The sequence below is a fragment of the Camellia sinensis genome, chromosome 8 (assembly GCF_055761805.1).
Source record: "Camellia sinensis isolate YWXY chromosome 8, ASM5576180v1, whole genome shotgun sequence".
In the NCBI taxonomy this organism is placed as follows: domain Eukaryota; kingdom Viridiplantae; phylum Streptophyta; class Magnoliopsida; order Ericales; family Theaceae; genus Camellia; species Camellia sinensis.
This window is the reverse complement of record NC_138968.1, coordinates 162,679,771-162,751,859: the sequence shown is the minus strand read 5'-3', so window position 1 is coordinate 162,751,859 and position 72,089 is coordinate 162,679,771. Positions and strand designations below refer to the sequence as shown.

The 72,089-nt window shown below is 39.3% G+C and overlaps 4 protein-coding genes and 1 long non-coding RNA gene across 8 annotated transcripts; 3 read left to right on the top strand and 2 right to left on the bottom strand.

Moving 5' to 3' along the window:
* The first annotated feature begins 25,269 nt into the window (after window positions 1-25,269).
* LOC145798238 (uncharacterized) lies at window positions 25,270-26,878 on the top strand. Its single transcript, XM_082885746.1, has 2 exons — window positions 25,270-26,020; window positions 26,304-26,878. Exons 1-2 carry the CDS (start codon window positions 25,270-25,272, stop codon window positions 26,876-26,878), a joined length of 1,326 nt encoding a protein of 441 aa, XP_082741872.1.
* A 197-nt stretch (window positions 26,879-27,075) lies between these two features.
* LOC145798237 (uncharacterized) lies at window positions 27,076-27,519 on the top strand. The gene has a single exon (XM_082885745.1). It carries the CDS (start codon window positions 27,076-27,078, stop codon window positions 27,517-27,519), a length of 444 nt encoding a protein of 147 aa, XP_082741871.1.
* Window positions 27,520-34,865: 7,346 nt separating this feature from the next.
* Window positions 34,866-47,057, top strand: LOC114313607 (glucose-6-phosphate 1-dehydrogenase, chloroplastic). 4 transcript variants are annotated; one of them, XM_028260002.2, is made up of 10 exons: window positions 34,866-35,366; window positions 40,279-40,469; window positions 40,582-40,676; window positions 40,767-40,881; window positions 41,038-41,243; window positions 41,501-41,650; window positions 41,749-41,869; window positions 42,133-42,362; window positions 42,458-42,658; window positions 46,470-47,057. In XM_028260002.2, exons 1-10 carry the CDS (start codon window positions 35,363-35,365, stop codon window positions 46,720-46,722), a joined length of 1,566 nt encoding a protein of 521 aa, XP_028115803.2. In that variant the 5' UTR covers window positions 34,866-35,362; the 3' UTR covers window positions 46,723-47,057. The 4 variants fall into 4 exon arrangements, with proteins under 4 accessions (XP_028115803.2, XP_028115801.2, XP_028115802.2 ...); XM_028260000.2 differs by lacking the exon at window positions 34,866-35,366 and adding an exon at window positions 37,345-37,748; XM_028260001.2 differs by lacking the exon at window positions 34,866-35,366 and adding an exon at window positions 37,351-37,748 and having other exon boundaries at window positions 41,588-41,650.
* A 2,010-nt stretch (window positions 47,058-49,067) lies between these two features.
* Window positions 49,068-50,704, bottom strand: LOC114313608 (fasciclin-like arabinogalactan protein 2). Its single transcript, XM_028260004.2, has one exon. It carries the CDS (start codon window positions 50,474-50,476, stop codon window positions 49,298-49,300), a length of 1,179 nt encoding a protein of 392 aa, XP_028115805.2. The 5' UTR covers window positions 50,477-50,704; the 3' UTR covers window positions 49,068-49,297.
* Window positions 50,705-63,805: 13,101 nt separating this feature from the next.
* On the bottom strand, window positions 63,806-66,387 carry LOC114313609 (uncharacterized). The gene is made up of 3 exons (XR_014338602.1): window positions 66,273-66,387; window positions 65,112-65,198; window positions 63,806-63,858 (listed from the first exon to the last, which is right to left on the bottom strand). It is a non-coding gene; the product is annotated as an uncharacterized LOC114313609 (long non-coding RNA).
* Window positions 66,388-72,089: the final 5,702 nt, after the last annotated feature.

Below are 72,089 nucleotides of genomic sequence, written 5' to 3'. Positions count from 1 at the left end.
GCATAACAATGCTAGTGAAGTGGGTGCATAACAATGCAATTGGAACGTGCATCACAATGCAAGATTGATCTTGCGCCTGAGGTAGAGGTACACTCATATTTCGGAGCATTGACAAGGCCCTGAAGAGGTACGTCCGGAGTACAATCACGGAATTTTCTGAAGTTGACACAAACTCAGATACTTCGATTTTCGCTCTTTTGCTTTTGCTTTGCAGTCTGGAACTATCATAGCTTCAGATAGGTCCTGGTTTCACCGTTCACACTTATCGGGGGTGAACCCTGCAGTTTTCGAAAGAACAAATTTCCTTTTTTGCACAAATGTGGAGAATGGCACAGCACTCTGAGCACACAACAAATCATTTTTTGAAATTGAGAAAATGAGTTCTCGACCAGGTATTGGGCCTACGACTGAACACAGCGAGAAAGACTCAACAACGGAAAGCAAAAGGTAAACAACCTAAACACGTCGAGACACGCTCGGAACGACTCAAAGCAAGAATCGAGACAAACAAAACAAAAGACACGACACACAGACGTGCACAGGGAGCCTGTTTCACCGGGTATTATTCCCACCCTTTCTTATTTGTGATTCTCACATCACTCGGCTCTCAAGCTCGGTTTTTCTCTCAAAACCCTTTTCTCGCTTTTTCTCTCAGCGCACATCTCTCTATTCTTTAATCTCTCATTTTTCATCCCTCCCCTGGGTGGTTGATGGATAAGCTGGAAATTGTGGGCTCTTGCCCCTGGTATTTTACCAGACTCTTGTTCACAACAGTGAATTTCTCCCACAGAGGGGTTGCAATGCGACCAGACGCGCAGCAGATCTGCAATTGACATTGGTTGACGATGCTCCGCTGGGGAGTTTGGACGTGATCAGATCTGTCCAGATGAGGGAGTGGAATATCTTGATCCTTTCCAGTTTGTGCTTCGCACTTGACTTGATTCCTCGTTGCTTGGAGGATGAGAGAGCTTTTAGCCCTTTGTTGTTGACTTCAGTTGTGCCCTTTTCTGGCAGGTAGAGTGCCCTTCTTGGCAAGTATGTTCTGACAACGGGGGAAAGACAGGAAGCCTGACTCAACTGTGCCCCTAGTTCATCATTTTGACCATTTTTTGTTTTGGTTTTCTACGAAAACAATTTTTGACCAATGTGAGAGTTAGATTAACACACTTGTTCGATTTTTGATTTGAAATCATGCAAGTCAGGCTATGAGCACTGAAAATTTTCCTTTTTTGGGTCCAAGAAATGGTCCAGTTTTTGGAAAAGATGGAACAATTTTCGAGAAAATTAGTCAACCTCAGTAAAAATTCTCAAAAACTATTTTTGCAAACGGCCGATGCTTAACAAGCGCGGAACTTACTCTTGAGACGCACAACCTCGGATTTGGAGGAAAATTGCCCCCTTGCTCGAAGAGAGCTGCATGGCAACGGAACGTTGCCCCTTGTTTGCACGGCACCGCAGCGCATTGAATGGCAACGGAAAGTTGCCCCTTGTCTGAATGGCACCGTAGCGCATTGAATGGCAACGGAAAGTTGCCCCTTGTTTGAATGGCACCGCAGCACATTGTAGTCAGTCTTCACAGTGAAGGTCACAACCAAACTCTCAGATACAGAGAAGGCAAAGATGATCAAAACCATTACATGGACACAATTGATTTTAGAGGTGTTTGTGGCTGGACTTCAGAATGAAGTTGCCTGCGTATCCCAAACATGGGAATCAAGCCTTACGTAGTTCCGGGTTAAGGTACACTCGGGTATTTAACCTCTCCTTTTTAGGCTCTAACTTTTGCCAAGGCGCCCGATGCGGGTTTTCGACCTTGCGAGCTTTGTTTTCTTTTCTTTTCAATTCTTTTCATTTCTTTTCTTTTCATTTCTTCTTTTTTTGTTCTTTTCTTTCTCTCTTTTTTTTTCTTTTTCTTTTTTTTTCTTTTTTTTGTTCTTTTTCTTCTTTTTCTTGCTCTAACTTTTGCCTGGGTCGCCCTTCCGGGTTTTCGGCCCAGCGAGCCTCTCAAGGGTAAAAGTGTAGCTTGGTCCATGCCAAATGGTTATAGGGTTTCGAAGCCATCCGTATCCAGGAGAGTGGCTGTTGATTTGCAAGAGGACTCATCTTCAGCTCTTCGAGCATATCTGACATTTTTGCCCCTAGTTTGAGGGGGGGCTTCTGATCTAGCTTTACAAGCTTCCTTTGATCTGATCTTCTTGATCTGACTTTGGGTGCCTCTTGTCCGAGGGCTGCTTCGAATCTGGCCACACAGGCCTCACATTGTGGTTGATCGCTGAACCTTCTAAACTCAGGTTCAAGGTTTGAAAGTGAGGGGTCGAATCTCGAGGCTGAGAGCGATCCTAAGCTGCACAATCTCAAGAGCGATTCCACACAGGTCTTCGCAGGACTGCGCAAAACATTTTGTTTTTGAAAGTTTTTAAGAAAGCGACAGATCGCTCGTGCTGAAGACAGTGTGGGACCAATCTGGATCAAGTGAGGATCCTTCTCAGTACTCACATTAACAAACATGATCTCATTCATTAAGGGCTTAGCACGCCTCTCTCTCTCTCAAATGATCAAAATTTTGCAAATCCCGAGGAATTCCTTCCTCTTCGTTTTCACCACAGTGTTCAAAAAAAGTTTTGAAAAAAACTTAGGTCGATACAATGATTTCAAGGCACAGAAAAGGCAGGCGAAGAGCACTGTCATTCCATTCAATACTTCTGGCACAACTGGCACACGGCAGAAGTAAACACAAGAGTGTGAAAATCACTGTTGTTCATTCAAATCTGTTGGCACAACTGGCTCCCTGGCAGAAACAGACTCAAAAGGACAAACACAAAGCAAAATAGTGATATCCGAAGTAACACCCCCGGAATCACCTGACTTTAACAAAACAGGACTGACTCGACACAACAAGACAGACCCGACTGACTCAGCATGAAAAAACTGACCAAATACAAAACGACAAGATTGACCCAATACCCAAGTCAGAAAGTACAAAACTAACATTCACAAATGCTCAAAACAGTGCGTGCCATACACCATATCTGGAGTAAACTGAGTGCCGCCCGCAGGTGGTCCATCCTCTGATCTCATCACATTATTCCCCCACAAGTTCACTGATCAAGTGTCGATAGACTTCGCAGGACCTGGTGCGGGGATGACCCCGTTGTCAATCAAATTTTGTATCTCGTGGTGGAGACGGACGCAACTGTCGGTGTCATGACCGGTTTGTTGATGGAAAGCACAGTACTTAGTCGGGTCATGTTTTGGAGGGAGAGGATCGGGTAAAGGCCGTTGCTCTAACGGTTTCAGATGTCCTTTCCTGAGTAGGACCCCCAGGGCTTTAGACAAAGACATATAGAGTGGGGTGAAAACCCTCTTGCCTCGGGGCAGATAGTCTGAAGTTCGGGGGTTTGAAGTGGATGCACCAGCAAAGGGGGTGGCTGCTCTTGGTGTGGTGGTGGTGACCATGCCCACTTCAGATGATCTTGCAGCTGCGTCACCGCTGGTGGTCACATTCAAACTACGGGAAAATGCCCTCCTGGGCTGCTCCTTATCCTGGTCAAACAGACCTTGCCTCATTGCATCTTCGATTTGTACCCCCATATCGTGTAAATCTGAGAAAGTGGGAAAGGGGATTACAATCATTCTCTGCATTAGCTTAGGCTGGAGATTGCGCACAATCATCCGTATTTGATCCTTATCTGTTGGCCTAATGGTCATTATTGAGGCCTTGGCCCTCCAGCGGGCCACGAATTCTGAGAAGCTCTCCTTAGGCTCCTGCCTCGTCGTCTCAAGATCACGGGTCGTAATCTCGATTTGGGTATTGTATGAATATTGTGCGACGAAGGCCTCAGCCATCTCATCCCAACTTCTCTTGACGTCATCCTCCAATTTGGCATACCATGCGGCCGCTACACCCGACAGGGTCCGGCCAAACAAAGACAGCTTCTGCAATCTAGTGAGGCCCATTGGTCTTAGGACGTCTGAAAATAGTCGCAGGTGTACCATGGGATCCTCAGATCCGTCAAAACGATCGATTTGTGGCATCTTAAACCGATCTGGCAGCGTCACAGCTGCGTCGATGTATCCGTCTCCAATGTCCGGAATGGACTTCGCACCTTGAGATTTTTTGAACAGCTTTTCAAGCTTGTGCATTTTTAATGCCACGGGCTCCACCTCGGGCTCGAATGGAGAATCTGATTGGTTGATAGGAGTGGGTGCCTTGGAGAGTTGAGGCAGAATCGGGGGTGGAGCTGGCCCGACTGGAATGTCCGTATCATCCTGGACATGGGTTGCCTCCCCGAGTGTGGGAACTCTTGGTGGGGGAGGAGCCTGGTGTGAAGTAGATACTCCAGTTTGCTGCTCCAATCTGGCAATTGTCTCTGCCTGTTGGGCTATGACCACAGCCTGTTGCTTGGCGAATTCTGCTTGACGGACAGTGTCTTGCTGCATGGCTTTCATACTATCCTGGAGTTGGTGCACCATCTCTTCCAGACTCGACATACTGTTCTAATCTAACTGAGCAACCGGTATATCTGTCTCTGTGGCAAAAGCAGATATCTCAACCCAACTGCACACAGGCGAGATGGATAATGATTGTTGATCTGAAGACTGTTGAACTGATGATCTGTGCCTGACTAGCCTGCTCTGGCCCTGATTACCCTTGAACTGAGTCTCTGACCTGACAAAGTCTATCAGCACAAGTCCGATGAACCTCGGGAGATATCGGAGCCTTCTGAAGCTATGGTTCCAGGACTACCTTGCAAAAGGGAAAACAGAGAGCATCTCAGCCTAATTTCACTGGAACAGATTTGAGCATACTAGGATGAATGTACCCAATACTAATCACTGTTTCCCAAATATCTGCCTGTAAACTGATACCCTCAGATAAAACTGATTCCCCAAATACTGATGCTGATGCCCACAGGCCTGATACCCAGACTTGTAAACTGGTATATGCATTCCTGTAGAGATACACTCTAAAAGCACATAGCAAGTAAGAGAGAGCCAAAACACCCCTATGTTGGGGTAGGGTTTCCCTGTCCTATTTTGTCAGGAACTAGGGTTTCACTATGCACACAGCAGTTTCAAACAACCTATAATCGGGTAAGCAACCTGTCCTAGCTTGGAATGGTCACTATAGATTCCGAATATGCACTAGGTCGAATGGTCAAAAAGGGTGCCCCGAAAAAAAAACCGGGGTTTGTGTTCCCATACTGTCAGAGCCCATAGCCGGTCAGCCTTATGGACATGCCTTGACAAGACAAGCCTCCGGCAAACCGTTCAGGAATGGCAGATAGCAAACACCGTGTTCCTAGGCGCACCAATGCACATGCAATGCAAAGAAACACATAAGTGAAATCAAAACAGGTTATCACGAGTTCGAGTCAAGCTCTCTAAATATCCCCAGCAGAGTCGCCAGAAACTGTAGCAGCGCCCGCGTGGGGGCCTCGTGCTACAGTTCGGACTCGATTTGTGTCACGGTTCTTAATCTGAACCAAAGAGTCCAAATCTGGAAAATCGTTTGAGAAAACAGATTTTTTTGAAAAAGTAGTGCCAAACATGGACTGCTTTGCCAGATACAGAGTCGCCACCTAAATATTTTTAAAATGGGGAAATTTAGGAAACCCTGACTCGGTGCCGAAGGCCACATGTCCGTCATCACCGGAGTTGTCTCGGCTCGGGAGCTTGGGTACGATCGGGGAAGGTCAGCTATGAGCACCCCCTTTCGCCCGGTCCGAAGACCGGCCTCTACTAACCGTGATATCCGTTTTTGAAAACTTTATGTGTTCTTAAACCAATTGTTAGCCTAGAATTACTATGTTATGCGCGCAGCAAACAAGTATAGACCAAATCGCCCAAATTGGAACAAAACATTTCATGTTTGTTTTGAAAATGGTTTGCTACTCGCAAGTAGGCTAAAATGCAGATTTTGCCACCCTCAAGTGGGCTTTTGGAAAAGATGGTTTTGCCACTATCTAGTGGGCTTAAAAATCGCAGTTTTAACGCATTATCCCAATTTAAGCAATTCGACCTCCACCCACAGGCATTCAAACAGTTTATCTCATATAAGCACTTAGCCGCATGGTAAGCATACTGTCATGGCAACACTCACACGCATTCTGGATGCTAAAGCAAAAATACTTACATCGTACTCCGTGCCAAAACAGTAAACTAGTTAGCAAACATGCATGTCCTAGTTCATGTTAAAAGTGGCTAATGCATCACATGCAAAATGCGATCTAGGCAGGCTCGGCTAGCCCTAAACATGGCATATGAAATGCGATCAACTATCACATAGTCAATTTTTGAATTGAAGTACGAATGCAGTTAGCGTGATGTACCGAGCCTAATGCATGCAGTACAAATGTAAGGATGCACGCATGCATAGCATAAGGTATGCTAAAATAAATGTGCCCTAATCTACCATCATAAGCAGGTAAATAAAAGGGAGAAAGAAGTGGGGGTTGGAAGACATACACACACGCACCCACACTTATTACAAATTTGCCCTCGCTCGGAGGGACCGAATAAATATTACAAATTAATTAACTACGCAAGCTAATTAAATATTACAAATTAATTAACAAATTAATTATTCTAAGAAAACAGTAAACCGCCTCGGGAAGCGCGCCGCCATGCGTAGGCTGCCTCTGTTTTCTTTCCTGTGCTCCTCTGGAGGCTACTAAAATTTCAGGACTGCTTCCTTGGATGCTGGGAGACACCACCGGCTGGGTGAAATTGCCACCGGCACTGAGATGTTGCCACCGGCACAAAATTGAAGCTGTCGGCAGAGAAAAGATTGCCGGCCGGCACCTTACACTGCCGGTCGGCAGAGTATTCCTGCAGAACCTGCAACCCACAGCAACAGAGGACAAGGCAAAGCATGGCAGCACATTTCAAGGCATATATGCACCAACCATGTCTCTTATCATTGTAATGACTCAAAGGGACATGTGCCTCGATTCTCGGACCACCAATCACGCATTTCCATGCATGATGGCCCAAAGAACCAAGTATGCAACTTTGATTTCAAATGCAATGCAAACCAAATAAACACACAAGGAGGCCTAACCTCTATCATACTCATCTCAAGAGGCAAGGTGATGCATGCAAGATGCAATGCAACTTAGGCATACGAGTTAAGGATGCAACATGCCGATACAAGCAAACATGCAAGATGAGCATGCAAATAAGCAAAGGATGGTCTTAAACATGAATTAGGCAGCTCTAGTTAGGCCCAAAACAGTGACCAATGGAAGAAGATGAAGTGCCTCGAAATGCGTGCGCACGGGCACGCAAACCGAGGCAATGGCATATGCAATGCAATGGCTAAAATGGCATATAGAATGCAACATGGACTTATACTAACATGAGAGAGCCTCAGCCACACTCACATAAGAGGCCGATGAATGAAAATGGAGTGCCTCGAAATGCGTGCACACGGGCACGCAAACCGAGGCAATGGCATACGCAATGCAATGGCATGGAAATGATATGCAAACATGCCAATGGGATTTCAGCAGCAAAATGAGGGGCAAAACAGCCCCGAAATGAGGCGAAAGTACGCCCGATGCATGGAATTCCTCCCGAAATGCGAAATTAGGCACCCGAAATGGCTTACAGCTATACAAAGCATGCATAATATGGACATGGAGCATGAAGACAGAAGCAAGACAGCTCTGAGACAAGCATTTTTACAGTTTATGACATGGCCAATCAGCAAGCAAAGATGGGGCTAAAATGGCATACAAAAACGGCCCTAAACATGCGATTATGAAGCAACTCACAGCTACTAACCCCAAATGGGTTAGGGCCCTTCAACAACATTTAAGAGGGGCCCAAAATATGCACATTTACAGTTCATGGCAAGGCTCAAAAACAGATACAAGCATGGCAAACAATTTATGCAAGATTAAGGCCACAAAAGGGCTATAACATGAAGTACACAAAATATTCATCAAACAGCCAAAGACCCTAAATAAAACATGTTCAGGAGGTCAAAATAAAGCCACTTTTAGTTCGGAGCAAGGTCCAAAAACAGCAACATCAGGGGCTGCCAAGACATACAAAAATGGGACCAAAAGGAGGATATAAAGGGAAGTACAACATGGAAGTCTCAAACAGTGTTGAGCCCTTCTTCAATGTTTAAGAAGGGCTCAAAATAAGCCTATTTAAAGTTTACTACATCCTCAAAAACAGATTACACATAGGCCAAAAATAACATGCAAGATTAGGGCCTAAAGGAGAGATAAAGAAGGAAGTGCTAGCTACTATCCTCAAACAGCAAGAGGTCCTCAATCAAACATGAAGAGGACCTCAAAATATGATGGTTTGAAGTTTAGGTCGGAGCCCAAAGGTACAAGAAACTATGGCTTAGATATGAAGCAAGAAAAAGCTAGAAAAGGGAAGATGAGGACTCACCCTTGAAGACTAGCAAACCAGCACCTCTTGGACCAAGTTTAGGAGCTTTTAACCTCTGGAGGACAGCCTCAAGCTGCTGGAATAGGCGTTGGATGCCTTGTGCTATGAGTTGATGAAGAAATGGCCCAAGAACAAGGGTGTTTGATGGTTGAATGAGGGAGATATGGTGAGAGATCAAGGGTTGTATGTATGTATATCAGATATATCTATATATCTCTGGTTTTTTGTTCCAAAAATCTCTAACCTAGACAAAGGGAGAGGAATGGTGCTTATATAAGGCAAGGGAAGCATTTAGCTTACAAGCTAAGTAAAGGGAAAGGGTCAAAGGGGTTCAAGGGGGTGCAAGGCTTCTAGAGGAAGCTAAAATAGCTGGCCAAGCTTCTTGGAGAAGCTTGGCCAAAGGGTTCAAGCTTCTAGAAGGTTAAGGGGTTCAAAGGCTTACAAGGTGCAAAACAAGCACACATGTGCGTGGGGGATCAATTCTGTGCATTCCAGCTGGCACAGCTGGAATCCACTCAATCTGCAGAATGCTCCGGAAGGTCGTCGGCTAGCAAAAATTGCCGGTCAGCAAAATAAAGTGCCGGTCGGCACAATAAATGGCCGGTCGGCACAATAAATTGCCGGTCGGCACAAACAGAGTGCCGATGGGTGTCCGGTGAGGTCAAAAAGGTGCCGGTGGATGTCCAGATTGAAGCCCCGGAAGTTAGCTTTCCAATGGCGCAAACCTTGCATCAAAATTCCTCCTGTGCAAAAAGTTATGCCCTTTTTCGTGAAGCCGCGCAGATTCGATCCAACCGGGATGATGCCCGACTTCAACTGATCATATCTCCCCCACCCGGACTTGGCTCTAGGAGATTCTTGAGTGTAAAATGAAGCCGCGGAAGTAAGCTTTCCGACGGTGGTGGCCCCATAGCTAAACTCCAAGCGTACAGACAGATAAGCCCGATTCAGCGAGGGCTGCTCGACTCGCTTCTACCCGGATTCATGCCGAATCTTCTCCCAAATTAGTTTTCTCCTCTCCTTTCCTCTCTTCTTCAACTCCAAACTCCTAAACAAAGTGTTTTGAAGGATTTGCCTCTCTCCTTGCCGAAGAAACTGAACATTTCCCCTGCACACCTGTCTCCACCAAGTAAACCATCAGTAACGCCCAAGTCTTAAGGGCGGTCAAAAATGGGGTGTCTACACCTGCGTTGCCTCAAAATCGGCTTTTTGAGAGGCTATCACAACCTTGTTCTTTTCATTATCAATTTCGACTTTCAAGAAGCCGATTTGTTCTATCACGTCATGTTGATGGCGGCCGATCTCAGCTATCCTGCCCACCATCTTCAAAACAGGAAACTAGGGTTACAGCAAACAAATAAAGAGAAAAGTATTTATATATATATATATATATTAAGATGAGAGGATGCAGATAAGGCAAGTAATGTACCGATAAGGCCGATTGAGCGACCAAAGCAATTAACATTAGTTCAGGCTCCACGCGGAATGTGGCTCTGTCAATCGGCAGGGATATTGAAGAGGCCATACTTAGGGCCACAGCCAGATCCTTCAACGCTGACGCATCCAAGGCAATCGACATGTTCCTTATCCTTGGTTGAACAGTGAACGAAACAACCAAGTCCGATTCCTCAATACGTGGCCGTTTGTTGCTTCGGTCCTTGTCCTGCACGGCTTCTAGCTCGGCTGGGCACTTTTTCCCCATTTGCTCAGCCTCGTATGCCCATTCCACCTGCTTCATCTCGGTGGTTTCGGTCTGAGCCGTTTCTTCCGCAATAACAGGTGAAGACTCAATGACCGTGGCGGGCGGAGTTTCCGATTGGATGGCCTCAACTCTCCTCCTAGCAACCATCCTTCCGACATTTTTCCTCCGGGCAAGTTGCGTGAGCGATTCCCTAGCCATATCCTCAGGATAAGCGCCGGGAAGGTCTCCCAAGTTTGTAAAAATATCTTCGAAGGAGACGTCCCCATGGCCTGATGTGGAGGGAGGGTCGGCCGAATTGAGTTCGGCTTCCTCAAAGGCTGAGTTAAGAGCTTTGTTTACCTCGGCTGCCAACTGGTTTGGGTCCTCGGCGACCGGTTCGGCTGCTTGTTCTTCCACGTGTTCCGAATCGGAGGCTTCTAAACTAATCTGTCTTAAGTTTTTGAAGCTGGGGAAGATAAGAGCTGTAAGATGATCGTTACCTCTCGGGATTAGAATGTTGTCTGTCGTGGAAAATGTCGCGTAAGTCGGCTCGTACCGCAGGAGAATGTGGGCCACCCTTCCTTGTTTTTGAAGGTTTGGACGGCCGACGAATTGTAGTGCGATTTTAATTTCTGCAAGTACAGCGTCATCGGTTGAAACCAACACTCTCTTCAAGTCGTTGCTTGCATAAACAAAACGATAAGATGGATGGAGAGCCGAATACAAATATGGTAATAAAAGAAACAAAAATGGGCTATACGGCCACCTGGTTCGCCTTTTCGCCTTGGCACGGGATCTAGGCGATCTTCACCCTTGCCGAATTCCCAGTTGCATCGGACAACGACCATCACGTCATCAACACGCTTGCCAAAGCTGGCAAGCATAGTCACTAAGTGATAATCGGTATCCTTGGCCCTAAGAAAGTAGCGTCCCAGTCGGCCAGTAGACTTGGCTAGGGCATAACAATGTCGAATGGCAAGTATACCTAGGTTTATCCTAAGACGCCAGTTCAGCGCTATAATCCCCATTATGATGCTAAAAAATTCACGTTAGGCTGGGAAGGGATTAGACCCCAGTGTCGAAGGACAGCCCTTAAAAGTAGGTGGAGGGGAAAGCGGACTTCGCCCTCAGCAATTGACAGGAAAGGAAAGACGATTATGCTCTCATCAGTCCTCTCCATATCAGTGGTGCTATCTGCCAAAAATGATAGATGGACGTCATCGGGAATGGAAAAATGACGTCGAAAGCCAGAGATTCGATCCGCTGAAAGGAGCTCCTTCAAATGTTTCAACATCCTAGCCAGCCTAAGGATTATGAAAAACTAAAAGCAAACAAGGAAACGGGATTGGAAGTGAAGGAGAAAAAGACTACTTTGTAGAAGCCGCGAGTGAAGGAGTTGCACTAGAAGGCAAACCAAAGACTTTTGAGTATTCAAAACATACATTCGAAAAGAAAAAAATTTAAATCACATTAAATGGAGGCAACGTACGAAGGGGCGGGAAATCGCAATGATGACCAAAAAACGTGTGCGTTCTGACACACATTGGGATTAGGATTAACCGCTGAATTTTTGACTTTCCAAGTTCGAAACCAAACATGTCGATTGACTGGTGCTAGTAGGGTGTTTGGAGGGCAATTGTGGGAGCCAAATAATTGGAGGTCAATAGGGCCGGATGTAGATATAAGGTCAGTCAGGAACATAACTTTTATTCGGCATTGATCCTAGTCGATTGAGGAGCCGACTAAAAAAATAAGCATTCCAACCAGTAGAATAAAAGCTGAGTAGATATACATGCAATGGATCGAGAGTGGGCTCGACCCTAAGGCCCAAGGGGAATAATATAAATAGAGGGTTATCAGTCAGAGAAAGATATGTGAGAACTAGTACGCTTAACTTAAGATACAAGCAATCGAGAGAATATATACTGACTTATCCGTCGGAGTGCTAATTCCGGCACCCCCGACCAGAGTGTTCATTCATTTTCAGGCTACTAGCTGAGGATCTCGAGTGCCCCATTGGATCCAAAGAGTATTTCCAAAACCACTTCCCCACAATCCTTATCTCGACCAAAGAAGAAAAATTTGTTGGTCAAACCTGCCAACTTCTCTGAGCCTAGATCCTTATGTCAGCTTTAGGGACGAGCTAAATGTTTGTCAAACTTGTCAACTTTCTTAAGTTTGGATCCTTATCTTGGCTCAAGAAAAGAACTACATTGGTTAAACATGCCAACCTTCTTGGTTGCCCCCAGTCGGCAACAAGTACAAACCATTTTTACAAACTTTGGGAAAGAATTTTGCTAGAAAAAAGTCTACTTGTTTTATTGAAATAGAAAAATTACAAGTGTTTTTAAGAAAAAGCTAAAAATAAAATAGTTTGAGATTGGCCGTGTTCCATGGTTTGGGAACAGCCTTGTTGTCCATATCTTCTAAGTGATATGCCCCTTTTCCTGCTAGACTAATCACTTTGTGTGGTCTTTCCTAGTTAGGCCCTAACTTGCCATCTCCCGGTACCAAAGTGTTGCCCATTACTTTATGCAGTACCCAATCTCCAATCTTAAATTGTCTTGGGTGTACTGTTTTGTTGTATTTTCTGGACAATGCTTGTTGATAAGAGACAATGTGCACCAATGCTCTTTCTTTTTTTTATTCTCTAAGGTCGAGTTTGAGAGCTATGGCTTCACCATTCAAGTTTGGATTGAAATTCTCACTTCTAATAATGGGGAGGCCCACTTTCAGCGGGATTACTGCCTCCATGCGATAGGCCAATGAAAAGGGTGTTTCTCCAGTTAATCGCTGAGGTGTGGTACGGTAGGCCCATAAAACATGGAGAAGATCCTCAGCCCACTTGCCTTTTGCTCTTTCCAACTTCTTCTTCAAACCGTCTAAGACTACTTTGTTGGAAGCCTCAGCCTGGCCATTAGCTTGGGGGTACGCCGGTGTAGAGTTGTAGAATTCTATCTTGTATTCTTCGCAAAAGCCCCTAAAGATTTTGCCATCAACCTGAGTGCCATTATCGGATATTAGAGCCATGGGTATGCCGAACCGAGTTATAACGTTCTGCTAGACAAATTTCTTAACATCTTTTATTTTTATAAATGCTAGTGCTTCTGCCTCTACTTATTTTGTAAAATAATCTGTTGCTGCGAGAAAGAACTTTTTGTTACCAGGCGCAATTGGGAGTGGTCCTACTATATCCAGGCCCCACATTGCAAAGGGCCATGGGTTGGTCAATGGTAGAAGCTCTCTGGTTGGTTGATTTATTTGATGTGCGAACTTCGGACTTTTCTCACATCTCTTAGCATACTTCTCTGAATCTGCTTACATGTACGGCCACCAGTATCCCTGTGAAATTGCTCTGTAGGCCAGCGATCTTCCCCCTTGGTGGCTTCCACAAACGCCTTCATGTATTTCGAACAAAAATGCCTCGACCTTACTGGGATGGACACACTTTAAGTAAGGTCCTGTGAAGGATTTTTTATACAATGCTAGTGATGGAGAGAGCCAAAATCGCTGTGATTTTGCTCTAATTTTGTTGGCTTCTTTCTTTTCTTTAGGTAAGATGCCATCTTTTAAAAATACTATGATGGGGTCAATCCAGAAAGGGCCTAACTCGGCACAACATGCTTCGGCTGCTTCAGGTTCTTCAATACTTGGTCTAGGTAGGAAGTCAATCAGCAATGGGTGTGGAATAGATGTATCTGCCATCAACGCAAAACTGGCCAGCTCATCTGCTTTACTATTTTTCTCCCGGCCGATTTGCTCTATCCGGACTACTTCAAACTTCATGATCTCCTTTCTGACCAAGTCTTGGTACTTAGCCATCCTATTATTCTTCGCCTCGTAGTCGCCTGAAATCTGGTTGACTACCAGCTGGGAGTCACTATACACCATCAGCTCAGTGGCCTTCATGCAAAGTGCTGATTTTAAACTTGCTAGCAATGTTTCATACTCCGCCTCGTTGTTGGACGCTGGGAAACCAAGGTTAATTGTCTGTTCAATTGTTAGGCCATCTGGTGAGATGAGGACTATGTCAAGTCCTGCACCGTGCCTATTGGATGCTCCATCCACGAAGAGTTTCCACATCTCTCCGACGAATAGCTTCCAGTAAGTTGAGGGATCAGATGATATCTTGGGATCAGGGGCGTTGTTGATGTCTTCTTCCATGTTAATGTCTGCCATTGGGCTTTGATCCTCACTGTCTAACTATCTTAAGACTTTGCTTTTGGGTGAGTCCTTGCTGGCAATGCTACGGTCTGTTCCCTCTTCCCTTTCTTCGGGCCTGAATGGCTTACTATGCAGTTGGGTGTCCTGTTTTAGAGGCTGCACTAATCCTGCGACACTTCCCCCCCTTCTTTCGGTTGCCTCGGTCAAGTTGATCGAGTAAATATGATGATTTCTTGGTGTGAACTCGGCCACGAAGTCTGCCAAAGCTTAGACCTTTATTCCAGTTCTTGGTTGAAACTTAACTTCGAACTACCCCAACTCCACCGCCCACTTCAAAAGTCATCTAGAAAAATTCGCCCTCTCAAACAAGGCTTTTAAGGGGAAGGCCATTAAGACAATTATGGTGTGGACATGGAAGTAGTGTAATAATTTTCTTGAGACCATCATCAAAGCTAATGCCAGCTTTTCCAACAGCAGGTATCTTGTTTCAGCGCCCAACATTGTCTTGCTCACATAAAAGATAGGCAAGTGTTGTATTCCCTCAGCTCTCACCAACACTGTACTAACTGCATGCTAGGATACTGCTAAGTATAAAAAGAGCTCCTCTCCTGGTACTGGAGTCACCAACAACGGAGGAGAGGTCATGTAGTCTTTTAAGCTTTTCAGGGTGTGGTCGCACTCATCATCCCACTCAAACTTGGCCATCAGTGCCTAGAAGAACGGTCGACATTTGTCTGACGACCGACTTATAAATCGGTTTAGTGCGGCTGCTAGGCCAGTGAGATGTTGTACCTCCTTGACTGTGTTGGGCCTCTCTAGATCTTGGATGGCTTTGATCTGAGAGGGATCAACTTCCATACCCTGGTTGGTCGCTAGAAAGCCTAGGAATTTGTCTGACCCTACGCCGAATGCGCATTTAGATGCGTTCAGACGCAACTTGTGGGACTTCAAAATTTGGAACATTTCATCTAGGTCCCTGAGATGGTCGCTGTCATCTCTACTTTTGACCACTATATCATCTATGTAAGCTTCTATTGTTCTGCCTAACAATGGTTCAAACATTTTGGTGATCATCCATTGGAATGTAGTCCCTGCATTTTTTAAGCCAAAGGGCATGACCTTGTAGCAATATAGTCCTCTGGGTGTTATAAACGATGTGACCTCCTGATCCGGTTTATACATATCGAACTGATGGTAACCACGATACGCATAAAAAAAGCTAAGTCGGTTATGCCCTCCTGTCAGGTCTACCAGTTGGTCTATTCGTGGTAGGGGAAAGTTGTCTTTTGGGCATGCTTTGTTAACTGTTTTGTAGTCTAGACAAACGCGCCATTTGTCGTTCTTTTTTGGCACCACTACAGTGTTGGAAATCCACCTGGGATAGTGTACTTCTCTGATTGCTCCTGCCTCCAGTAAGTTTCCCACTTCCTTCTCCACTATCTCCGCGTGATGGAGTACCGATCGGCGAGTTTGCTGTATAATTGGTGTGGCAGTTGAATGGACATTAAGTTGATGGCAGATGGAATTAGGGTCAATGTCAGGATGTCATATGGCGTCCAGGCGAACACTTCGATGTTAGAGGTCAAAAATTCCATGACCTCTATTCTCTCGGTGCTGGATAGAGACGAGCTAAACAAAAAGAACTTTTCTAGGTTCTTTTCATATATCCTTAAGTCCACTAAGTCTTCCACTGCCTTTTGTTTGGCTGTTTTGCTGACGTTTGCGAACAATTCATTGTTTTCCGGCTCTTCTATTATCTGTACAAACCCTTTTGTAGCCCGGCTGCCGTTTATTGTGACAAAGCACTGTTTTGACATGATTTGGTCCCCTAAGACTTCTTCAATCACTCCGATTTTGTTGGGAAACCGTGGCACCTGATGGTAGGTTGATGCTACTGATCGCATGGCGTGCAACCATGCTCTTCCCAAGATTATGTTGTAAGTGGAAAGGACTTTCAATACCCAAAATTCTACTTGTTTCGTCATCGTTTCTGTCTTGACCGACATAATTATCTTGCCTACTGGCCATTCAGGCATTGAGTTGAAGCCGACTAAGCGAGATGTTGCGGGTGCCAAGTCTCTGTCCTCTAATTTTAGTTATTTGAAGGTCTCGTAGTACATTATCTCGTAGGAGCTCCCTTGGTTAATTAGGATTCGCTTGATGTCAAAGTTCTTGACGCACAAAGTGACCACCAGTGCGTCGTTGTGAGGGCATTGTAACCTTGCCAAGTCTTAGTTAGAAAAAGAGATGACGTTCGTTGCCTCCGTTTTTTCCTTTTTGACGGTAGGTTGTGCACTTAATACCTCTCTCAAGTGCTTAGCCTTTTTGATCATCCCTCTGAGCTCACATATCTGCTCGAGTATGACGATCCCATGTATCACGTTGATTATGCCTTGGGGTGGACCGTCGGCCGGCATCCCATTTGGCCTGTTGTGCTCCTAGGGGTCGGCTGTGTTCCCCCCTCTATATACTGGTCCAAGTGACCAGTGACCACTAACTCCTCCAGATGTTGCCTCAACGGTGTACAATTTTCAATCCGATGCCCCTTTTCATCATGGAATGTGCAACGGTACCTATCATCATAGCCCCTTTGTGCTTCTCCCAACTTGGCTAGCCGCCAAACGAAGGGTTCGTCGTGTATCTCGCTAAGACTCCGGTAGATAGGTTCGTTGAATACCGTGGTAATGGCAGTGCGGACTCTCAACTTCCTTGCTTAGGGGTCCTCTCTGTTAGCTCGTCTGCCTTGCCCATTCTTGCTCAGTTGTTTTACCTTGTTGACTTTTGCTGCTGTTTTTCTATCCAACTTCCCTGTTGTGCTAGATTTTGCTTTAGCGCGGACGCTATCTTTTTCTACCCGGATGTGCTGATGTACTCTCTCTATTAGGGCCTCCATTGTGAGGGGTGACATCATCGCCATTGAATCCCTCAACTTGTACTGTGCGATAGCGAGGTTTGTGGAGCAATCCTTAATCTGATTGAAATTCTCCCAATATCGACTGTTATAAGACTTCAACGTTTCCTTCTCACCTATGTCAATGGAGAGTAGCTGGTCAATCTCCACTGGTGTCTTGGTGTTTGTTCTGAATCTGGTCACAAATGCCTCTGCCAACTGCGTCCATGAAGCTATGCTACCTTTGGCAACCTTTCAAACCATGTTAGACCCAGGTCACCAAGGCTGGAAGGAAACAAGATACACATTTGGGCCTCGTTTCGTCAATACACGGCTATAACCTGGCGAAAGTGGCTTAAGTGCATGTAGGGGTCTGACTTCCCCTCATAAGTAGTGAATTTGGACTGGTAGAAGCCTGAGGGTAACGGTGTGTTCTCAATTGCCCAAACGAGCGGTGAGCTCTACAACCTTGCTAACACTTTATCTGCTAGTTCATAAGCAAGGTATGGTATTGGCATCCCTACCTTAACACTCCCATGTGACCTAGGAGCCAATCGCTGTAGAGTTGAAACTCTACGAGGGTCACGAGCCTAGGTGACCTCCTTCCAGCGGGCCCTCTCATCTAGCACTGTACGCAGGTCTGCCGACCCAGGAAACTCCGTGTGCCTAGATGTGGTCTGGTGCGTATGTGAGGGCTGATAACTGCTTCCTTCTGTGTAAGACCTTTCAGTCATCATTCTCTCAGACTTAGAGTAACGAGTCCTGGAAGTCCTTGATTGTGTATCGTCTATCCTAAGGCTTCTACTTTCAGCTTATAATGGTGTGACCTGTCTGTCACGATCTTCTGAGTGGTAAGAGATTGTGTTGCCTCTGCACCCCTCTTCCATTGCCACCCTTTTGCCCTTTATCTGGCGCTTCATTGTCTCCATGTCTGCCGCCATCCTCCGTATCAATTTGTCATGCTCCCTTACCCGATCTTCTAAAACCTGAGGATCCAACCTTTACCTCTGCCTTTCAAGGCTTTAGGAGCGACAAGGACTGGAGCCCCATCTTTCACGGGTATCCCTCCGCGGGTTTCGTCGCTAGGGATCTAACTCTACCATGGGTAGGATAAAATGTAAGCCTTCGCGCCTTCCACCTCCCTCCGGGGTTTGCCCAGCAATGGCAAAGTGTGGCAAGTCTTCATTGTGCGCCATTGAATTAAGTTGAAAGAAAACTTAATCAAGAGGTTCATTTTTTATGATTGCAATTCCCACAGACGGCGCCAATTGTACGAGCACGAAATAATCTTCTCGTATAATCCTATTGATCAACTTTGCACTTTTCCAAACGTCATCGCTTTACTCTGAAAACACAAACGTGAGCTAGTCGGCGAGTGTGTACCGGAAACCTCTCCGATGCCTAAGTCAGCAAATAGACAATAGACACAAAAGCTCTGTGTATTTAAGAGTAGAAATTGTGATACCTATACATAGGTCCTGTCATGAGCTTTTATAGATTCCACTTGGCACAATCCTAGTAGGACTCCAACTTTCCTAAGCAGAGTCCTTCTAAGAATCACACTCATCAGGATAATACCTATCCTGATGACACCCTTCTTACTGTCAACCCAAATGAGATGACCCAAACCTCCTTACCTCAGCTCAACCGAGATAGGAAGGCCTTGCCCCACGCCAGACAAAACCAAGGCAGTCTTTAGCCGAGATAACCACTCCGGAACCCTCGCACCATCGTACCCCAATCCTGCTTTGATATAACCACCTTGGTTCAAGCCTTGGGCCGAATATCCATCCAGTCCACGATCGAGCTTAATCTATTCTCATTTCCGCTCGCAGCGCGGCCCAATGACCAAGAGTGAACCTAGCTCGGTCCATTCAATAGATGGCCTTAGCTCGGCCTTATTTAGACATAAATTGCCCTCTCAAATTTCATGAAAGAAGTATTGTGAAAATCTTAGCTATAGATTTTAGAAATATATATACATATATATACAGATTATATATATGCAATTTGGAGGTTTATATATATACATATATGTTAGAGTTGGTAGCATGGAAGAAAGAAGAAAGAAAATAGATGTGTGTGTGTGTATATATGTATGTATATTTGTAGGTTTAAAAGAGAGAAGAGGAAGAAGATGGGGGCATAAATGTAAATTTACACATTTTGTTAACAGAAGTTGGTGTGCGTTTTAGTCCACAAACCACATGGGGGTTATGTGGTGATTTCTGAATGTCAAGGGATAATCCACACACAGCCCAAACCACAGGAAGCAAAGTGAAGTTTGTCCTAAAATTTTTACATCTTAATTGTTGATTTGTTTAATAATTAGTCAATTAAAAGATTTAATTTCCTGCCACATTAATGTAGGAAAAATTAGAAATTATGTTTTAAGGGTTTCTAGCATTAGTCTTTTATTAATGGAGGTAGTTCCTCTTCGGTCCATGCAATTTGGTCTCGTGGCCCCGCACCATGAGTCTCACCGTAATGATCTAAACTGTTTATTTTTTAGACTATAAAGTATAGAACATCCATGAAAAGGATTAGGTCAATTTGATTATTATAAACACGTTAATTTATTGCATTTACCTCTGAAAATATGATGGTCTAAGTTTTAAATAATATTTATCATTCATTTATCTAATAATATTTTATGGTTAATTATGATGTCATTAGCTGGCAGCCGATTCTTTATAAAACAACCAACTAAATCCTTGATTACTTTATTCCACTACACCATAACTAACTCATACCACTAATTAAATCCTAATAATCACCTTTTTTTTAAAAATGTTGTGGGTACTTGTATCAAGCTCAATACGTGGCAAGCCCACATCACCAAAACCCCACCCACGTGGCAGACCAATAAGGCACCACGTCGGGCATGTCGTATGTTTACTACATGGCGAGGGCATGTCGTATGTTTACTACATGGCGAGGGCATGTCGTATGTTTACTACATGGCGAGCCCTACGGGCGTCATGTGCCAAGGCAACCAAAACTATATGCTTAGCCTAAGCGGGAGCATATATACAAGCCCAAATATATCTAGATATGAAGAGCCCTGCAACAGGCAGCACCATGGCCCCGCAGGGCCCATGGTCCTTCATACCTAGCTCCAAGGCCAAACAACAATACAATTAGCCCCCGGCTCACTTGTACTTGGATTGATAAACAATGGCTCTCCTAAACATTGAGATAGGCCTACGGCCCATTCTCTTACTTGATCGCTAAGCAGGTCCCTCTCGTAAACATTGAGCTAAGCCCGCGGCCCATTCTCCTACTTGGTCACTTGGAAGCGAGCCCTTGGCTCTCTTAAACACTAAGGTGGGCCCTGGCCCATTTATCTACTTGGATGCCTGGGTTGGGAGCAGGACCCAGGCACTACTGCTCGGGATCATCAGAGGATACTGGACTGGCGGCTGAGGTCATGGGATCGTCGAGATAGTTGTCTTCTTGCTAAGACAACTCTATCTTGACCAGGCTTGGAGAAGAGGTAACAATGACCTTACGTTCATGTCATCCGATGCATATACGAAACGTTACTTTCTGCCTGCCACGAAACGTTGCTCTCCGCCTGCCGGCAAGCCACAGACGGCAGAAGGGCTTATATCACTTCTGGCAGAGTTGAGGAGAACGAGCCACCTGTCCAACAGTTTGCTTGGGCTCCAATACTCCTGCGGCCTATATAACGTATCGTATATGCAGCGAGACACAACAACAACAATACAACTAAGTCTTATGCTAAAACACTCTCTCATACTTTACATTAGTGTTCAAAGGTCTATCACTGCCAACCTCTCCCTCTCCAAGCTTGCCTTGACCTCCTCCTCTCCACCTCCGGTGATCCCAAGCCATTGAAGTGCCCGTCATCTTCCCGGACTACCTCTAACCACACCGCTCACCCACATTATACTCTGCTGGGGAAGAGTGGTGCTCGCTTCGCATGGCACCCAAAAAGAACACTGGAACTGGAGTAGCGACGTCCCAAGGTGGCGGTAGGGAGATCCTGGCGGAAACCTCGGAACATAACTCCGGTGGCTCTCCGGAAGAACAATCCTCCCAACCGGTTATAACAAATCAGCTACGTACATTGACTGAGAGCGTCACCTCCCTTCAACAGAACCAACAACTCTTAATGGACGCCCTGCTGGCCTTACAAAGGGCACCTACGCTCCCATCATCATCTAACCCTCTTACATCATCTCAAAATGGCGTTCTGCCATTACCCCAAAATGGCTCAGAAGCCAACCTCACTACGCAAAACGACTCGCGAACCCAAGCGGGAGAACAAACAGCCCCCCCGCTCCCTCCATTAGCTCCCAGCCAGACACCCCCACCACAAGTTGGGTCCATTAGTGGAGTTTCCATCGCAGTGGCTTCAACTGGCTCTCCGGCTCTTCCGGCAAATCAGAACCCTTCCCAGCCATTAACATTGGAGGTCGTAAAAGAGCACATACATAGCCTACTTCAGACAAACAAAGGTCACATCCCTGCCTCCCCAGAATTGGATCTCCGTCCTCCTTACCCTATTCACATCGCAAGTCTTCCATATCCGGCAGGATATACAGTACCCAAGTTTGTTCGCTTCGACGGACGAAAAGGGAACGCCAGAGAGCATGTTTCACGCTTTCTTGATGCCCTTGGAGCTCACCGAGAAGACCGAAACCTCCGCATGAGAGAATTCTCCAAATCTCTCACAGATCGAGCATTCTCGTGGTATGCTAACCTCGCTGCTGGCTCTATTTCTTCATGGGAAGACTTGGTAAAAAAGTTTTACATCAAGTTCTTCTATGTTGAAGAGAGGTTAACCACCCTTCATCTTATGAGGGAAACACAACGACTTGGGGAGGACATCCTCGTTTACGTCCACCGTTTCAGGGAAAAAGCAGTAGACATTCAAGACCCAATGGAAGAACACCAACTGGTATCATTGTGCATTGAAGGAATGATCATGACTTATAAACTCCAGCTGGTCAACCACCACTTCTCTGACTTTTCCGCTTTATGTGCTGCGGCCCGAAACATAAGTGAAACAGTAAGATCAGGGGCACGAATGACAGCACCGCAACCCCACTCATGGCGACCAACAGCACCTCAACCTTCCTCATGGAGGCCTAACCGACGCAACCACGCTGTGTATGCAGCCAAGGGCTCCTCTTGGGGAAGAGAAGACCCGCAGGCAAAAAAGAGAAAGTTCGATCAAATTCCCCCACCATTACCTATCTCAGTGAATGAGGCACAGGCACTCCTCAATGCCTGGGTGGAAGATGGAAAAGTTCACCTTCCCGAGCCAAGGCAACCTGTTAACAAAGAGGATCAAGCGCGGGCAGACTATTGCATATACCATCGTTCTGTTAAACATCCTACTACGGAATGCTGGGCACTCAGATCCTTAGTTTGAAAGATGATGTCTGAAGACGCTTTGGAGTTACCTCGCCAAACAGAAGATGTCTTGAAAGATCCTCTCTCGCGCCATAAGGATAATGGCAAGACAGTCATGATGCTTTCGCATTTTGACGAGATGGAAGAGCCAATGGTGTGCGAGCTCTCTGAACTCCCAGCTCCCACTTGTCCGGATTTTGAGACTAGACGTGTGATAGCACTTAAGAAATCGACAAAGTTCAAATGGTTCTTCGACCAATTCGGCCTGTCTGAAGCAACACGCTTTGAAGCCACCAAGGCCTTTTTAAGACTTGCAGAGCAGAATGGTGAAACGTGCATGAGCGTAAGCGGATCAGTGAGAAAAGTATTTCGGGATAACTCCTTGGCAATAACCTTTACCGAGGCCGACAAACAAGTACCATTTCCACATAGCCGTCCCCTATACGTCCCAGTATTCATCAATGGGATGGAGTTTCAAAGAGGATTCATGGATGGAGGAGCTTCACTCAATGTGATGCCTTATTCTACTTTCCAGACGACCGGGATCCCACAAAAGCACTTAGTCAGACAACCCATCTCCATCACCGGTTTTGGAAACCAAAAAATTAAAACCATGGGTCATGTCCAGTTAGACTTAGTAGTGGGACCGATTCGCTCTACTACTAAGTTTCATGTTATAGAAGCAGAGACGACCTATCAGGCTCTCCTAGGGAGAACTTGGCTTCATAGATATGCTGCGATTCCGTCCACCTACCATCAATGTGTCAAAGCAATCTAAAACAATGAAGTAGTAGCCGTAGCTGGCTCTCAAAAGCCTTTTCGAGTAGATGAAGCTCACATGGCAGATGCAGTATTTTACAATCATGTCGACGAAGACGAACCTCCCCTGCCACTTCGAGGAACTCCTGTACCTGACTGGGATGACTTCTCTGAAGAAGGTTCATCACCACCTCGTAGAAAGACGTTCACCAAATCAGAGCCCTCAAGAAAGCTCCCTAGAGTCACCAGGATTCAAACAAAAGATGGTAGAGTGATATACCGTTTATGACGGTGCGAGGGGTTGGCAAATGTTACCAATGCCGACCCCCAGCTAGACGACGTAGCAATTGTCCATCGTGAACTAAGTGGAGAAGATCACTGTTGCTACACCTTGTCTGCGCTGGCCCAACGCTTGCCAATGGAAAAGAAGAAAAAAAGTAGAGACAAGAAGAGCAGAAAGAGAAAAAAAGTTGTGGCTTTCCCAGCAACGGATAAACACTCTGACAAATCCTATTGTCCTGCGGTAACTCATTTGGATGGAGCCGAAGGCTCAAAAGTTAAACCCCTCAAGGCAGCCATTTCATCTCCTAACCAAGTCCCCGCCAAGCAAGATGGATTGCAAGAAGTCCGACCTGCTCCAGAGTGTTTACAGGATGGTCCTAGGCCCCAAAAACAAGAACTGGAAGAAATCAGCATAGCCTCTGAAGGAGAACCCAGGCGTCCCATCTTCATTTGCAAAGATCTCCTAGCAGAACAGAGGGGGCCCCTCATCGAGTTGATTAAAAAATATTCGGACGTTTTCGCATGGACATATGAAGAAATGCCAGGATTAGACAAAGATGTTACCATGCACCGTCTGAACGTCATCCCCCTGGCTCGCCCAGTCAAGCAAGGAGTAAGATTTTATAAGCCCGAGGTGGAGCTCAACATCAAGGACGAAGTGGTGAAGCTGCTTGGAGCAGGGTTCATCAAACCCATCCAACATCCCACTTGGCTTTCTAGTATCGTCCCAGTTATCAAAAAGAACGGTCAAATTCGAGTGTGTGTCGATTTCAGAGATCTAAACAAATCTTGCCCCAAAGATGAGTTCCCACTCCCAAACATAGACACCTTGATTGATTCAGCGGCGGGTCATCATATGTTCTCATTCATGGATGGCTTCAGCGGCTACAACTAGATCAAGATGGCTCCAGAGGATGCCCCAAAGACAGCATTTCGCACTCCTATAGGCAACTTTTTCTATACTGTAATGCCTTTTGGGCTGAAAAATGCGGCAGCAACATACCAGAGAGCTATGACAGCCATTTTCCATGATATGTTGCACAAGTCCTTGGAATGTTACATTGATGATTTGGTGGTGAAATCCAAAGAGGAGACTAGTCACCTCAAAGACCTCCAAAGAGTTTTTGAACGTTGTAAGAAATACAGACTCAGAATGAATCCGCTTAAGTGCGTATTCGGAGTCACCGCCGGCAAGTTCCTTGGCTGTATCGTTCATCGCCATGGGATAGACCCCGACCCAGCAAAGGTCGCCGCCATCAAAAATATGCCACGGCCAACCAGTCTAGACGAGTTAAGAACCTTCCTTGGTCGGGCATCCTACTTGAGACGGTTTATCCTAGCTATGGCCGAAATAACACAACCCTTCAATTCATTACTGAAGAAGGATGTCAGGTTCATTTGGAATGAGGAACACCAACCAGCATTCGAGGGAGTGAAATCAGCCTTAACATCCCCTCTCTCCATGACTCCTCCTCAGCCGGCGAGGCCATTACTCCTCTACATCACTTCCACGCCGAAATCAGTCGGCGCTCTGCTCGCCCAGGAAATTGACGGACTTGAACGGCCCGTGTACTACATAAGCAGAGTCATCCACGGGGCTGAGGTCCGATATTCCCCCATTGAATGACACTGCCTCGCCCTAGTGTTCGCAGCCAAAAAGCTCCGCCATTACCTTCTTTCTTACCCCATCCATCTCATGACCAGGAGTGATCCTATCCGCTTTCTCCTCACTAGACCAGCGCTTTCCGGCAAGCCAGCTCGCTGGCTCCTATCATTAGTAAAATACGACATCACTTGCAAAGCTCCCAAGGCCATCAAGAGTCAAGCGCTTGCCGACCTCTTAGCTCACTTCCCTAGTGGAGAACATGAACCGCCTTCGGACGAATTGCCAGGTGATGAGTTCCAAGCAGCTGAAGTAAACACCGAAGGAGAATGGAGTTTGAGTTTCGATGGATCGTCCACCTCTAAAGGGGGAGGAGCTGGAATAGTCCTTGTTTCCCCAAATCAAACCGAAGTCAATTTGTCATATAAACTAGATTTTAAATGCTCTAACAACGAAGCAGAATACGAAGCCTTGATATTAGGACTTATGGCAGCACTCGACCTAGGAGTAAGTCTTTTATGTATCAAAAGCGACTCTAATTTGGTGGTCAAGCAGACCAATGGAGACTATGCTATCAAAGAGCCGCCTTTAGCTTCGTACAGAACCATTGTCCAAAGGTTGACAGACAAATTCGACAGGGTAAGGATAGAACACGCTCCTCGCTCCAACAATCGACACCCAGACGCCCTCGCTACCTTGGCTTCTAAAGTAGAATTTGCGGAAGAGTCAACTAAGATAGAAGTATTGAAGCGCTCCATGCCGTGCTCGGTAACAACTATTTTTCCTGAAAAAGAACCCGCCGACTGGAGAGCCCCAATCATCGATGAGCTCCGCGCCCCCTCAGGTAATTACCTTTGTGCGAAATCAAACACTTCACAATTTACCAAGGAGTCCTCTACTACAGAGGGCCTGGGGGTCTGCTAGCACAATGCATCGACCTTGCCGAAGCCAAGTCTAAGCTAGAAGGGGTTCACGATCGTTCTTGCGGAACAGGAGACGTGAGCCTCTATAGGAGGCTACAACGACAGGATATTATTGGCCTACTATGGCCAAAGAAGCAAACGACCTTCAGGGAAAATGCACCAAATGCCAGGAATTCCCTCCAAAAGCTGAATGCAATTTCGCAGAAATCACCTCCGACTGGCGTCAGGTGTATATAGATTACCTCAAAGAAGCATCATTGCCGCCAGATCGCTCTGCAGCTGCAATAATCAAGAAGCGAGCCTCGAAATTCTTTTTGCAAGAAGGGCAACTTTTCAGGCATGGATTTGACGGGAAGCCTTTACGTTGCTTATCGGGAGCAGAAATCCATAAAGTTTTAGAACTTGCTCATGGGCCGGAGCACCAAGGCGGAGCCAAGCTATTCCAACATCTTTTGCATATAGGTTATTATTGGCCTACCATGGAAGCAGACGCCAAAATATATGCCAAACACTGCAAACCCTGTCAACTCCATGGTAACCTTATTCATGCACCAGCCACCGATCTGCATAGTTCGAGCTCACCATGGCCTTTCCACACATGGGCTATGGATCTTATTGGCCCCATCTCTCCACCGTCAAAGGGACACATATGGATCGTAGCGGCCACGGAGACTTACACTAAGTGGGTAGAAGCCATCCCCCTGAAGAAGGCAACAGGAGTTCCGTCTCCAATTTCATTCGAGAATTCATTATATGTCGTTTTGGTATTCCTAGAGTAATCCTGTCAGATAACGGGACCCCTTTTGTCAACTGCCAAGTGGGGAAACTCTTAGTCTCCTACGACATCACACACCACAAATCAACGCCTTACTACCCCCAGGGCAATGGATAAGCTGAAGCAACCAACAAAACACTCCTTAGAATCCTTTCAAGGACTCTCAAGGATTATCAAAGGGACTGGGCACATGTGCTTCCAATGGCGCTCTGGGCGTACAGAACATCCAAAAGAAGACCAACTCAAATGACCCCATTTTCGTTGGTATATGGCACGGAAGCCATCCTTCCAGTGGAAATTACCATACCATCAGCTCGCATGGCCCTCCGAAGCGGAATTAGCCCGTACTCCAGGCCGTCAGAGCTGGAAGTCCTTGATGAAAGAAGGGACAAGGCCCAAACTAATCTTAGAGTTTACCAGAGCCATATAGCTAAAGCTTATGATACTCTGGTACGACCAAGACAGTTCCAAGAAGGTGATTTAGTGTTGCGGGCTGCACCTCACGTCATGAGGGGAACATCAACTCACAAATTCACACCCAAGTGGCAAGGTCCTTTTATAGTAAGGGAAGTCAATGAAAATGGCTATTACAGAATTTCCGAGCCTAATTCTCAAACCCTCTTAAGCCCCATCAATGCGAAATAGTTGAAGGCTTACTATCCTTAGAAATTACCCATTACTGTATAATGTACTACACCAAGATGTATTATTTGGGCTTCTTCAATAAATATCGTCCTTTTTCACACTTATTCTAACTATAATCACAAATAATAAAAGATGACGCTTTAACTCGAAAGTCAGCTCCATTAAGTAGTTGAAGATTTTCATTTCCAAAAAAAAAAAAAAATCATATTTTGAGATAGCCTCTCTCCCTCGCATAACCAAACCCACATGTTGGTTAGCCCCTTCCCCTCGCCTAACTTTTCCATCCAAAAAAAAAAAAAAATCATATTTTGAGATAGCCTCTCTCCCTCGCATAACAAAACCCATATGTTGTTTAGCCCCTTCCCCTCGCATAACTTTTCCATCAAAAAAAAAAAAAAAATTCATATTTTGAGATAGGCTCTCTCCCTCACATAACCAAACCCATATGTTGGTTAGCCCCTTCCCCTCGCATAACTTTTCCATCCCAAAAAAAAAAATTTAAAAAAAAAAAACAACTTTTGAGATAGCGTCTCTCCCTCGCATAACCAAACCCATACGTTGGTTAGCCCCTTCCCCTCGCATAACTTTTCCATCCCAAAAAAAAAAAAAAAAAAAAAATCATATTTTGAGATAGCCTCTCTCCCTCGCATAACCAAACCCACATGTTGGTTAGCCCCTTCCCCTCGCCTAACTTTTCCATCCAAAAAAAAAAAAAAAACATATTTTGAGATAGCCTCTCTCCCTCGCATAGCCAAACCCATATGTTGGTTAGCCCCTTCCCCTCGCATAACTAAAAAAAAAAAAAAAAATCATATTTTGAGATAGTCTCTCTCCCTCGCATAACCAAACCCACATGTTGGTTAGCCCCTGCCCCTCGCCTAACTTTTCCATCCCAAAAAAAAAAAAAAAAAATCATATTTTGAGATAGCCTCTCTCCCTCGCATAACAAAACCCATATGTTGTTTAGCCCCTTCCCCTCGCATAACTTTTCCATCAAAAAAAAAAAAAAAAAAAAATTCATATTTTGAGATAGGCTCTCTCCCTCGCATAACCAAACCCACATGTTGGTTAGCCCCTTCCCCTCGCATAACTTCTCCATCAAAAAAAAAAAAAAAAAAAAAAAAAAAAACAACTTTTGAGATAGCCTCTCTCCCTCGCATAACCAAACCCATATGTTGGTTAACCCCTTCCCCTCGCATAACTTTTCCATCCCAAAAAAAAAATTAATAAAAAAAAAAAAAAAAAAACAACTTTTGAGATAGCGTCTCTCCCTCGCATAACCAAACCCATACGTTGGTTAGCCCCTTTCCCTCGCATAACTTTTCCATCCAAAAAAAAAAAAAAAATTCATATTTTGAGATAGCCTCTCTCCCTCGCATAACCAAACTCACATGTTGGTTAGCCCCTTCCCCTCGCCTAACTTTTCCATCCCAAAAAAAAAAAATTAAAAAAAAAAAAAAAACATATTTTGAGATAGCCTCTCTCCCTCGCATAGCCAAACCCATATGTTGGTTAGCCCCTTCCCCTCGCATAACTTTTCCATCCAAAAAAAAAAAAAAAAAATCATATTTTGAGATAGTCTCTCTCCCTCGCATAACCAAACCCACATGTTGGTTAGCCCCTTCCCCTCGCCTAACTTTTCCATCCAAAAAAAAAAAAAATCATATTTTGAGATAGCCTCTCTCCCTCGCATAACAAAACCCACATGTTGTTAGCCCCTTCCCCTCGCATAACTTTTCCATCCCAAAAAAAAAAAAAAAAAAAAATAACTTTTGAGATAGCCTCTCTCCCTCGCATAACCAAACCCATATGTTAGCCTCTCTCCCTCGCATAGCCAAACCCATATGTTGGTTAGCCCCTTCCCCTCGCATAACTTTTCCATCCAAAAAAAAAATCATATTTTGAGATAGCCTCTCTCCCTCGCATAACCAAACCCACATGTTGGTTAGCCCCTCCCCCTCGCATAACTTTTCCATCCAAAAAAAAAAAAAAAAAAAAATCATATTTTGAGATAGTCTCTCTCCCTCGCATAACTAAACCCACATGTTGGTTAGCCCCTTCCCCTCACCTAACTTTTCCATCCAAAAAAAAAAAAAATCATATTTTGAGATAGCCTCTCTCCCTCGCATAACAAAACCCACATGTTGGTTAGCCCCTTCCCCTCGCATAACTTTTCCATCCCAAAAAAAAAAAAAAAAAACAACAACTTTTGAGATAGCCTCTCTCCCTCGCATAACCAAACCCATATGTTAGCCTCTCTCCCTCGCATAGCCAAACCCATATGTTGGTTAGCCCCTTCCCCTCGCATAACTTTTCCATCCAAAAAAAAAAAAAAAAAAAATCATATTTTGAGATAGCCTCTCTCCCTCGCATAACCAAACCCACATGTTGGTTAGCCCCTTCCCCTCGCCTAACTTTTCCATCCCAAAAAAAAAAAAAAAAAAATCATATTTTGAGATAGCCTCTCTCCCTCGCATAGCCAAACCCATATGTTGGTTAGCCCCTTCCCCTCGCATAACTTTTCCATCCAAAAAAAAAAAAAAAAAAAAAATCATATTTTGAGATAAGCCTCTCTCCCTCGCATAACAAAACCCATATTTTGGGATAGCCCCTTTCCTTCGCATCACCAAATCTCCCCTCACTTCATCTTTCTTTCACAAAATTCTTTTTTTTTTAAACAAAAAAAAAAGAAAAAAAAATCATTTAATTACCGTTTTTTCTTTCCTCCCTCGCCTCATTTTCTTATAGTACCCGAATTTGTTTCATGGGCTTCATCTTTATAGCTCCCATTTATTTACAGTCCTCTATTACCTCATCAATTTAAAAATAAAATAACATAAAATAAAATACAATAAAATTAAATTAAATTAAATTAAATCGCCCCTTCATTATTTCATTTATTTACCTTATTTTTATATTTCTCCAAATTCTTTTAGAGCTTCCCTCGGTTCAGCTTTTCTGTTTACAACCTATAAATCATAAAACAATAAAACTCCTTAACTCGCAATACAATACTAAAATTTGGCCAAAAAGCTCTCCGATATTTATTCTAACAGTTCTTTTTATTCAGCATACACTTCTCCATTATTCGTTATTAATTACTTTCCAACATTTTCTTTTTTTACCTAATTAACAATTTTATTATAGACCTCTCCACTTCTCCATAATACAACCCTCTTTTATTGATCTGCCTCTTGCTCCAAAAAAAAAAAAACAAAAACAAAAAAAAAAACAAAAACAAAAAATTTATATACATTTTAAATAAAATATATATATATATATTTAAAAAAAAAAATTTATTTCGGGGCTCACCTTTATTTTTCAGCCTTTTATTTTCCACAAAATCGCACCATATATATATATATATATGAATCTATACATGAAAACCTAATTCAAATCAACTATGCACAGATCCATACCTTTACAACATTAGGAAGCCCCAATCGCGACGAGCGTCTGCTGTTCTTCTTCCTTCCCCTTCCCGCAGCTCTTCTTTTTCCCCTTCCTGGCTCGTTTCCTGGTTCGTTGCTCCTCTCAGAATCCACCCATAGCAATAACCTTTAGAAACCCAACTTTACCGAATCAAACAGATCGAAACCCAACCCTTGTTGCTGATGGCTCACGCACGGGTCCTTCGATCAAGACCCAAACAGAACCCAGCCCTAGCAACCGAACCAGAATCACAATTCAACTCCCAACAGCCCAATCGACCGCCCCACAGCACCCCCGCGGCTCACCTAACGGCACCTTCTGTGACTCGCAGCACTCTTCTTCCCTCCTTTCTCTCTCTGCCCAACTCGTCTCTCTCCTCCTTTCGCGACTTCGAGGTTCGATTCCCCACCCTCAAACAAACAACACAAAAATCTAGCCCCTCACCATTCGATCCCGTAACAATAGTGTGAGAAAAGCCGTGATGCCTTCGTACCACACAGGCGCTGTCGGGTCTCACTTTGGAGCTCGCCGGCGGCAACCCTTTCCCTCCTTCGTAGCTGTCAACCTTCCTCTCCCAACTATATTCTGGATTCTATAGTCTTTCCCACTAAGTTGAATTCTAGGTTTTTTAGAAAGAGAACAGAAAAGTCTATCCAAACACAAACTTGCCTAGCCCCTCCCTTAATGGTATAAGAAACCCAGCTACGGGTAACCAAATCCATCACACACCCTTCTGTACAATGGGCAAAAGGAACAACCAGAGATCCTGATTCAAAAAAAAATAATAATAATAATAATAACAATAATAAAAAAATAAAAATAAAAATAAAAAAATAAAAATGTATATATATCTATATATATCTGTATATGTAGAGTCCTTATTTTTTTTTTCTAAAACGGCAAGCTCATTTTTTAGAATGGTTCGAATAAGTTCAAGATATACTCAAAATATACACAATCTTTTTACATGGCAATAATGCAACGTTCAAGCAGGGCAAGAGGTTTAAAATAAAAATAAAAATAAAAATAAATAAATAAATAAATAAAATTTATATACATACTAAGGTCGTACCTTCCCAAGGAAAATCTTTAAACCAATCAAAAATTCTCTTTGCCTTACAAATATTAAAAGCAAACTGCAACAACCTTAGACTCTTCAAACAAATCGCTCAAGCTATCGCACACTACCAAGCAGCTCCAAATCAGCTACTATTAGTAGTCTGCTCTAAACCTATAAGTCCAATTGATGAGTCGTTTTCTCCATAGATCGCTCTTCCCAACAAAAAGCTGCAAAAAGTCAATGAATTCACACCTCTTCCCCGTCTTTATAAGAGAGCACAAATGCAGGACAAAATTCATATCCAATTACTAACACTCTCCTTTCAACCCATCCTCTCTAAATGGCTTCCGGCGGCCAGGGGCACCGAGATAACACCGTTTGGCGGCCGGTGAACAAGGCTCCAAACCCAAGAGGTCCAAGCTATAGAGCTTCATGCTCCAGCTCTAAAGTTTGGAGCTCCACTCCTACTCACCGCCGCCCTGTGTGTGAGTTTTTTCGAAAGATGCTCTCCATGCCTCCATGGCAATTCCAAGATCAACTATTCGAATCCCCTTGGATCCAACACCCAATATCTGCTTATACAGTAGTAAAGGTGCCGGAAGAATTCCGGGGTAAAATAAGAGGATGGTACAAGGCACTAACCATTCCAGAACTTTACACAATACCACTGTCCCATACTTGGTTTTTGCTAAACCAAGAAATCAACCTCACTCTCCAGGGATCCACCTGCCAGGCAAATCAGGTGTTAGTCCCACATTTCGAGAGGATCCGTATCAACATCCTCTCACAAAGACCGACAAAAAGAGATCTAGACCACCACATCTCTATCATGTCAGCGCCATTGGTAAACCCAAATGAAGATTTGGGACTTGGATGGGACATAGAGAGCCTTGCAGATCTCAACATAGGAGAAGAGAGCGTTTCCCGTAGTGCCCAGCCAAACATCCCGCTCAACACTTCACTTAACATCCTCTTCTTCAACACTGAGGGTGTTGCTCGCCCCAACTTCCTCCAACACTACATGCACCTACACTCTAGCAGACGCTTCCACCTCGTCATCATCACAAACACAAAAAAAAGAAGGAAGTGAGGCCCAGTTCATGAGCCAAATCATGGGCTTTCCTAACACCAAGACCATTGCCCCCCCTTCTAGCGGTATGGAAAGGGTGAGAGGCGGAATCTGGTGCCTATGGAATGAAGCCGAAATCTCCTGTGAAGTAGTGGAAATTCCCCGGAATCAAGCCATCGCCCAACAAGCCCACATCTTTATCCGGCTGGCTCGCACTGGATGAAATTTAAAATGTAAACTCTCCATGAGCAATCCAAATGCCCCTATTATATCAAAAGCTTAATTTTAGACATCTCTATCTGAATACTTGTCTGCATGAGTTAATATTTTCCAAAACTTTTTAACATAGTCATGCACAAATACTCTCATCAGCTATAAGAGTATCTGTACAGGGGGGCATTATTGTGGGTACTTGTATCAAGCTCAATACGTGGCAAGCCCACATCACCAAAACCCCACCCACGTGGCAGACCAATAAGGCACCACGTCGGGCATGTCGTATGTTTACTACATGGCGAGCCCTACGGGCGTCATGTGCCAAGGCAACCAAAACTATATGCTTAGCCTAAGCGGGAGCATATATACAAGCCCAAATATATCTAGATATGAAGAGCCCTGCAACAGGCAGCACCATGGCCCCACAGGGCCCATGGTCCTTCATACCTAGCTCCAAGGCCAAACAACAATACAATTAGCCCCCGGCTCACTTGTACTTGGATTGATAAACAATGGCTCTCCTAAACATTGAGATAGGCCTGCGGCCCATTCTCTTACTTGATCACTAAGCAGGTCCCTCTCTTAAACATTGAGCTAAGCCCGCGGCCCATTCTCCTACTTGGTCACTTGGAAGCGAGCCCTTGGCTCTCTTAAACACTAAGGTGGGCCCTGGCCCATTTATCTACTTGGATGCCTGGGTTGGGAGCAGGACCCAGGCACTACTGCTCGGGATCATCAGAGGATACTGGACTGGCGGCTGAGGTCATGGGATCGTCGAGATAGTTGTCTTCTTGCTAAGACAACTCTATCTTGACCAGGCTTGGAGAAGAGGTAACAATGACCTTACGTTCATGTCATCCGATGCATATACGAAACGTTACTTTCTGCCTGCCACGAAACGTTGCTCTCCGCCTGCCGGCAAGCCACAGACGGCAGAAGGGCTTATATCACTTCTGGCAGAGTTGAGGAGAACGAGCCACCTGTCCAACAGTTTGCTTGGGCTCCAATACTCCTGCGGCCTATATAACGTATCGTATATGCAGCGAGACACAACAACAACAATACAACTAAGTCTTATGCTAAAACACTCTCTCATACTTTACATTAGTGTTCAAAGGTCTATCACTGCCAACCTCTCCCTCTCCAAGCTTGCCTTGACCTCCTCCTCTCCACCTCCAGTGATCCCAAGCCATTGAAGTGCCCGCCATCTTCCCGGACTACCTCTAACCACACCGCTCACCCACAAATGTAATATTTGTTTACCACATTGTTTTCAAAATCTCTGTTCTTCAATTCTAAAATTATGTTTGGATGTTAAACTAGACTAAAAAGAGAAAAGACAATGAAAGAGAACCCTTTTGTTTTCCCTTTTAACAAGTTCCACCCCAAATTCAATATCCAAACAGGATATAGGTGGAATTGTACGGACCAGCTGAAGGTCAAATTGAAGATGCATGATGGGAGGGTAGACAATAAGGAGAGAATGACAGGAAGAGACACACAAACGCAGCCTAGGACCATCTGAATGTCAAACAAACCTTAATAATCTTTTGAAACAAAAAAAGCTGAGACATATGATTAAAAGTGGATCAAATTTCCACTACCGGAGCTACCACTCAGTGACTTCTGATGTCTGGTGTAGAGCTCGACGATGTACACTTCTTTGACCCGGTTAATGAAAAGTGGGTCCAAGTAGAGACAAGTGGTGAAAAACCAACACCCAGCAGCGTGTTTTCAACGGTTGGGATTGGAAAGTACATATTCATATCCGGTGGGGAAGTGGATCCTAGTGACTTGGACCACCTTGGCGCTGGGAAATTTTCGGGTGATCTCTATGCACTTGACACCGAGACACTAGTGTGGCAGAAATGGGATGATAGCTCAAACTCCGGCGATAATCACCGAGGACCACGTGGATGGTGTGCATATGCTCCTGGGAAACGAGATGAACGACCTGGATTGTTGGTGTATGGTGGCAATTCGCCTAGCAACGATAGGGTCGGTGACATTTTCTTTTTCACTCCTAGTTCACTCCTTGGATGAGTGGAAATGGAAAATGATCATTGATGGGTAAGGTTTTTTTGCTTTTGTTTTTTGTTGTAGTGATTTGCAATGATAATCATGATGATATGTATGTATATGTGTGTCTCTGATGGTATTGCCTCCTTATGTGTGCAATGAATAATTTTGATTTTGATGAGACATTCTTGAGTCTTACAAGAAATGAGAATGAATGTGTTGTACTTTGCATTATGTAGTCTCAGAGAGCATTATTTTTCTCTCTGAATCACCCAATCCAAACGGGATGTTATAAAAGGCCTTCAATCCTTAGTCAAGGATACGATCAGACTGGTGACCGCACCTTTGCCCATTTCCAAGTACTCTGCAATCTTCTCTGTTAACCTATCGAACAGGTCATCCATGATCGCTTCTCCAAACTGACTCACCAGGAAATTAATGTGGCAGGAAACCAGAGAGAACAGAGTAAGATTAAAAAAAAAAAAAAAAAATTGAAGATCAATCAATATTTAGACAGAGACTTACAATATGTATAAACAGAGAGAGAGAGAGAGAGAGAGAGAGAGAGAGAGATTAGTGAGTTATTGGAGTAGCTGGAGTAGCTGGAGTCTCCTTCACCTCCATTCATGTGAAGAACTTGCTCTACTTCCATTGATATGTTTGGATTTCAGCAAGTGGTCTACGTTCTATTTTCCTTGTGCATGGACTTGGCTCTGTCTCCTCCATTTATTTACTCCATCTGAATAAATAATTTTATTTGATTTTTTTATGCTTTTTTTATTAAAAGGATGACTTGCATGGTTTGCTAGCCTAGAAACTAAATAGAAGGAATCTTGACAGGCTTAACAATGCTGGGTAAGATGCACAGGAGATTCACATACACGTTTTCAAGATTCACATCTTCATTTATCCAAAAAAAAAAAAAAAAAGATTCACATATCTTCTAAACCAACAAATATGGAGTTGTAATTTACTCTAAAAGCACATGAGATTTGGGCTATTTTGCAATTTGGTTCACCTTTGCATTATCTTTATCTTTTTTTCTTTTCTTTTTTCTTTTTTTTTTTTGGTCTGTGTCTGTCTCTTGTGGAGGCAGGAAACTGCAGTTTACTTTGAAAAGAAATGTTGAAAAGTTCACTTTCAAATATACTCTCATAATAAAATTTTTACATCTTAATTGTTGATTTGTTTAATAATCAATCTATTAAAAGACTTAATTTCTTGGCACATTAATGTAGGTAAATTTAGAAATTATGTTTTTAGAGTTTCTAGCATTAGTCTTTTATTAATGGAGATAGTTCATCTTCAGAGTCTACACTATTTGGTCCTGTGGCCCCGCACCATGAGTCTTACCTTGATAATCTGTACTGTTGATTATTTAGATTACAAAGTATAGAACATTCACGGAAAAGATTAAGTTGATGTGATAATTATAAACACGTTAGTTTATTACATTTACCTCTAAAATATAATGGTCTAATTTTTAAATAATATTTATCGTTCGTTTATCTAATAATATTTTATGGTTAATTATGATCTCATTAGTTGGCAGACGATTCTTTACAAAACAACCAACTAAATCCCTAATTACTTTATTCCACTACACCATAACTAACTCATACCACTAATTAAATCCTAATAATCAACTTTTTTAAAAAATGTAATATTTATTTAACACATTGTTTTCAAAATCTCTGTTCTTCAATTCTAAAATTATGTTTGGATGTTAAACTTAGACTAAAAAGAGAAAAGACAATGAAAGAGAACCCTTTTGTTTTCCCTTGTAACAAGTTCCACCCCAAATTCAATATCCAAACAGGATTTAGGTGGAATTGTATGGACCAGCTGAAGGTCAAAATGAAGATGCATGATGGGAGGGTAGACAATAAGGAGAGAATGACAGGAAGAGACACACAAACGCAGCCTAGGACCATCTGAATGTCAAACAAACCTCAATAATCTTTTGAAACCAAAAAAAAAAAAAAAAACTGAGACATATGATTAAAAGTTGTTACTAACATTTCTTTAAAGATTCAAACAAGTCAAGGTTTAGTTTGGTGAAGAGAGAGAGAGAGAGAGAGAGAGAGAGAGAATAGACACTAACAGATTTTCCTTTCATTTTCAACAACATAAAAGGGCCTAGTGTGTGCTTGTCTTCATGATTTTATTATGCCTCTGATAATATTTTTTTTAGTGGTCAATCTTTTGATTTCTTTCAATCTCAGCAAAATTTGAATATGGCTATACATTTGAGTTCTTGTTCTTCCCCAACCGCTTTTTCGCTTTCTTCTTCTAGTCATGATCTCATGTTCGCAACAATAACTCATTCCTCCACTTGGGTTTCTCAGACGCGCTCAAAAATTCATTATTGCAAGCATTTTGAGATCAAATCCTCAAATGTGCAACCATTGAATTCTATTTCTTTGCAAACTGGTGAGCTCTTCATTCCACTATATGTTATTCTATTACTTTTGTCATTTTTAATACCAGAGACAGATTTAGGCTTCATGGCACCTAGTCTCCAACTATTCCTTTTACACTTGAGGACTAGTTTCTTCCTCGCAATACTATATGCATTCCTATATGAGTAGGACTTGTAGATAAATAAGTATGGCGAATAGGACTGGCCGGTAAATTTTCTTTTTTTGTAAAATAGTTTTCAGGTTTATTTGGTTTTATTTTTTGTTTTTCCTTTTGGCGGTGGTGAAGTTATTTGCATTATCCGGCCCATATACCCAAAAAGAAAATAATAATAATACTAATAATAAGAATTTGGCCCATTTGATTTTAATCAGTTCAGGCCCAAAGAAAAAGATCCGATGCCGATTAGGGGTCGGATCCAATACTTAAAACCCGAATTTTCGATTCAAACGCAACCACGACGAGCCTGTCTTTTCTAGGTTTGGTTTGGTTTGGTTCTTCCGGTTGATCGTCTCCGAAAGATTCATCTTCTGAGTTCACACACACTGTCGTCATCACTTGGTAGTACAATACAATTAGTTGCTTTATTTCATCTAAAATCCATTAGGGTTTTGTTATTTTCCCCAACTTCGATTTATTATTTTGTTGGTTTAGTGAAGTTATTATTAACTTCTTGTTGTTAAGGATCTTAGTAGTTGTTTTGTTTGTTGGGAAATAAATATTCTGAAGGATTTTAATGCTTCAGTACCTAGTTCTAGTTATGTGATGCATATATGATTGATATAATGTTTTGATGATTGATATAATTAATGCGGGCAAATATGTCGGTTGGGATGCAATTTGTATTAATTAGATTGCCTGAAGAGGTGTTTGAGTTGGGTTTGGTGTAATTTTACTTAGAATGGTTGGTTGGTTAGTTAGAGAGAAAATAAAACTGTATTGGGTTGGTGTGATATGGAATTCCGTTTGTCAGATTTTGTAGTAAAAAATGATTTGTTATGGGAATTTCCTATTTTTGATAAACATCCTCAACTTAGGTTTATTTGGACTGTAATGACTAGTGAGGACTGTAATGTCTCCTGATAATACCTCCATTCATGTACATTCAGTTTTTGTAACTGCAGCACGAAATAATTGCTCCTTGTGTAGTTTCTCTCTCTCAGTTGTTTGACATAGGGTGTTCAAATTACCCAGTGAACCGAAACATCGAACCAAACCGATCTCTTTGGGTTGGATTGTTTTTTTAGTGCATTGGTTTGGTTCTGGTCTTCAAATCATCAAATTAATAGGATTGGGTTGGTTCTTCGTTTAGGTCTTGCCTAAAACAAATCAACCTGAGAACCAAACCTATTTATATATGAGCAAGGATCCTCGGCCGCCGTTTTCGGCAGCCGTTCCATCAGCCCCCAAAACGACGTCGTTTTGGGGGTTTTTTGATTTTTTTTCTTTTCTTCTTCCTCGTCGAGCTCGACAGAACCAGAGGGGAGGGGAGGGGAAGGAGAGAGAGGGGGAGGTGAGGGGAAGAAGAGCCGCCGGTGGGCCGGACTGGAGGGGGCCATAACCAGTGGGGGAGGAGGAGGCGGAGGCGGAGGCGGAGGCGGAGGCGGAGGCGGAGGCGGAGGAGACGGCGGTGCGGCGATGCTGCGACGGCCGGCGGCGAGGCGACGAGTTGCGACGGCGACGATCGGACCTCCCCCTCCCTCCTCCCTCTTCTCCCCCTCCCCTCCCCTCCCCTCTGGTTTTGGATCATCGAAGAGAGAGAGCCCTCCCCTCCCCTCCCCTCTGGTTTTGGATCATCGAAGAGAGAGAGAGAGAAAAAACAAAAAGGAAGAAGAAGAAAGAAAAAAAAAAAAAAAAAAAAAAAAAAAACCCCAAAACGACGTCGTTTTGGGCCCTGCCGGGTAGGGCGGCCGATGATCCAAATTCTTTATATATATGTATATATGTTTTAAAATTTTATTTATTTATATTGACATGTCTTCATCTTATTGCACTATTACAATGGACTTGGTTATACCTAATAATTTTTCATATACAAGAATTATTAGGCAAACGAAGGGAGTACTAGAAACTTGAGTTAGATTTTGTAGTTGATTTAATTTGTATTGATTGTATTAATGGATTTAATTTGTATTGATTATATTTAAGCTTCAATTTAATTTAATTTAATTTGTATAGGCTTGGATTAAACAATATTTTGCTATTTGTTTTTGTTATGTTTAAATATTAAAGACTTGTTTATTTTAATTATTTATTATTAATTGATTTCTTATTTTTAATATAGTGGAATTATGGTTCCAATCTGAATCAACCCGAGCTACATTGGGTTGGGTTGGTTTTGTGCATGTTTGGTTTGGTTCTGGGTCTAAAACTTGAAACCGATCATGATTTGGTTGGTTTCAAATTTAGTGTCAAACCGAACCAACCCGACCCATGAACACCCCTAGTTTGACATATGTCCGTCTTTTTGCAATTCTCTTCTTTGTTTTCTCTTTGTTGTTTTGAATTCCACTGCTGAAGCTGAGGTGGGTTTGTTGATTAGGTTTAGCAGGGAACTCTCTGGCTAAAGAACATGTTGAGACCCAATTCAAAGAGAAATACTTTCACTTCTCCAATACAGAGAACGCCGAGTCTACTCTCAGCATCATTGTCATGGGAGCTTCTGGGGATCTTGCCCGGAAAAAAATTTTCCCTGCACTTTTTGCTCTTTTCTATGAAAACCATCTACCTGAGGTTCTATTCCACATTGCTTCATAAACTTTCAATTTTGTAAATTGTAGCTGTGCATATAAAGTAATATGCCATTTCAAGAAGACATGTTTACCTTTTTTTGTTTCCTATACAGAGTTTTACCGTGTTTGGCTATGGACGGCATGAGATGAGTGATGTGGAGTTGAGGAATATGATTTGCAGAACTTTGACTTGTCGTATTGACCAACGGTGTTTCATTTTTCCCGGAACCTCTCCTGTGTAATACTTTACCCTACTATAGTTTACATTTGGGTTTATTAATCTTTTGGTTAATTACAGGGAAAGTTGTCACGTGAAGATGGATGAGTTTTTAAAAAGATGTTTTTACCATTCAGGTCAGTATAGTTCTGAGGAGCATTTCTCAGAATTGGACAAGAAGCTGAAGGAGAAAGAGGTAGTATGTCTGTTTCTTCAATTCTTTTAATGATATATTATATGTGGAATTCACACTCTTTTATGACGTCATATATTTGAGAGCAGTGGTAACAAAGATGTCTGCACCGCATTAAGCTTTTTTCTGCTTTGACAATATCTAAAAACTTTTCTTCAGGGTCGAAGATTGTCCGACAGGTTGTTTTACTTGTCGGTCCCTCCAAGTGTATTTGTGGATGTTGTGAGATGTGCTAAACGGTGCACATCTTCAGAGAATGGTTGGACAAGGTTCATTGTCGAAAAACCATTTGGTCATGACTCAAAGTCATCTAGAGATCTTACCAAAAGTTTAAAGCAATATCTAACTGAGGAGCAAATATTCAGGTATAGTTATGCGTGTTGATTTAGAGATACATGTCTAGATGCTGAATTTCTTGAATGATTATTAAAAAAGAGTATTAACTCCAATCAAAGAAGATCAAGATCCTGATGAAATGAAAGATCATAATCATGATAATGGATAATCAAAGGCCTAAAGGCTCCCACACTTGAATGAGCACCATGCACAAGTTTGGTGGGTGGGGAGAGAGAGAGAGAGAGAGAGGGAAACCAATCTTTAACCCTGTCAACATTGCTTACAGGATTGACCATCACCTGAGCAAGGAACTTGTAGAGAATCTGTTGGTTCTCCGCTTCTCTAATATTTTTTTCGAGCCTTTGTGGTATAGGAACTACATCCGCAATGTGCAATTGATATTTTCTGAAGATTTTGGGACAGAGGGACAAGGCAGGTTAGTTCAATATGTTCATTTCCGATATCCTTAGTGTAAACTATTTTTCTTTGAGATATATATTAACATTACTTTGTTGCAATTTTTCGTATCTCCAGATACTTTGACAACTATGGAATCATCCGAGATATAATACAAAATCATCTCCTGCAAATACTAGCACTATTTGCAATGGAGACACCTGTCAGTTTAAATGCGGAGGATATTAGGAACGAAAAGGTACTCCTACTCATCTTTGTCTATGGACCCTGATTACCAATTTAATCCATTTGATTTTTGTTACTACTATTATCAGCGTGATCATCACTATTATTGTTATCATTAATTTTCCTGATTGTAAGTTCTTTTTTTTTTTTGCCTCATTTAAAATAATTAATGTCAGTTTTCTGTAACTAAAACTAGTTATCATCTTCACAACCACTGTATTAGAAACCAATTGGAGAGGAATTATGTGATAATTCAGTGATCACAACTTGAATTAGGTCAAGGTTTTGCATTCCATGAGAACTCTCCGACTGGAAGATGTAGTTCTAGGTCAATATAAGGGCTTCAGCGATGGCAGTACATCATACCCTGCCTATGCAGATGACCCAGCAGTGCCAAATAACAGTCTCACTCCAACTTTTGCAGCTGCAACTTTCTTCATCAATAATGCTCGATGGGATGGAGTCCCTTTCCTCTTGGTAGCCGGCAAAGCTCTTCATTCCCGGCGGTAGGTATTTCTTAATCAAGAGGATTATTACTTCGAAATTAAGTTCATTTTTAAAGTTTTATTAATCTGAAAATGCTGTGGCAATGAAAATTCAGGGCAGAAATCAGAGTTCAGTTCAGACATGTACCTGGGAACTTGTACAATCGGAAGTTTGGAACTGATCTAGATAAGGCGACAAATGAGCTTGTGCTTCGTGTACAACCTGATGAAGCTATATATTTGAAGATCAACAAGAAGGTCCCTGGCCTAGGAATGAGATTGGATTCGAATGACCTTAATTTCCTTCATAGAGCAAGGTAAGAGATTTAGAACCTATGATGCACGGATACTTCAAAAAGGGATACGTATCCGTATCGGATATTTATCGGATACGATACTTCTTGGATACTCGTGGATACGTATCGGATACTTTTTAATTAATTTTTTATTAATTTTGGAGTATCAATTTTGAAGTATCGGATACTCGAAGTCACATATTACTTCTAATACTTTGTTTAGTTCTTTGATAAGAGGAATATAGTGAGAGTTCTCTCACATTTCTTCTCTCTACTCTCGTTCTTTTTCTTTGGTGTTGACATATAAGAATGAGGTTTAATTTGTATTATTTACTTTTGCTTTTAGTTTCGGATGTGTCATGAATGTTTGAAGATTCTTAACTTAATGGGAATTCCTTTTTTTATTTATTAATTTGCTTTAGGCTTAATTTTCATGTATATTACATTATTAAAATTATAAAAAATAATTTTTTTTATGAACGTATAATTCCCGCCATACCCCTATCCTACTTTTTTAGAATTTGTTGTATCGTCGTATCTGTATCCCCGTAGTGTTGTATCCGGTATCCATATCCATATCTATATCTGTGCTTCCTACTTTAGAACACATTATGTTAGAATTTACCTACACCTACCACCACCTACTACCACACCTACTACACCTACCACCAATTTACCCTCACCTACTCCTCACCTACTACCCAAACTCTCTCCTATATAATGAGCCACTCTGATTTGTAATATAAGATATCAAGATATATCAATCAATAATACATATATTTTTTTTACATGGTATCAAAGCGATAGATTAGCTCTTGGTGAGCTTCACCTTCCGGCGGGCGGCAACCTTGCCTTCACCGCCCGCCGGACCCTAACCTGTTACATAATCAAATCTCAAACAGACCTGATTCACACCTCCTAAAACATCTCATTTCATTCATCTGTTTCGTACCCTGTTGGCCTTCTTCCTTACCTTGCCGATCGGCGCCACCGCGCTACTTGCCTTGCTGTCACCGCCGTTAGACTTTCCGGCGTTGGTTCTCTACTCGCCGGCCTACTCCTCTCCGTCGCCGCCCTCGCAGATAGCTCGGCGTTGCGCCGCGCCGCCTTCACCACCAACAACAACAACCACAATCACACTAGTAGTAGTAGTAACAATAGCGATACCCAGACACGGACCCTGGATATTCCTGTCACTTGCTACCAGATTGTTGGTGTTCGATATCAAGCAGAGAAGGTCCCACCTAAAACTCCTCTTCGTATCCCTTGGGCTTGGTTTGCCTGGTGCTCTTTGCCTTCTTCAAGAGGTTGGAGAGGAGAAACTTGTGCTAGATATTGGCCAATCAACACTCCAGCATCCAGATGCTAAGCCTTATATTCATGATTTGCTTCTGTCTATGGCTTTGGCAGAGTGAGCAATTGCAACAGTTAGTTTTGAGAAGAACAATATTTCCCACGGATTTGAAGCTCTCCTCTCTGCCTCCAATGTTTCTTTCTCCCCACCACTTCTCCAGAGCCACAAAATGATCTCAAAATCATCATGGACCTCACCATCTCTCTCTCTCTTGAGGAGAATAAAGAAGAAAAAAAAAAAAAGCAGACAGCACATGGGGGCATCCACTTTCTTTTCTTTTCTTTTTTTTATATCACCCACTCCATACCTATTATTTATTATTATTATTATTATTATTATTATTATTATTATTATTATTGTTTATTCTACTTTTTTGACAGGTTATTATTGAAACTACCAACCCATCATTCCACCGCCCACTCCATACCTATTTTTTATTATTATCATTATTATTATTATTCTTCTTCTTCTTAAAAAAAAAAAAAAAAAAAAAAAAAAAAAAAAAAAATACCAAACACCATTGCAAACAATTTACAAATTTGCACCACCAATTATAGTTTATTCATCTCAGGGCACAACTCTGATCACACTTTTACACAAAAAAAAAAAAAAAAAAAAAAAAAAAAAAAAACAACCACATCCACCGGCGGGATTTTTTCTTCTCTACTCTGCTGCAGGTCTCTTCTTTTTGCCTCCGTCTTGGGCGGTCCTTGACGGTGTTGCCTCCGTGTTTCCCACTCCACTGGGCACGATCACTACTCCCTGCTCCTCCACTGCAGCATATGGAGGACCTCCAAATCGGAACATCACGGTGGCCTTCCGCTTCAGCTCCTTGTTTTCTGCCCTTAGCACGCTTATCTCTGCTCGCGCATCCTTATACATGCGTTGGAGCAGAGCCAGCTGGGAGTTTAAATGCTGCACCTCATTTGTCCTACTCTGCAGCCGGTTCGACAAGTTTGTGACCGCCGTCATGCTTTCCACACATGCCTTCAGAGTATACTGATTGGCCTCCACATCCGACTGCACTGCCATTCTTTGCTCCACCGACCGCATCGGAAAGTTCAACGGAGCAAACTCCGGGGCGCTTGGTTGAGATTCCAGTGCCACCGCACCAGTTCTCTCTCTTGTTGACTCGTTGAGGTCGGGAAAGAGGGTGAGCAGTCCACGGGAAGACAAGGACGAGGCCATTTTCTGGGCAACAAAGTGTTACAGACTATTTTCTGGGCAACAGAGTATTACAGACTCTCTCTCAGCAAACGGAACTATCTTTCTCAGCAACACGAAGGATTTTTCAGAGGTTTCTCTCAGTTTTTTCTCTGCCTCAGCCTCTGCCTTCGTCTTGGTTATATAGCCAAGGCAGACACGCGCATCGCGCGACGCCAGCCGACAACACGGGCGCGCTAGCCAAGGCGCTCACGTGCCTCACCATCATGTCCGGCACACCTTTTGATAAGTTAGGCACGTCTTTTGATGGCACGCCTTTTTATGGATTGGGCACGCCTTTTGATGGCACGCCTTTTGATAGATTGGGCACACCTTTTGAGGGTGCAACTTTTTATGGGTCCGACAAGACTCTATAAACTGTCCCGACATTGATTCCGGTTAGCTCCTTTATGGGTCCGACAAGACTCTATAAACTGTCCCGACATTGATTCCGGTTAGCTCCTTTATGGGTCCGACAAGACTCTATAAACTGTCCCGACATAGATTCCGGTTAGTTTCTACAAGGGTCCGACAAGACTCTGTAAACTGTCCCGACATTGATTCCGGTTAGCTCCTTCATGGGTCCGACAAGACTCTGTAAACTGTCCCGACATTGATTCCGGTTAGCTCCTTTATGGGTCCGACAAGACTCTGTAAACTGTCCCGACATTGATTTCGGTTAGTTTCTACAAGAGTCCAGCAAGACTCCGTAAACTGTCACAACAACTGTCACCACATTGTCTTCTACAACGGTCCGACATGACCCCATAAACTGTCTTCTACAACGGTCTGACACCACCATCCAGTGTCTTCACCAACGGTCTGACACGACCATACAGTGTCTCCTATCCTCTTTTATTTTTATGTATTTTCTTGTTTTGTTACTCTCTCCAAACTCAAGTTGGTTAGTTTCTATCCTCCTTGAGTTTGCGGGGGGCTGTTAGAATTTACCTACACCTACCACCACCTACTACCACACCTACTACACCTACCACCAATTTACCCTCACCTACTACCCAAACCCTCTCCTATATAATGAGCCACTCTGATTTGTAATATAAGATATCAAGATATATCAATCAATAATACATATATTTTTTTTACACATTATCAATTTGAGATGCTATTCTCAATATTATAACTATTGAGGCATATGATCTCAAGCTGAGTGTTATCACATGCAATTTACCATGCAACGTTATCACACTTCAAATTTCAATCATTTTTAGTACATGTCAGGAGTAGTAATGGATTTTTGGGATCTGTTATATGAAGGTATCCAAGAGAAATACCGGATGTATATGAGAGGCTGCTCCTCGATTCTATAGAAGGAGAGCAGCATTTGTTCATTAGAAGCGATGAGCTTGATGCTGTTTGGTCATTGTTTTCACCATTGTTGAAGGAATTGGAAGAGAAGAATCTCGCGCCAGAGCTATACCCGTGTGGTAGCAGTGGACCGATTGGACTGCATTATCTTGCTGCAAAGCACAATGTTCATTACACCGACGATAATTGTGAGGGCTATTGAAAATCTTCCTCAAATGTTTGAAACTTTTATTTTGCCTTGAAAATTTTATTTTGCCTACCTTGGATGCATATGTATTATGTGTGATATTTAGTGGCATTGTTAAGATTGACTCAGCTAGTTGTAATCTGCGCGGAAGAATTTCACAGAAGTACAGAATGGGATACATGTGGGCCTTACCTTGTCTCTTTTCTGTGAAATTCTTCTGACTCTGTTCACTCTTGTTGAGTGAATAGATTGTTAGTTATCTTTCTTGTGCGGTGCCAACTGACAGGACAATTGCTTAACTTCAAGGCCGGTGCAAGAATCAAATCCATTTTTTTTTTTTCTTTTCTTCATGTGGGTTTTCTTTCTTCTTTCTCTTTTTCTTTTCTTTTCTGGTTGGAAATGTAATTCACACTACATTTCTTTACAACTGGTAATAATACTTTAGGGATATAATTATTTAGTAATTTTTCAAATCTTTTCCAAAATTTTGATATTTTTTATCTCAAAATATTATACATTTTTTTTTTTTTTTTTTTGAGAACGAAAATATTAAACATATTTGAATGAAGTGAAATGTTAATCACTGCCTAGTAGGCGTATATGTATTCATATTTTATAAGTAAACAAGTTTTAAAAAACATGATTGTTTCATGACTATCTCTACTCATTTTCAAAACTTAACAAAGAAAAAGAAATAAAAGTAAAATCTTTCAATTTATTTTCTTTTTCTATTTTTGTCTTTCACAAATCTAAGAGATTATCAAATCTTTTTAATTTTCCGACTCCAATAACATTTTCTTTCCATCAAATAATACCAAAAACACCCTAAAAGTCTTCCAGAAAATTTCGCTATTGCATTATACAATGGTGCTACGATAATCTATAGCACAATAATAGATTATATTTATAGCAAGAAAAATGCTAGAGGTTTCAAATTTTCTACCAAATAAATGACCAAATGTCTCACATGAGTATGGGGTCTACAAAATTGCGGATCCCACACCCATGTGAGACATTTGGTCATTTGTTTGGTAGAAAATTTAGTGTCCCTAGCATTACCCTTATAGCAATCCAATCACATATGAATATGCCATGTTTGTCCCCCAACAAGTAATATTAGGTAAAAGACATCACCATTGGAACTTGTGTGATAGTTGACACCAATTGCATTTAAATTCATCCTAAATTGTACACCGACAATTTAAATTCATCCCTCAAAACAATTTTGTAACAACTCAAGGGCAACAATAATTGCTAACTATATTAAAAAGTATAAATAAAAATATATGCAAAAAATTGATATGTTACCTTCCAAATTTATTCAGTAAGGTTGTATTTGAACTATGGATTTGGATAAATATTTAGAAAGAAAAAGGAAAAAAAGCATGCGAAATATTACTATATTTTACTTACTTTTTTTTTATTTATTTTAAATCCCTATTCAAATATATTCTCTAAATACAGCCTAAGAGGGTAAAAGAGAGAGAAAAAAATGCAATGTAAAACTTTAATTCAAGCATCACACTTTATAAGAATGCGTCTCAATCACCAAGCCAACTCTTAATCGTGCAATTCTTCACTTTGAGAAATAAAAAAGTAAAAAAATATGTATGATTAAGTAGAAGAATTTTAAAATAAACAAAAATTAAAGGGTAAATTATAAATACATATTCCTTGAAATTTGCTTAAAGTTCAAATTGTTCATGTGATTTAGAAAATTACAAATACCACATTGTCAAAATTTTTTATTTAATAGAATTTACTAAAAAATAAAATTCATAATTGTTATCATATACAACAATAAAATTATTTAAATTATTAATTGAAATTTATTTTTAATATTATTAAAAATTGTTAATTAACTTAATAATTTATTAATAAAATGGACGATTTATTATTAGAAATTTTAAGAGGTAAAATATAATTTTCAAAATTATAAAGAGATTCGTATTTTAATAAATTTTCAAGAAATGTATTTATAATTTATTAAAAAAATAAAAATGTGCCTTACATGGCATTACGTATACAAACAAATAATTACAAATCAAATTAAAGAAAGAATACGGTTCAATCACCAAGCCAACTCTTAATCATGCAATTCTTCACTTTGAGAAATAAAAAGTATATAAAATAATAAAATATGTATGATTAAGTAGTAGAATTTTAAAAGGAACAAAAAATTAAAGGAAAATGCGGGGGACCCCAGTGAGGGGCGACCCCCAGCGACTCCCAGCCCACGTGGCTGTGGGTGATTGGCCAGAAAGGAAAAAAAAAAAAAAAAAAAAAGAAAACTGGCGAATGGCTGTTCGCCACGTCACTGGGGGTCGACCCCCAGTGGGGGTCTGTAGCAGGACTCAAAATTAAAATGTGCATCACACAATGGCATCATGTATACAAACAAATAATTACAAATCAAATTGAAGAAAGAAAAAAAAAACAAAACCCCATAAAGTGACTCATTATTATCATCTTTTGACAAGTAAAAAAAAAAAAAAAAACAACAACAACAAAAAAACAAATTTCCTTTCTATGCAATTTGGGACCATTTCACACCATATAGAGCATCCCATCAAACCCATGACCCGACCCACTAAATCAACCCCACTCCCATCCACAAACTCAAAACCACCATAACCAACATGCCGGAAAATCTCCCACGCCCACTATCACTGGCGGTTTGGTCCGCCGCTGCGTCCGCCGGAGCATCCGGCCCCGGCGCCGTGGCTTGCGCCGTCTCCTTCGGAGCTGGCGCCGCCGCCGCCGCCTTAAACAACTCACTGGGTTCCAACACCTTGTCAATCTTATACACCACCAACGGCTCTTCATCCACCAACGTCCCCGTCACCGCCGCCGTAACCACCTTCGTCTTCAACGTCACATCTTCGCCACTGGTCTGCACTGTGAAATCATACTTGTTTGCTCCATCAGTCGCCAAAGTGTTCATCAACCCATTTTTCGATTTCAATGTCTGCATCGATTGGTACACCGGAACGCCGTGATATAACAGCAACGATACTTTTCCGGCCGCTGTCAAGTTCTTGTACTTGGGCATGAATGAATTGAGAATAGAGTCACTCGGGCAGAACACAGTTAACCCACCATCGAGATTTTCATTGAATGTTGATTCGGCTCCTGAGGATTTCAATAGATCTGCGAACGATTTACAGCCCTGTTTCGCCATTAGAACTGTCAAATTGAGCTGGGATGGTCCAGGAATCGGAGCTTCGGCCTCCGCTGAATTCAAGATCTGACTGACTTGAATCACAGAGATGTTATAAGGGTGTTCTTCGATCGATTTGACAAACGTGGAGCTGAGTTTTCCACCATTGTCTACGGCTCCGAAACCCACTTTCCCGCCTTTGAGATCGGTGATGTTGACGTAGCCGGAGGTGCCGGGAGCTTCGCCGGTGGCCTGGAACATGGTGGCGGTGAGGGTGGAACCTTTGGTGATCTGGTGGAGCTTTTTGGCGCCGAAGTAGTCGGCGAAGACGTGGAGAGAGAGGACGTTTTTGATTGTATAGAGAGTGAGGTGTTTGGAGAGGAGGTCGGACATGGCGGCGTTGTCGACGGCGCATACGGTGATGGTGGTGCGGCGGTTGATCTCGGCGGCGAGGTGGGTGACGGTGAGGTAGTGGTTGAAGGTGGAGAAGTCGGGGTGTTGGGCGAGGATGCGGGTGATGTTGTGGGCGTGAGTGGTGGTGGAGGGGAGGAGGAGAGAGAGGAGGAGCGAGAGAGCTAGAGCTCCGGTGAGTGCCGGCGAGAGCTGCATTGTGTCGGCTGAGAGAAGAAGGTTTCAACTTTCAAGTTTCAAGTTTGAAGTTTTAAGTGAGGGAACAACGTGACTGTGAGTGCCACTCACTAGTGTGTTAGTGTGTGTATATATGTATTCTTACTAGCTTAAATGGTTTGCCATTTTTATATAAAAGAAATTGTCACAAATACGATTTTTTTTTTTTAAAAAAACAAAAAAGGGGTAGTTAGGCTGTGCGAGCCCTCAGTCCCGATCTAAAGACTTTACTTGAGGTAAAATATAAGAGCATCTCTTATCGTTTATCAAATTTTTTATTAAATTTAAATTAAAAAAGATTTATTTTTTTATTTTGATACAGACTGCTCTAATAGTGGGCATCAAAACAGGAATCGATTGGTTGACCGGTAAGGCATTTTTTTTTAACCTCTTTGAACCTTTTGACTTGTTTGAATCAAAATTTTTGCAAAGAAATCGGTGGACCGGTTCGTTGACCGGCCGGTCAATCGACTGGTCGAGCAGTTGGTCTCCCCAACGGTCACGCACAGTAAAATAATGAAAGCTGCTGCCTGTTCTCACTTTGATGAATTTTTTGGTGAATTCTCAATTTGATACCGATTTGATGCAACCGTTGGAACACGAAGCAGTGACTTTTTCACCAAAATTTAAATTTGATGTCAAGTTTGATGAACCATTGGAGATGATCTAAGGATTTCATTCAAGAAATTATGGGATATCAAACTCAAGTTGAAAGCATTTTGGGCCCCACTCTTCTGCACAATTAAGGCTTGCTTTGGCAAGTTAGTAAAAAATCAGTTTTTGATCTTTTTTAGTCAAAAAAGTTAGTTTTTTTTATCTAAGCTGTTACTTAAAAGTTAACTTTTTTGACTAAAAAAAGTCAAAAGTCAATTTTTACCAACTTCCCAAAGCACCACCAAAAGTTTTGATTATTGATGGTTATATTTTTAATTTTAATTTGCGTAAAAAATGAAAATTTTAATTTTAAAAAATAAAATAAAATTCTGGTGTATAGCATGGATTGGCTGTTAATTAATATATATTGAGTAATGCTAGAGATCATTAAAAAAATATCATGAAAATGATCATGAAATATTCTCCACTGTTAGATTACACATATAATAAAATACCACACATTAATCAAATGATGAAAAACCTTCTCAAAATATTTTATGATTTTTTTTTATGATCCCTAATATTATTCGTATATATTTAATATATTCTAACTTTAAGAAATGTCAGATTCAAATTCTTTCCATCACTTTTTTTTTTTCTTTTTTTTGAATATCTAATCATAATCTAGTAATTGATTCAAAATCACAATTCAATAACCAATATTAAAGGCTATTTTGAGAAGTGGGTTAAAAGTCATTTCTCAATTTTTACCCACTTCTCTTTCTTACCAAAAAATTAAAAAAATTAAAAAATAATTTTTAACCATCTTTTCAAAACACCCCTAAATTTAGCATTAGAATAATTGACCGCTTCAAGTATTTGTACAGTGGTGTCATTATTTATTTATTGTAAACTTCTTCTTTTTTTTAAATTTTTTTATAGTGGTGTCGATTTTTATTATTATATATATTTTTTGTAAAGTTCTATTTCATTTATGTGGTTTTTTTTTAAAAAAAAATAAAATAAAATTCAAAAGGAATCATGATACGTTTTTTTCCTATATATTATTTTTTTTTTCCCCCTTTATTTTGCTACAACTTCTATTTCTTCACCCCTGATTACACCAAGTGGTAGAGGTGCTCGCGGTTCGATTTTAAATGGTTCGGTTTGTGATTTAGATCCACTCGTATGTTTGCGGTTTGAGAAAAATTGAATCCGCAATCATCCACAATGCGGGTTGTGATTTGTGCAGATAAGATTCACGGATGTGCAGGGGTTTTGCGGATTAGATTTTTTTTCTTTAAAATTTATTTTCAGCTTTTTTTCCCCTATATTGTAAATATTTATTTTGGACCATTTTCTCCTCATTTTCTAAAATGCTCAACATTAATAATTAATGAATTAAAACTTATAAAATTAAAAACACAACAAAATTAATTCCTAACACAAACAAATCATTTAAAATCTTAAACTTTTAAATAAAATTATAAACCAATACAAGCAAATCTTTCAAAATCTTAAACTAAATCATCAAAATTATTCACTACCTAACAATACAATTATAGTAAAATCATTCAAAATCCTAAATTTATCTAAAAAGTAATTTTTCATTAACCTTTATATTTATCTAAAATACAATAATAAAATAATAATAAATTGTTGTCAAATTTCATCCAATTCAAACCCATTAAATAAAATAAAAACATTTGCAACTCACGAACTCCTTCTAGGATAGGAAGAATGAAATCAACGGTCTAGGTTTAAAAAAAAAGAGTTTAAGTGCGGGCGGGTTCTTGCGGGTGCGGGTAAAACCCGCAACCCACTCGCAAACCGCAATAATGCCATATTTCAAATCGCATCCCCCTTGTATTGTGTCTGCAAAATCATCTATGTGTACGGTCTAGGTTTAAAAAAAAAGAGTTTAAGTGCGGGCGGGTTCTTGCGGGTGCGGGTAAAACCCGCAACCCACTCGCAAACCGCAATAATGCCATATTTCAAATCGCATCCCCCTTGTATTGTGTCTGCAAAATCATCTATGTGTATGCAGATCAGTCCAGATTTTCGGATAACCCTATGTCTAGGTATACCAAGTGATAAACAATTTTAAAAATAGAAGGAAGAATTTGAAAAAAATTAATTAATTGATATTATTTATCACCTCATTAAAAATATAATGGAAGGATGAGATATTTCTCTAATTTTTATGGGGCTTCATTGTTCATTCCTTAAATTTGTCATCCAAACCACCAACCCGGTCCCTCTTCTCCATTCCATTATAGTGTGAGGGAGAGAAATTTTTTCCAATAGGTGAAATTAATCTCCTTTGGTTGGTAACTAGAAGAGAAATTTTTAATATTTGACGTTACTCTTCAATTCTTTTATGGATTCCTACTCAATTTTGGACACATCTTTAGTTTTTGTATGTATTTATGTAGAAAACCAATTGGCTACCTTGTTGATCAAGACATTCTGTACTCACTATAGAGGCCAAGTGCTTGAGTCTTTACCATCTCCTTTTTATACTTATTAGAGCATCTTTAATGCTTTGTTATTGGAGCTAGAAATGTGTAACGAATATTTCAATTCATTCAATTTGATTTGATTAAATTGATTTGTCACATTTTGAAAGGATACATGATGATAAGTAGACGATTATGGTTTGATTTCTTTTAATTTGTCTAATTTTAGACGGATGACAAATTTAAAATTCTTTTAACCGCAATCGAACCGCTAAACTCCAAGTACTCCTAATAATTTGTAAGACTTTGTATTTTTAATTTGTTTAGATATTCTGTTTGTGTTTTCAGTTGAAAAAAAAAAAAGATATTATGTTGTGTTTTCAATTTGAAAATCCTTTTAACAAATGACAAATGTTGATATTTCGTATTTTTGTGTGGAAAATATAAGACTTAATTTTGTTATTTTTTTTTTTAAATCAAATTAAATAGTTTTTGAATAAAAAAAAATAATGAAATAGTTTTGATAATGCATGGTTCTCTTATATGTATTTATTATTGGTATTTGACAATTTACTTGATAATCTTTTGATTATATTGAGTTGGATTGTTATTCCAAAAAAAATGTTGACAAGTTGTATTATATTTAAAATTTGTAAAAGTTTAAACCGCTAAACCAATTCGCATCTATCCGCCAATCCGCTCAATCCACATCTACCAATCCGATGGACGGATGCAAATTGATTTTTTTTAATCCGCCAATCCAGCGGACAGATGGCGGATTGAAGGTTCTCCGGCCGCAACCAAACCTCGAGCACCCATAATTGGAGCTGTCAAAACTGTAATGGCCCCGTTTGATACAGCTGTGGGAAAGTGATTATAAATTATAGTTTAACAGATTATAACTTATAGTTTTAAACATAAGCCGTTAACTTGTTTGGTGTAACTGTGGGATTATGGATTTAATCAGTATAGTAGTGTTTGGTTGAATAAGCTGTAAAATAATTTTTTGCTGTGTAATGTCATTTTTGCCTCTTTTTTAAAAAAAAAAAAAAAAATTCCTTAATTTTATTTTATTTTTTATTCTCTCTCTTTTTTTTTTTTCTCTTAAGTATTTTTTATTCTCTCCTTTCCCTATTTCTTTTTTTTTTTTTCTTTTCTGCTCTTAATTTTTTTTTTCTTAATTTTATTTTAGTTTCTTTAGTTTATAGTTTATTTTTTCAAATTAAAAGTGATGCATGTATAGTGAGATTGATCTTGAGAAAATTTTGAAAAATGCTGAAATACCAATTAATTGATATTTTTTAATTTATTAAAAATTAAAAATTATTACAAATACCAATTAATATTTTTAATTTATTTTTTCAAATTAGAAGTGAGTTAATTGATATTTTTTTAAATTTATTAAAAATTGTTACAAATGCCAATTAATATTTTTTAAATTTATTTCATTAAAGGCTTAAAATGCTTTATTATTATTATTATTATTATTATTATTATTATTATTATTATTATTATTATTATTATTTATTTTTTTTAATTAAAAAAAATACTGAAAATCCTAGTTCCGACGAAAAGTCGTGGCAATACGGGGTGGGATCGCGACGGCGGAAGGTCGATCCACCGTGTTCAATCGGAACGACTTTTTAGGACAAAAACCACATCAAATCACACAAATCTTTGCTTCGCAATGAATCCAAACGTCCAGATCTTTCTTTATCTAGCCAAACTCTTCTCAAATTCACTGAAAAAACGAAAACAAAAAACAAATGGAAAATCAAAATAGAAAATAGATTTAGAATTTTGAATCAAAACATCAAAATCTCACCTCTTATGGTTACCTTCTGATTTCGCCAAAAAACTCTTTAGATCGAAGTCTTAACTCTCTCTCTCTCTCTCAAATTGTTTATATCATCTGTGATGGAAAACAAGACTGAAAACAGGTGAGAAAACGAATCGTCATCACTGTGGGTGTTGAAAAATGGTGTAAAATTCGAAAGAACCTTCATTCGTCGGAGATAGGTAAGGTACTAGGGTTCGAGTACAAGAGCGCTCGATCCGATCTTCAAGTTTCGCGATCCCAAAAAGGAGAAGAAAATGAAAAGATGACTATTGTTACCAGAAATCGCCCATCAAGCTTTCTCGCTCTCGCCAGAAATTGCCTCTATCTCTCTCTCAAGTGAGCAATGAACAGTGTTTTGCAAAATGGGATTTATATAATTGGGTTTTTGGTAATAGTTGGGTATCGACGAGGGCATTTAAGTAATTTGAGCCCCCTTTACCAGCTGCCCGCTTAAGTCGATTTTTATAAGCACCCCAGGAGCGACTTTGGAAAATAAGCTAAAAATAGTTTAACATAAGCTATAAGTTGTATTGATAAGCTGTGCCAAACACTCTAAAATAGTTTAATCTAAGCTAAAAGTTGTTATAACCTACTTATATGCTGTGCCAAACAAGTACAATATAGTAGCTTCGGTGCAAAAGTGGTTCTCCAATAGTTTGCCACTAGAACTGTTAAATTTGGCAAATTTCAAATGTGCCGATTCACTCAAAATCAATTATTTCCTTCATTTCCATTCTTCCTCCCTTCCTTGCTCATCCTTTCCAGCAAACCAATTGCGATCAACAAGTTTTTTCTTTTACAAAACTCAACAAAATTTCATCCACTAGTTGACCACCCAATCGTCCGGTCAGTCGACCAACCAATGCATTTGTCCACCCTCAGCTTCGGTTGGAATTTGTCAAAATGACTTTGTACCCTTGGAATACTATTGCTATGATTTGACAATTTGATATTATAACATGCATTTGGAGATGTTGTAATAGCATTTATCATTAGAGATATTCTTAGTCTTTTCACTTTTAGATTTTTCTTTTATTACCAATACTTTAACTATTAAAATTTTTATTCATTGAAATAATTGATGGGAAAAAAAAGTAATTTGATTAATATTATATAAGATATCATATCATAGGTTGTGGTTACTCTAGCATTAAGAATACACATAAAACTAAGAGTGAAAAGCGATAAAATTTAGGGCAAATTACAAATACCTCCCTTGAGGTTTGGTGAAAATACAGATTCCCCCATGAAGTTTGAGAAATTACATGTCATCCCCTGAGGTTTATATTTCCATAACAAATTGCCCCCTGAGGTTTTTATTTTCATACAGATTCCCCTTGATTTCTCCTAATTTGTTATGAAAATTTGACCATCATGGGGCAATTTATAATTTCTCAAACCTCAGAGAGAGATCTGTATTTTTACCAAATCTCGAAGGAGGTATTTGTAATTTGTCCTAAAATTTATTGGACAATAAATCTCATTTTCTTTGTTAAAAGTGCCAACTAACTTAACTAGTAAATTCTCCTAATTCTAGCTTTGCTTTCATTAGTGGTGAGTGTAGGTGAGAGAGCATCACTTTTTCACCATTATTGAATTAATTATTATAATAATTGTTTATCATGTCTATCATTGTCTTATAGCCAACAATATATTGATAACAAACTGAGAAAATCATACCAATAATTTCTATATTTTTAATTGGTTAATTTTAATCTTTAATTTTAAATTTTATATTAATTTAGTTCAATTGATAAATTTATTAGTATTTTTTTATAGAAATAATTACTAAATTGGTTGAGATTAACTCACCGAATTGAATAAGTTTATAATTTACCTCTAAAAGTATGTCATATATCACTTATGTGTATATTTTTCATTAAAAAATGCTAATAATTGTAAGAAATTGGCCTAAATTGCGATAAAGTCATAAATTCAGGATCAAAATTAAGTTAATTAGAATTACAAGGACCAAAATATAGGTATTATCAATGTAATTTGTCCTAATAACAACATCTATTAAATCAATATTAATACATAAAATGATAAACAAATTATCATCTTAAAATTATTGATATTGAATTAATAAAATAAAATAGAACACAAGTATTTACTTTTCAAGTTGTAGTTGAGCCCCTAGAAGTCCAAACATCCACCACAAAATAAAAAATAAAAAATTCACAATCAAAATTTCAATTCACTTTTTTCTAGAACTCAATACACAATTTTTAGCTTGTGAGAATAGTGGGCAAGGCCCAAGATGTGGACCCCCAATTATATAACTAGTGGCTTTTCACAGCATAATACATCACTTGATTAATACTCAATTGGACTATATCTGTATCCACTACTTGTAATGGATACTGGGTCCTCTTCTATTTGATGTATTAAGTGTTTGACAGACTGTCTTTTTGATTGTTCATACTTCATCATCTTGCTAGTATAATTTAAAAATAAATTAAATTAAATTAAAGAAAAGTTTTAATAATTGTTCTATCTGTAAAGAATTATAGTTTGGTTTGGTAGACTTTTTTACTCAATTCTACCAATCAAAAATTAGTTTTAATTTTTTATTTTTTTACCTACTATTACCCAACATATTTTCAGTAACAATATAGCAAAAAAACATTAGTCTTCGTTTGAGAAGAGCTAAAATAGTCTGGTTTTTAACTATTTTAGCCTGACTTTTTTAGTCTCGATTGGTTTTTATTTTTGGCTTTTTTGAATTTGTGAGAGAAAAAATATAATGATTATGATTTGGATATGAAATTTTGTCTTGCTGGTTTATGTAGCCAATTTTATCTTTTGTGTTTTTTAGTCAAAAAGCCAAAACCAAACATAGCTTTAAAAAGAACTTTAATGTTAAAACATTCTATCAATACATGAATGACCTTATAGTTTTTACGCAGCTATTTCAAATAATCTAATTGTTATTAAAATAAAATCTAGTTAAATAGTGAGTTATTTATGCTTGGTTCTAAATATCAATTTTAAAGAATATGTTTAATTTTAATTAATTTATTTTTTAAGTTCATTTCAAATCATCTTTAATCAAATTGAACTTAACAAATTATAAAAAAATTAAAATGTAATGTAAGTTGAACAAGAGTAAAGTTAAGACATTCCAAAGGAAGCTATGACTACTATTTGAGTTTGTTTGGTATCTTTTAAATAAATACATTTATTTCGGTTACATCATTTTTTTTTATTTTTTTACACATATTTTATTAAAAAATTAAAAAAATATATTTATTTAAATTATTCCACACAAGTGAAAATTATTAAAAGAAAGAAGAAAAAAAAGGGATAAATTTTGTATTTTGTTAATTGGAGTAATTTAATGCTGTACACCAACCCTCAAAATCTATATAATTGATAAATGAATGATGATTTAACAAATACAATATGGTTGTACCAACAATCACATTGTCGTTTCTCGTCACTAATTATTGTTAAGGGCATGGTTAGATCTTTTTCTTAATTATTGATTTTTTAATTTGTTTATTTATTTATTTATTGGATTGAAAAATATGAAGCATTATATTATGCATGTGGGGGGTTAAACTTTGTGGGACCCATTAAAGTGTCGGCAGGAACGTAAGTGACCAAAAAGGAAAAAAACACACCAGCCAGCCTGGCTTAAGATGTCTTATCAGATAAAGCCACGTGGACAGCGATGTGCCTCCAAACTTGCCAACTCCTTCTTCTCCCTTTTCCCGATGACTGGTTCTTCTGATTAAAATTTGAGAAGGAATTTAAAAAAAAAAAAAAAAAAAAAAAAAGGAAGAAGAAAAAAGTGTAAAAAATTATATAAAATTTACATTTTATTTTATTCTTTTCTTTTTTAAATTTGTCAAGGGAGAATTACATATTATTATAAATATTAATAATTAAATTCATAATTTTTTTTTATTATAGTATAATAATTTTTAAAAATTCCATTTGAATGGTAATTTTCTTGCTGAGTATTACTATTTAGGCTCAAAAATTACACTTACTTTCTAGGTGCCATTTTGGGAAATGTGGCTGCCAAAAATGTAACAAAATTTTTTTGGAAAGTGTCAAAAACGCAGTCTTAAAATTACAAATTATGACCTATGAAAAAAAATAAAAAAATAAATCTCTTATATTGGGTAAGGGTATTTTGGTCATTTTAATTTGATTTGACACCATAAATAAATATTAAACTAAAAAGCAAAAAGTCAGCTTTTTACCAACTTCCCAAATCACTTCCAAAAAAGCCAAAAAACTTGGTAAAAAGTCAAAAGCTAATTTTTTACCAACTTCCCAAAACAACCCTATGTTTAGTGATGTATCAATAAGATTAATGATTAGATAATAAATGAGAGAGAGAATTGACTTAAATATTTTAATAGAATGAGTCTAAAAAGTAAGTTTATATATCATTTCTTTTTTTATTTAATTTTATGATTGATAAAAGCGTTACTATTTGCAAAAGAGATAAAATATTTTTTTAACATTTCATTTAATATAAAAAAATAATTTTTTATTTATAGAATAAATATCTACTAAAAAAAATATAAATTTTTTCTTCTAATAAATCGCTACTCTTATGGACTCGTTTGGGAAGTTGACTACTTTAGTTATCTTTTTTGCTATTTGACTAAAAAAGTTTTGTATGGAAAAATAGTCGACCATTTTTTTTTTGTAGTTAATTTGATGGTTGTGAGAGAAAAAATGAAATGGTTATGATTTAAATATAATATTTTGTCTCATTGACTATTTTAAGCTATTTTATCTTTATTGACTATTTTAACCCAAAATCTTGAAAAAGTCTAGCTTATAGCAAAATTTGAACCGTTTCGCTTCTTAATGAGATGCTCAAAGATTTTAGTATTTATACTATAAAGAATTTGTTATTAGAATAATGTGATAGTAGTATTTTTATAATTAAATATTTTTTAAATAGATAAGTTTAAATACAGACATATCATTTTATATACAAATATTATGTAATTGTTTTTATTTAAATTTTAAAGTTATATTGGTATGACATAGCCTTTTCAATGTTCAGGTGGAAATTTTTTAGTAAGGAATTTATACTTATATATAACAATTTACCCGGGTGATTATGGGGTTTCAAGATTCTTACTTTATAGACCTTTTTAGAAGTTGTAGTTCTAAGCTAGAAGGACATTGGCTTCCTCCAGCACCAAAGCCTCAGACGTAATTGGGATTTTTAGGGCACTCATGCTATCAAAAACCTAAAAATATTTACTTCAACATCATGTGTTATAATTCAAAAATGTGAACATCAATGTATACAAATATAATATTTATACAATTTTTTTTTTTTTTTTTTTTTTGTACATAAGAAAGTCATCTTTTGTAATAATTTCATTCAAAATCAAAATATGATGACTCATACTTTAAACAAAAAAAATACACTAAAAAATCATTGCTAAATAAATTTTGGCTATGTTTGGCATGGTTTTTTTTGACTATTTTAATCATAAAAAGATAAAATAGGATAAAAAACAAATAAGATAAAATGTCACATCCAAACTATAATCATTTTATTTTTTCTCTGACAAAAGTTAAAAAAATTCATTCCAAACGAGAGTTTTTAACTCCAAACTAAAATAACTAAAAAAATCAAAAAACTAAAAAGATGACACACATCTCCAATGACGGCTTTATAAGTGGATGATTTTCCATGGATGTGAGTGCACACATGGGTTCTAACTTTTATTGGGCTTTCTCTTTGGGCTCTAATCTTCGTTACTAATTGAGCTTTGCTACTTTTTTTTATTGGGCCATGAAATTGATCCTCTATTCTTTCTTTTTCATTTTCAGAGGATGAGAACCCTAACAGAGCATTCAACAATGGCAACTTCATCTCCTTCAATCTCAACCAAACCTGGAAATTCTCGTATGAATTTTGCTCATCAAATTCAATCTCCGTCAAATTAGATTGTTCAAATTACATTCCTTCGATTTCACATCCAATTTAATTTTTTGGTTGATATAAATCTTTATTCTTTCTTCTCAAAATTCAAATTCAACTAATCCTACTGATTTCTCTTGAAATTTCAATTCCAGAGGTCGTGCGTTTCACTAGGGAATGGGCAAGGGCTTCGGATTTCTCATATCGGTAATTCTAACTTTTCATCTTTCAAATGTTCTTTAATTAATTTGTTAAATGTTTCTTTGAGATCAAATCATTATATAAAAAAAAAAAATCTCTCTTTAACACTATTTAAAACTCATTAAGTTTTAATCAAGTTTGGACGAGGAACTATTTGGCTTGATAAACTTATATACACGATGCAAAACCAACTACTCGAGCCTGGTTCATTATTGGCTCGATTAAAATTTCTTCTGATCAGCTTGAAAGGTAAATAAACAACCCATACTTGAACATACATTGGAAATTATTAAGGTAAACAAATCAAGTTTATATAACTTACAACTCAACTCAACCTAACTCAACTCAACTCAACTCGTTTTGAGCCCCAACAAATAGCTACCCGTAAGAAATTTAACTCTAGATAAACAACCATAGAGGTGACCCTTAAGAAGTTGAATCTTTAATAAACTTCGAAGTTCAAATCTAATTCATGGCAAAATGTTAAATATAATGATAGGAAAATGCATGAGACCCCCAGTGGGGGTACTGGGGGTCTCTCCTGATTGGTCCAAAATAATTTTTTTTTTTTTTTTTTTTTTTTTTTGATTTTCCTTCCATTGCCAGCCCCCCACGTGGAGGTGGGGGTGCTGGGGGTCCTTCCCTGCTGGGGGTCTCCAGCAGGGCTCATAATGATATTACGGGTAAATGTGGAGTGATAGGATCTTGTCCATTAACGTACGAGACATTGCGGAACACATCAACTGATGGGTGATGGGGGGAAAGAGAAATAGGGATGGTGGGGTAATGGAGGGGGGTAGCATGGGGGTGTGGGGGTGGGGGTGGAGCCAATGTCACTGTTGTGCATAAAGCACAACTATTGTGCGGCTCGTGGCACTCATTGCGGATCCTATTTTGATGATCCTAACTGTTAAAAATTTAAAAAATATCGAGAACAATATACTTTTAAAAAATTAAGTTGATCGGATATCAATAACCTGTTCATCAAATAATATCTTTATATAAAAAAAAGTAAATATGTATGTATCAAACTAAATACAAATGTTATTTGATGAATAGGTTATTGATAGCCGATTAACTTAATTTTTTACAGTTATATTGTTCTCGATATTTTTAAAATTTTTAACGGTTTAGATCATTAAAATAGGACTTGAAATGAGTTTCACGGACTGCACAACAGTCACTGTTCACGCACAGCAGTGATATTGTATCCGGTGGAGGGTGGCAGTGTGGAAGAGAAATGAGTGGTGGGTTTAATGCCATCATGATTGTTGGTTTTGATTTAATGAATGGTTTATAAATGGTGGTAGTATGGCGGGGGGAAAGGATAGCGAGGGGGTGGAGGGTGGCAGTGTGGAAGAGAAATGAGTGGTGGGTTTAATACCATCATGATTGTTGGTTTTGATTTAATGAATGGTTTATAAATGTTGGTAGTCTGATCAAGTTCAAATTTAGAATTAACACAAATTTTCCTCGTTAATCAAGGTAACAAAGGTGCACGGATGATTGAGATTGACATTTAATTCAAATATTAAGTTTAAAATAGAAGAAATTAAAAAAAGATCAAGATTTAGTTTGTTACATGAGTCAAACTATGAATTTTTTCCCCAAAGAAAGATTAGTGATAAGGAAATGTAAGTGGAATTCCATGTATTTTTATTTTATTTTTTATTTGCCCATAGCCTTTAAACTTTAAAAGAAGATAAAGAGCCATACTACAAGTGCTTTAAAGGGTATCCAAGGTTTGTGTTAGGGCAAGGTCAATGAAAGGGCAGAATCTTCACAATTCACTGCTCCCATAACACCAAAAAGAGTAAAGAATATAAGGGTCCAGATATACCCTAATAAACCCTAATCTTAATTAAAAACAAAACCAAATCCACCAAAAAAAAAAAAAAAAAAAAGAAAAGAAAAGAGAGAGCAACTGATCATGCTTCGATTTCAAACCTTGAACACTTGATGGAGCCCATGGATATGTCAATCTCTATCAAGTTATCTTCCTCATTCATCTCATTAATGTCTCCTAGGATTTCCATCAGAGAGAAGTCTGAAAATTTCTGCTGCAAATTGAACTTTGGCTCTTCTTTCTTATTAGGACCACCAACATAGTGCCCACTTGGCAGTGCAATTTCAATGAGGCTTTCCTCGTCGGAAATCGAATCGTTGCTCCAATCTGGGCTGGTTTCTTGTTCTTCCTCAGAATCTTGATCAGTTATAGATGGCTGATCAATGCTTTCATTTTCTGAAAATGAGTCCATTGGTCTCACCATGTTACCATCAAGCTGACTTAGCACTATTTCAGCTTCTTGGGAGTCCTTAGGTTGTGTGGTAGTCTCACTTTCAGGCTCTAGTTTTGGTTCCACTGATGTTTCCATAAGCAATGGTTTGTTTTTTGAGAAAGTAAAGAAAGCAGAAGATAAAACAACAAAGAAAATTGTGAAGATAAGAGGTAATAAGAACCCACAACCCGAAAAAGCAGTACAGAGACAGACTAGAAATGTAACAAGAACTGCAAAGAAACACATAGAACAAGCCATTTGACACTCAAATGAGTCTTTCAAATTCATGGACTATGAAAAATGCAAAAGAAAATAAATAAATAAAACTTTAAATTACAGATTTGGAGAAGTATATGAAGAAACAGATTACTAGCACACAAAAAGTATATCTTCTGGATTTATTAAAAAAAAATAAAAAATGCTTATCTTCTGGATTGAAAAAACAGAAGATGAAAGAGCATAGTACTAACCACCTTTCAAACTAGCAATCCCCACTACTTTTCTTGCTCAGAAGCCAGGAGGGAAAATGAAAAAGAAAGAGGAAGAAAAAACCCTGTTTGAATCTAAGGTGTACTGTGCTTAAGAGATGTGGGGGAAATAGAGATAAAGATGAACTTGTTTGGAAAGAGGGAGCAAGTTGAGAAAGAGAGGGAATGGGGGTATAATGTTAAAATAATTGGACTAGCATTCGAACTAAATTGCTAGGTTGGTTGTAATGTCACAGTTCCCAATCCTCTCACCACTGTTGGTTTTTGTTATCAGGCCGGTCTTCCTCTCTCTCTGCACCTGATTCCCCTTGAAAAACCCAAAACCCTGGCTTCCCTCTGTATCTGTTTAGAGCCTCAAAACTTGGAAATAAGAGAAGCCATGTGCACACCTCTGGGCTCACCACATGGCACTTTCCCTCCATTTTCCATGAAATAACCAGTTAATCTTGAGAAAATATAAAATAAACCCTAATTTTTTTCACAAATTTTTGGTTGGATTTTATTAATACTATTATGGGTTAGTAGGATTCAATGAAAATTTCATGAAAAAGTAGGATTTTTTTTTCTAAAAATTTTCAATTAATCTTGTGAACGGAAAAAATATTAATGCATATTTTTATTTGTTTTTATAAAGCCATTTCTTCACAACTCCATAAAAAAATACCATTATCACCTGAAGCTTCATCAAACATTAATTCCAAGATGGACCAGACACATCAATTAATTAATTAAAATGAGGAAGACCTACTTATATACTCAGTAGCTTTTCCAAATCAACCAACCCAATTACCTAAACTGGTGCTTTTGAAGGGTAGCTCTGGAAAAAATAAAACACTCAAAAGACCAACCTTTTGTGAAGCCAAACTAACTTTTTCACAAATCTGTGCCATTACATCCCAACCATCATTGGAACCTCTAGGCTGTGAGCTTCTCCCCTATAACAGTATTAAGACCCAACCATGGTTTTAAAATGTAGTATTGGGATGTATTAGTAGTGGCATAATAGTATTAGGAGTATTGAGCGGTGCACATTGAAAATTAGGTGTTGTAATCATAAATTTTTTAAAATCATTAACCATAACAAAAAATAAAAAATAATAAAAAAGAAGGTTTTATAGCAACTAAAACTAACTGTATCACAGCAGTATCGGTGATGAATCTATACCTATTAGATACCAACCAATACATATATAGATTTTATTTTAGAAGCTGCATAGTGTGACTGTTGCAGTGTTGTGTGTTGGTTCCTCACCAACTCTCTTGGCCTGAGTTAGCAGATTGTGTGGTTTTCTTGGTACCAACCTAGTTAGGATTTAGAAGTTTCACTTTGATACTTTTTGCTCTTGCCTTTTTTATTGATGTTTTTCTTATATGTATCATTTTGGTTTCATCAATAAAAGTCTTTCTTTTACCGATCAAAAAATATATAAATTTTATTTTAACTGATATACCAAAATATATCGATATCAGAAAAACTAAACCTGATAATAATACACCAAGAATCAGTTTCTCCCCAGCAAGACTTTATGGAAGACTGTAGCCAAGAGAAGACAACACCTTGGTCAAATTCAGAAACTTTAGTGCAATGACATCAAAACTTTTTACAACTACAGGTGAGAGACTTATCAAGCACCTATTGATGCTATATTTCTTTTGTCAGACCCCCAGCTCAAGAAAAATGAAGTCTAAAAATAGAATAGGCCAAAGAACATGTAAGCTCAAAAAAAAAAAAAAAAAGAAGAAAAAAGAAAAAAGTTCCCAGAAGACCCAAGGTCAATTAAGCTAATTACCCAGTTCTTGTTTCACTCTAAGCTCATTATATCTAATTATAGACATAAAAATCATATATGCCATGTAGTTTGTTTTATTATATCTGATATATTTGCCCAATATTATTCATATTAGATATACATTATTATCTTGGTGATACAAAAGTATGTAATCAATTGGAGATACAAAAGTATGTAATCAATTGGAGCTAATCAGGAGATTAAAGAGAGAAGCCTTACTATATACGATACTTTCCTCAACAAGCCACGGGCTTTTAATGTACCCAAAAATAAAAACCCAGTGTTTTGAGTTTTGATTATGATCTTTGCTTTTGTTTTCTTGTTTTTGTTTTCTTCATTGGGTTTGTGCCTTTAATGATGGCTTTGTATGCTTTTAACATGTGGGTCATCAGTATGTCTCGACAAACTAGCAATGCTAGCCCCCACAATCACTAACAAGTTGGTGAGAACTCAATTTGGAACCAAAAATCATGACTATACTAGATTTGTTTTTTAGTCAACCTATGCCAGATTTGATGAGTGGTGTGGTATGCCCATCTCTGTGAAGTAGAGTGGTCCTGTTTGGTAGCTTATAGAGTTGCTTATATATATATATATATATATTTTAAATTTAAAAAATTTGCATTATAGTGTTTGATATATATTCTTCTTTTCTTATATCTTATAAAGTAAAAATAATTTAAATAAGTTGAAAAAATTTATTGTTTAAGAGTTAGGAGAAACATATTTTTACTTCTATTTTCTTATTATTAATTTTAACTTGAGAAAGGTGCACCAAACAAGCCCAGCGTAGAACCTATTCCCCATTCTGTCTTTGCTTCCCAATGGCAAGTGGTGTTTCAGATCAATTTTGGCTCTTTGGGGCTACCTTAAGGGTCACCTCAAGAAGAATCCAAAACAGAACTACCTACCTATTGTAAAATGTTCAAAGATTGTAAATACAAGAACATTCATTTTTTTTTCATATTTGTTGATAATTTTTTTAAAGATATGATAGGATCATATGGTTATGAATACCAGATTACTTAATAGGTTTTATAAAATGAATAATTCGAATCATACAATAGGGTTTGGAGTTGATCATATTGAAAGACATAGCAGGCCCTGTTGGGCATAACAGGAATCCCAAATCCGAGTTTCTATATATTGCATATGAAATTATAAACAAATCATTTTAGATGGGTTTCTATGTTTTTTTCTTTTTATCTTTATTTTCTCTTCAATTGATGCTTTACTTCCAGAATTGACAAATTACTAAATTCTTCACTGTTTTGCTTTAAGAAACAAATCCAATTCCCTTTCATCTATTTTTTGCACTATAATACTCCATTTTAAAGTAACTATCCAAATAAACCTAGTAAAAAATTATGTATTATCAAAGAAAATTAAAAAAAAAAGGGTGAGGTGATGATGCCACTTGTCGGCAAGTTGTGGGTGCTACTTGTTGGGCAAACAAAGCAAAGCCACATGAAACCCATATGGACAATCTTTTGCTCTACATTTTGAGTACAAAACATTGGAAACACACTTGGACTTCAACTTTAGAGATTATTTTATGAAAATGTTATCGAGTTTGGAGAAGATTTTGTTTTGAAAGAAGGAAACCATATGAAGAAGTCCGACCAGTGTTGGAGAATGTAAATTAAGGAATGTTTTAAGCTCAGTAGAGCTGGGAGGGGACCATGCCTAAATTTTGATGAATGTTTCATTGTAATTGGAGAATTTTGTATATAATTAATACATTTGCTTTGAATCTTGAGCTATGACTTTTGATTATGAGCAATTTTTATACCTTTACATTGTTTTAATATATGAAATTGTGTTTGTGTTCGAATATATTAGCAGAGAGATGAACAACATAACAATGCACGATGCATGTGAAATCAGCACAATCTCCATGAGTATAATGTTAATAGTCAATTATTATATAAGAGATTGTGTACATGGATCTTTTATGCTGTGTTTGGTTGAGGGATTTAGAGAGGGAAATGGAAAGGGAAATAGAAAAGGTAGGTGAAATGTGAATAAAACATCCTTATGTTTCACATAGTTTCACACATCTTTTTCCTTTTCCTTTCCAAATTCCTCCCCAAATCTCCCAACCAACCACAACATTAGGGTTTATGTTTGTTTCTTAGTAGGAGATTAGTGGTGTAGCAAGAATCGAATTATCATACGAATATGATTGCTCTAAAATATAATTCCTCATTTTTTTGATAAGTTTGATTCACTGTAAAATGTTAATTTAATCTTTGACTGGGGTTTCCCCACTGTGAGCCACAATAGTTTTTTTTCTAATTTTTATCTCCCATGGCTATATATCTTCATCTCCCTATGTACTTGTTTCAGAATTGAGGAAACTATAAAATGGAATTCACAAAAATTATAGTCATTTTTATATGAATGGCTCTGACATAATAAGTGCTTTGCTGCAATCAAATATTCCGAGTCTTCAAATAAAGGGCAGTGACTCTAGGGAGGTAGGTTATTTTGGAGAAGCTGAAGTTACAAAAAATTCAGGTTTTTGCGATGGCAAAATGCCGTTGCTAATACTCTTAATGCCGTCTCAAAAAAATTTTAGCGATAGCAAATGACTTTTAGCGACGGCAAAGGAAAGGTTACAACAGAAGGCGTTGCAAAAACTTTTTAGCGACATCATGCCGTCGCCTTTTTTTTGTGATGGCAATTGTTGCTTTTTACGACGGCATTTTGCTGTCGCCAATAATATGTAAAAAAGTGAGAACTTTTGCGACGACACTGTTTTACTGTCGCTAAAAGTCTTATTTGAGACGACAACTAATGTTGTTGTGAATTGTGTGGTTTTTTTTTTGCGACGGTGTGGTGCCATCGCCAAAAAAAAAAAAAAACTACAATATAATTATTAAAAATATTAAAATTACCTGTATTAAATGAAAAACAATTGAAAAAGAAACCAATAATTGCATAATAATATAAAAATTCCTGTATAGAAATAATAATTTCTCCATAATAAAAACATTCTTGCATCATACAATTTTTCCATAATAAAAACAAAATTACCACACTACATAATGTTCCATAATACATATATAATGTTTAAATACATAAAGTTGTTCATAATTCAAAATAACATAAACTAAAATTAAAAATTTTCTTCATCATTCTCCGTGGGTAACAAAAACAAAAGTTATTTTTTCACAGGCATGCATTTCATAAGAAGCAAATTCTTACTCGGAAAATATCTGAAAACAAAAAATAAAAAATTAGTGACAATATAATTTATGTGTTAATATGTTAATTACAAAAAAATATAAAAATTTAACTACTATACAATTATAAAGATAATTAAGTAAATAATTTTGCCTAGACCGAAATCTGACTCTAACTCCCAAACCGAGAACGTGATTTGAGTCTCGTCCTCTCCCATAAGTCTCTCGTGCCTAGGTGGTCGTGTGTGCCAAGTTTCGTGCTAATCCGACGCCGTTTAGTGATTTTGGGGTATCAACCCCTCGAATTCTAAATTTTTTAAAGAACTAGTTTGCCTAGCATGAAATTCAGCTCTAACTCCCAAATCAGGAACTCGATTCGAGTCCTGTCTTCTCCCACAAGTCTCTCGTGCCTAGGCGGTCATGTGTGCCAAGTTTCGTGCTATTCTGACGCCATTTGATGATTTTGGGGCGTCAACCCCTCGAATTCTAAATTTCTTAAGTAACTAGTTTGCCTAGCGTGAAATCCGACTCTAACTCCCAAACCGGGAACTCGATTCGAGTCCTGTCTTCTCTCACAAGTCTCTTATGCCTAGGCGGTCATGTGTGCTAAGTTTCGTGCTACTCCGACGCCGTTTGGTGATTTTGGGGCGTCAACACCTCGAATTCTAAGTTTCTTAAGAAATTAATTTGTGTAGAGTGAAATCCGGCTCTAACTCCCAAACCGAGAATCTGATTCAAGTCTCGTCTTCTCCCACAAGTCTCTCGTGCCTAGGCGGTTGTGTGTGTCAAGTTTTGAGTTACTCCAACGCCGTTTGGTGATTTTGGGATGTCAACACCTTGAATTCAAGTTTCAACTAGTTTGTCTAGAGTGAAATCCGGCTCTAACTCCCAAATTGAGAACGCGATTCGAGTCTCATCTTTTCCCACAAGTCTCTCGTGCCTAGGCGGTCGTGTGTGCCAAGTTTCGTGCTAATTCGATGCCGTTTGGTGACTTTGGGGCATCAACATCTCAAATTCTAAGTTTCTTAAGAAACTAGTTTGTCTAGACCGAAATCCGGCTCCAACTCCCAAACTAGGAACCCGATTCGAGGGAGCTAACAACCTCGAATTCATGTGCAACATCAAGGGAGCTAATAACCTCAAATTCATTACCAGCAATTGGAACATTATTCAATCCAATGACCTATAAATTACACAACAGATAAGTATAAGTAATGCTTCAAAGCTCAAACCAATAATAATATAACATGAAAAACCAAAAAAGAAAATAAAAGATTTCTTCTTTTGACAACTTTGTGGTAATTGAGAAAGCAACTTCAACAAAGAATGAGTTCAAAAGGCCACTACGTTGGTTTTTGAAGATACTTTTGGAGCATATGTCTCTGCTGCTACCACTTCTTGTTTGTTTAACCAATTACCAATCACGGCATGCCATCTTGTTACAGAACTATCAACATCATTTTGATAAAATATTGAAGTTATTTTGTCAAAGCACATGAGTTTGTAGTATGGCTTACAATTCTAATAATACAACTTAATCAAACTGAGTACAGTGCATTTAGACAAGTAATAGAACAATTTAATTGAACTAAATAAATAACACAAAAAAAAAAGAAGTATTTTGTTGTATTAACATGCACCTATCTAAATTCTAGAGTACCATTCCCAGCTGATTGGTACACAAGACTTAGTTTGGTTTTATTTATTTGGTTTATCTTGAGTATCATTCCCGTTGAATATAAATATTTAGAACAGTTCACTTTTTTTTTTTTTTTTTTGAATGATCAGAACTGTTCACTTTGTTATGGATCTTTTGAAATAAAAGGTTTGCTACCTCTGCATTATAAGGACATGGACCCTAAGACACCTTACAAATAGGAATGGCAATCGGAACCCGGCCCGACGGGGACCTGATCCCCCGACCCCGGAGTGGTTAATCCCCGAAAAATACTCCCGATAGGCCGGGGATGGTATTAAAAATTAAATCCCCGATGATATTCGGGCCGGGGACGAGGGATACATGTTCCAGCCCCGGTCCCGGCCCGACTGTCCCCCGAAGTGAAATTACCCTTTTGCCCCTGCTTTATATATAACATATGTGTGTGTATGATTAGGGTTTTGTGTGTGTGTGTGATTATAACAACACAGAGCCATCTCTGTTGGGCAGAGGCAGAGATGATGCTTCTCTCCATCTCCTCTCTCTCTCGCTCAGTTTCTCTCTTCCCTCTCTCTCTCTCTCTCTTTCAGTAAATCGAGCAGCAGCGGTAACGAATGGGTTCTATCTAGGGTTTCAAGCGCGGTGTCGCAGTCTCCGATCGCCGGAACCTCGTGGATCGCCAGAACCACCTTCATCACCCTCGTCGTCCCCTCACCTTCATCTTCCTCAACGATCTAGAGTTGAAGCAAGCCAGCCTCCTCGGCATCGGCACCACTCCCCTCGGCATCGCCGCTGTCGCCGCCCCTCAGAAGTGAGGTTAAATTTCTCTTGATGATGAAAACAGATTAAATCCTCAACGATCTAGTCTTTCTTGATTTCTATGAGTGATTTTGGATTATTATTTTTTTTATTATTTTTTTTTTTTTTTTCAGATTTCAGATTTTTTGTTGATGACGATGATGAAAATAAATGAAGTGATTCTCTTCAATTTCAATTTCAGTTTTTATTTTTTATTTTAAGTTGATGATTGTTGTTGATTCAGATTGTTGATGATGATGATGAAAACAGATTCATTTTTTTTTTTTGTTCTTGTGTTGTGTTGAACAAAATTAAAAAAAAAAAAAAAAGATCGGGGATATTTCGGGGTCGGGGAAACCCGATCGATCAGGGGCGGGGGTGGGAGGGGCGATG

Excerpts from the sequence above, each read along its gene's own strand:
- LOC145798238 (XM_082885746.1), top strand. The coding sequence starts at position 25,270 with ATGACCAGGAGTGATCCTATCCGCTTTCTCCTCACTAGACCAGCGCTT. Across the intron at positions 26,021-26,303 it reads TGAGCTCCGCGCCCCCTCAG|AAATCACCTCCGACTGGCGT; the intron begins GTAATTACCTTT and ends GCAATTTCGCAG.
- LOC145798237 (XM_082885745.1), top strand. The coding sequence starts at position 27,076 with ATGGCGCTCTGGGCGTACAGAACATCCAAAAGAAGACCAACTCAAATG.
- LOC114313607 (XM_028260000.2), top strand. The coding sequence starts at position 37,553 with ATGGCTATACATTTGAGTTCTTGTTCTTCCCCAACCGCTTTTTCGCTT. Across the intron at positions 40,677-40,766 it reads ACTTGTCGTATTGACCAACG|GGAAAGTTGTCACGTGAAGA; the intron begins GTGTTTCATTTT and ends GGTTAATTACAG. Across the intron at positions 40,882-41,037 it reads AGAAGCTGAAGGAGAAAGAG|GGTCGAAGATTGTCCGACAG; the intron begins GTAGTATGTCTG and ends ACTTTTCTTCAG.
- LOC114313608 (XM_028260004.2), bottom strand. The coding sequence starts at position 50,476 with ATGCAGCTCTCGCCGGCACTCACCGGAGCTCTAGCTCTCTCGCTCCTC.